We start from the raw sequence: 72,089 nt of genomic DNA on the forward strand, positions 1-72,089 counted from the left end.
CTAATGTAGAGAGTGCTCTTCTACAGGAAGAGATCAACTGTAAGAACTTGGATGCCTCTCTATGTCGCATGCTTTGACTGTTAGAGGCAGAGATGGTAATGGCAAGAATGACCATGGGAATGGCCGTGGCAAAGACTCATAGAAGTCTAGGTCTAAGTCGTGTGGTAAGTCACACAGCAAGTCTCGCGGGAGAAATGCTAATGTGACATGTTATCATTGTGGCAAGAAGGGTCATATACGCCCACAATTTCATGAGTTGCACAATGAGAAGCACAAAGAGAAGGGGAAAGACAAAGTACAGGAAAAGTCCTCTGATCACAGCATTATGCCTGCGAAATCTAGTGTGAAAATCGAGGAGATAAATGTCATGCAGACTGATGACTCCGATGGAGAGTACATACTTGCAGCTAGTTCTTGTGATGTTAACGTCGTTGACCGATGTTCACTCTATGTAAGCACAGTGCTGGCTTTTGGATTCTGGTGCTTCATTTCATGTTACACCATGCTATGAGTGGTTCCACTCCTACCGCACTATCTCTGGTTCAGTTTGCTTAGGTGATGACAGGTCACTTGCTATTATTGGCATTGGGGATGTACGGCTACAATTCTCTACTGACAGTACTTTTCTGTTACAAGATGTATGACATGTACATGCACTTACATGCAATCTTATGTTTGCAGGGCAGATTGATGATGCTAGGTTTCATGTTTCATTTGGGGATTCTGCCTGGAAGATCACCCATGGCAGACTTGTGCTTGCTAAAGGTGCCCAAGCTGGCAATCTCTATCCTCTTGTAGTTGATGGGTCCTTTGTCGACCATGTTTTGTCAATGGATTCCATCCCACATGTATCTCTTTGGCATGCCCGTTTGGGCCACATGTCCTTGAAGGGAATGAAAATGCTTTCTAGTTTGTGGTACTTACCGCCCCTTGACTACACATGTTTTGATTCATGTAAGCATTGTCTTTATGGCAGACAGACTAGGAATATGCATAAGAAGTCTGGTAGGACATGCATGAGTGAGCCCGTGGAATTGGTATATACAAATGTATGTGGACCCATGCCCTATCAATCTATGGGTGGTGCAAAATATTTTGTGACGTTCATTGATGATTTTTCAGATAAAGTCTGGGCTTACCCCATTAAGCTTAAGTCGGATGTCTTGGCTGTATTTCAGAGATGCCTTACATTTGTTGAAAACCAGACTGGGCATAGGCTGAAATACCTTAGGACTGACAATGGGGGAGAATATGTGTCACGTACTTTTGAGCAACTATGTGATGAGAGGGGTACTGAGCGTCAATTGACCGCCCCCTATATCCACCCCACAGAATGCTTTGGTTGAGCGGATGAATAGAACCATCCAGGAGCGTGTATGCAGTATGCTTACCACAAAGCTTTTGGGCTAAGTCAGTCAATACAGTTGTGCATGTCATAAATAGATCACCTTCTAGTGGTTTCGATTTCCAGGTTGCAAAGGAGGTATGGACTGGGAAACCTCTGTCTTATGCGCATCTACATGTCTTTGGATGTGAGACATTCTGCCATGTGCCCAAAGACAAGTGTACTAATTTGGATCCTAAGAGTGTCAAATGCATTTTCCTTGGCTATGGAGATGTAGGTGAGATGGGTTACCACTTGTGGAATCTGCAAGTGCGGAAAGTCATCCACAGCCATGATGTAGTCTTCCATGAAGACGAGATGCATAGACAGCCTGAGAAGGTGGTAGAGATACACACGGTTATATTCTAGGAGGAGCCAGTGCTCCTGCACAGTCAGTTGGACAACCTGTAGCAGCAGTAGTTGCTACACATGGCCAGGGTGTTGGACAGATCGCAGAGCGATCAGAGAGTGATCACAGAGCGATCGCAGAGCCTGCCATGAGGTCTACTAGAGATAGACGTCCACCTGATAGATTTGAACCCTTGATGCATCATGTCTTGGTTACAGATGCATGAGAGCCTCTCACCTATAATGAGGCTATGCGTAGGGGTGACAGTCACTCCTGGGAGAGGGCTATGCAGTCTGAGATAGACTCCTTGCACAAGAATATGACTTGGAATTTGGTTGCATTGCCTCATGGCAAGAAGACTTTGCCATGCAAATGGGTGTACAAGCTGAAAGGTACCCCTGGAAACTCTGAGCTGACTTATAAGGCAAGACTTGTCGCTAAGGGTTTTAAACAGGAGCATGGAGTTGACTTTGATGAAGTTTTTTCTCCTATGGTCAAGATGACCACCCTATGCTTGGTTTTGGCCTTAGTCACACGGCTTGACTTGGACATGTATCAAATGGATGTTAAGACTGCATTCTTGCATGGGGATTTGCATGATGAGATATACATGGAGTAGCCTAAGGGCTTTGCCGAACTTGGTAGGAAACACCTAGTGTGCAAATTGAAGAAAAGTCTTTATGGCTTGAAGCAGGAACCTAGGGAGTGGTATCATAATTTTGATGCCTTTATACAGTCACAGGGCTACAATAGAAGTGCTATGAATCTGTGTCTTTACATTAAGAAAGCTCGTGATGGCTCCTTGCTTATTTTGGTACTTTATGTGGATGATATACTAATAGCAAGGAAAGCTCATGATGATTTGGATGCTCTTAAATCTCAACTGAAGAAGAGCTTTGAGATGAAGGATTTGGAATAGGCCTCTCACATTCTTGGTATGCACATTAAGTGCAACAGGCAGCATCAAGGACTACTCTACCTCTCACAGAGGTCTCAAAGAGGGAGTACACTCATAAAGTCCTTGAGTGTTTCCGCATGCAGGACATAAAGCCTATTGGATGTCCATTACCTTCTGATGTGAAGGTTTCACAAGCCGATTGTCCACAGATGGATGAGCAGAGGGCCGAGATGGCCAAGATCCCTTATGCATCAGCGGCAGTTTGATATATGCCATGATAGCCACTTTTCCAAATATTGCCTTTGCAATTGGTGTTGTGGCATGCTATATGGCTACACCTGGCAAGAAGCATTGGGATGTCATAAAGGGAGGTATCATGAGATACCTAAAGGATGCAACATATATGTGTATTTGCTATGGTAGCCAGGATATAGAAGTTATAGGCTACACAGACTCCGATTATGCAGGACATGTAGATAGTAGGAAGTCCACTTCTAGCTATGTCTTCATCTATGCTGGAGGTGTTGTTTCATGGATGTCCAGGGTTCAAAACTGTATGGCTCTCTTTATACCACTAAGGCCAAGCATGCTACATCCACTGAGGCTTACAAGGAGGCCATTGGTTGGGCCATTTGGTTCATGACCTTGGGATTGATACTATACCTACGTTGCATTCAAATTCTATGAGTGCTATTTAGCTGGCCAAGAATCTGATCTTCCATGCGAAGACGAAACACATTGAGATGAGGTATCACTTCATACGTGGGGTCATGGAGGACGAGTCTATTGATCTTTTCAAGATCTCCACTAACAAAAATCTTGCAAATCTACTCACGAAAAGCCTTACTATTGAGCACTTTACCTTCCTTAGGAGATTGATGGGCATTGGATGAGATGGCGTTTGTTGTACATGTGTACATTGTACTATCTTTTCTTTTTCTTTTCACTCCTCACTACTGGGACAAATTCACCTTTAAGTGGGAGGTTGTTGGGGGTAAAGGTGCCTCTGCCTAGCCACCTGTGTATTACTACACTGACAATACCCACCATTGCACACTGTAGGTGGCAGGTGCCCGTCACCGTCACTTTATTCTTTATTCTTTTAGTGACAGTTTGAATAAAGGAAGGCCCAGTCACACATTGCAACTATTAGAGTTCCCATTTGTGTCTCTCTCTCTTCTTGCTCTTGCTCTCTGCCATAGCTCACTTCCAAGCAAGCTTCTATCCTTCTCACCTTTCAGAGAGCGTGCTGCCATGTTTATTACAAATCTAAATACTGTCTATTTCACTCTTGAATTTGAATGTATATAAGTCCCAAGTGTAATATTACACTTCAATGCTCAATGCTCAACATTAGATGCAAAGTCTGGAGCACAACCATGGTGCCAAATGAAGAGGAGTAGCTCTGTTGTAGGTCTTGAGCATGCTGAAAATCATATCTGCATACCCATGATGATGGCACCTTCAACCCTGAATAGACTGGACCAAGTGTTGGAGATGATGGGGAGGGTCCCCAAGTGGCCAATGATGGCTTCCAACAAGCTCAAATGAAGAGGGAAGCTTCAAGCTTCAAGAAGAAGCTTCAAACCTTGTTACCCTACCTGCAGACTCTTCACAGTGAACTCTTTTTAACTTCAAGCTCCTGCACCTGAAGAAATGCCAAGCTCTTGATTGCCTGAACCAATCTATGATACCACTTTGTTTAGTTAGGTGCAATGAAGCTTCTGTGTAGAGATGCAGGTTGAGAGAGAGAAGAGATAGAGACACACGATTTGTGGTACTGAAGAGTGTACCTTAATAATGATTTTAGATAGGTATATATACTATGTACAACCTGGCCCTTATGGGCGGACACACGGGCACTACCCTTTATCCCAACATAGAAGAATCAAACAAATGCTAACTATGTATGTTAACCCCCTTCAGGATGATTAGGATTTGTTTTTTCCTTATGTTTTGTAAGCTTATAGGACCGTAGTTCAAGCAACAACAAGAATTAGTCTATTATGGGCTTTATACAAAAGAGAGGAGAAAATGCCACCAGAAATTCCAAATCTAGTAATTGAGCCTAAATTTAAGGATGCAACAAAATGATTTTGATATTTGCAACCCTACCAACCTTTGATGAGGGTGGCTTTAGCCAAGAATGTTGCAATTCCATAAGCAAGGTTCAAGAAGAACTATGATCATGGATGAGTATATGCAGCATATGAACCAGGTGATGAGTATTTATTTACTATCCACATCAATGGCAAGACAACTCCAAAAGCTTACTTCACAGATGGGCAGGACCATATGTAGTACAAAAAAGATTGATGATTACAACTTACCTATTATGCCACAAGACCAAGGGTACTAAAACAATTGCATAGGTTCAATGGATTAAGTTGATCCCAAAGAGCTCACAAGATGATGAGAAAATGACAATGGATCTATTGGGGGTAAAGGCACTTCCGCCTAGCCGCCCATGTATTACTACACTGACAGTCACTACCACTACACACTGTAGGTGGCGGGCGCCCATCACTGTCACTTTATTCTTTATTCTTTTAGTGACAGTTTGAATAAAGGTAGGCCCGGTCACACATTGTGACTGTTGGAGTTCCCATTTTTTGTCTCTCTCTTTCTTGCTCTTGCTCTCCTGCCATAGCTCTCGAATGCAAGCTTTGATCCTTCTCTCCTTTCAACTGGTATCAGAGCACGGCTTCCTGACTCTTGAGCTTGGCTCGTGGCATTCTCAGCTTCCCATTGACTCCCCACTTGCATTGGGTCTCCTTTCCAGCAGCCATAGCTCATTCTCTTGAGCTCCCATCACTCTCCGACTTCCCGAGCTTCTTCCCGGCCTATTGAGGCACGATCAGGGCATTGACATTGAGGTATTGCTTCATTATTTCAGAGTTTTACTTCAGTCCATAGGTCTAGGTAAACAGGGCAGCCACCATTGAAGCTTCCAACCTTCATATCTCTTTGCCCCCGGTTGTGGGCTGCTAGAGGCTTGTTCCCAGGCCCCTTTGGCTCATGTTTGAGCCCTCCAACCACTCTAGATCTGCCATGTGGACCAGCAGGACCAACAGCAACTCCACGCAAAATTTGTGCCTGTTTTGTGGACAGCAACACATCAGTCACTTCAGCCCCAACTCCAGCTTGGCATTAAGCATTTTTTTAGGGCTCCATTTCAGGCCTTTTGCACATCTATTGATGCTTGGCATTGATTCTTTGGGATTAGGCATTGGTTGGTGGCTGAAAATAGTGTTTCAGGACTGTTATAAACAGTCCACAGACATTTGATGCTAGTGCTACATTCACAGTTTATGCCTATGCTTGTTTGGGTATGACTACATAACCGGTTTGATGCCTATTGCATCCTGATTGATTGGGGGATTGAAGCTACATGTAATGCTATGATTTTGGCCTAATTGTAGGGCTGGAAATATTTAGTTTATAACAGTTAATGCATGCTGAATACTCTTGGGCTGAAGCTATCTTTCATGCTTTGACATATGCATATTGGTTCCGGGTGTATGTATTGGGTTATGCTATGATGTATTGATCATCGAGGGATGACTTCGAGCTTGTCGTTGGATCCAGATGCTTTTGGAAGCTTGAGCTTATTTCAACCCACACTTATTGACATTGGTCTATCTTGACGGTGGTTAGTGCTTTGATAGTTATATGCTATTTGGGTACATGCTTACCCGACACCTACGGCTTGATGCATGTCTTGGCACAGTGTACCATGTACATGTTGAGCTTTAGTGCTCTTTGAAGACTTGGCTTGGATTCTCATTTGCTATTTCAAAATTTTGTATTGGATGTCACTTTGGTTATCAGAGATATTTATTAGGATGTATGTCTTGCTCATGGATGCTACCTCCAGTTGCTTTATAGCTGTCATGCTCTTGGGATGCTATTGAGGCATTGTCTTGGTTACATGTCTTTGGCACTTTGACTTCGTTTGATTGAGCTATTGAGCTCATTTATCCGTCTTTTGTGCCAGTGGGAGCATCTTGTGTGCTTGACCGACATTGAGCAAGAGGTTTATGCTATTTGAGCATTTTGCAGATACTTGAGACTTTGGGATCTCTTACACTTAACTGTTACATGGTTCACGCACTGATATCTTGGAGTTGCTTCTGACCTGAGCTTGGGCTTTGCACTCTTGTGAGCATACACCTACAGGTGTCAGGTCTTGCCAGTGTTATGTATACTTTGCCCTATTGTCCAAGGGGTATGCCTACTCATCACTGACGGATGCTTTGTTGACATGTTTGGTTGTTTGCTCAGGGTCTTGATGATTATTTGGTGCTGATTTATGTCCGTTTATGGCTGGTCGTATCTTGGCTGTCATTTATTGACTTGGTGCAATGATTTGGTCAGCAATTGACTCTCACAGTACCCTGCTATCATTTATTACAGCAAGCATATAACTCCAGACTGACATGGATTTTTCATGCTAAAATATTCTGAAATGATGTACTTTCACTAGTACTTGGTGGACAACAACTTTGGTTACACTTTTCTTGCCATTTTCTCTCGATTTTGGTGGTTTTTTTGTCATTTTCTGTAGTAAACAGTAAGCAAATTTGAACTCTCTGCAGTCTTCCAGCCCCCTGCATTATGGCAAGTTTGTCCATTGATCATGCTATTTTCAACATCACTAAGCTTGATGGTATGAATTACTCTTATTGGAAGAGTCAGATTTGACAGGTATTGGTGCAGAAATTGCAAATCAAACCATTGAGGTTTAGCAGGTAGCCGCCTGCAACTATGCCAGAGAGGAATGGTTTGAGCTTGATGAGTTATGCAAGTCCACTATTGTATTATCTCTCATAGAACAAGTTCATTACAATATATTTGAGGAAGAACACAGTGCATGGCAATTGTGGGATAAAATCAAGAATCTCTATGACAAGAAAAGTCCAGCGAGTCAGATGTATTGACTGAAGCAGCTTATGGATCTATGCATGAAGAAGAATGTGACCATGTCTGCTCACTTGAGCAAGTTCCATGCTATACTCAAGAACTTGACTTCATAGGACATCACTTTTGCAGAGGATGTCACTCCTCTTTTCTTGCTTGGTACTCTTAATGAGTCATGGGATGTATTCCGCACTGCATTATGTGCCTCTACTGCTACCTTAAAATTATCTGATGTTGAGAGTGCTCTTCTATAGGAAGAGGTTAATCGTAAGAATTTGGATGCCTCTCGTGTGTCTCATGCTACGAGAGTTAGAGGCAGGAATGATGGATATGGAAAGCATGGCAGCTGTAGTGGCCGTGGACGGGATTCTCAGAAATCTCGGTCCAAGTCTCGTGGGAAGTCACGTAGCAAATCCAGTGGCAGGAATGCAGATGTTACTTGTCACCATTGTGGGAAAAAGGGCCATATTAGGCCACAATGCCATAAACTGCGCAATGAAAGGCGCAAAGATAAGGGGAAAGACAAAGTGCAGGATAAGCCTTCTGATCGCAACATAGTGCCTGCAAAGTCTAGTGTTAAAATCGAAGAGATCAATGTTATGCAACCTGAGAATGTTGATGATGATGATTATATCCTTGCAGCTTCTTCTAGTGCTTCGCAGATGACAAAGATACACTCTATGTATGCACAATGTTGGCTCTTGGACTCAGGTGTGTCCTTTCATGTGACACCTTACTAAGAGTGGTTTCATTCATACCGTACTATTTCGAGTTCTGTGTGCTTGGGTGATGACAAATCTCTTGACATTGTGGGCATTGGTGATGTTAGGCTGCAGTTTCCTTCTGGCAGGAGTTTTGTTATGCAGGATGTACGTCATGTACCTGCTTTGACACGCAGTCTCATGTCAATTGGACAACTTGATGACGCAGGTTATCATGTATCTTTTGGAGACTCTGCATGGAAGATCACTTGTGGGCAGACTTGTGACTGCGAGAGGTGCCAAGGCTAGCAACCTCTATCCCTTGATTGTATCCGCTTCTTCCCTTGATCATGTTTTGTCTGTGGGTTCTATCCCACATGTATCTCTTTGGCATGCCCGTTTGGGCCATATGTCTTTGAAGGGAATGAAAATGCTTTCTGGTTTACAATACTTACCGCCCCTTGATTATGCATGTTTTGATTCATGTGAGCATTATCTTTATGGCAGGCAGACTAGGTCTACGCATAAGAAGTCTGGTAGGCCACGCATGAGTGAACCCTTGGCATTGGTACATTCGGATGTTTGTGGGCCCATGCCTTGTCAGTTTATGGGTGGTACAAAGTATTTTGTTACTTTCATAGATGATTTTTCACGGTAAGTTTGGGCTTATCCCATTAAGCTGAAATCTGATGTCTTGGCTGTGTTTCAGAGATGGCTTGCATTGGTTGAGAACCAATCTTGGTATAGGCTAAAATGCCTAAGGACAGATAATGGGGGTGAGTATGTCTCACGTGCTTTTGAGTAGTTATATGATGAGAAGGGTATTAAGCGTCAGTTGACCGCCCCCTACACCCCCCTAGAATGGTTTGGCTGAGCGGATGAATAGAACCATCCAGGAGCGTGTATGCAATATGCTTAGCCATGCAGGCCTACCATAGAGCTTTTGGGCTAAGGTAGTTAGTACAGCTGTGCATGTCATAAACAGATCACCTTCTAGTGGTTTGGATTTCTAGGTTGCAGAGAAGGTTTGGATTTCCAGGATGCAGGCGAGATGGGTTACCATCTCTGGGATCCGCAGGCGCGGAAAGTCATCCGCAATCATGATGTAGTCTTCCATGAAGACGAGATGCATAGGCAGCCAGAGAGAGTTGTTGAGATCCGCAGGGTTATATTTTAGGAGGAGCCGAGGGCTCCCACACAACCAGTTGGACACCCTATAGTTGCAGTAGATGCTCATGGTTAGGGTATTGGACAGGCAGCTGGGCAAGCAGTAGAGCCTGTCGTGAGATGGTCTACTAAAGATAGGCATCCACTTGATAGATTTCAGCCCTCGATGCATTATGTCTTGGTTACAGATGCAGGAGAGCCTTTCACCTATGATGAGGTTATGCGCAGGGGTGACAGTCACTCCTGGGAGAGAGCTATGCAGTCTGAGATAGACTCCTTGCATAAGAATGAGACTTGGGATTTGGTTTTCTTGCTTGAGGGCAAGAAGGCTTTGCCATGAAAGTGGGTGTATAAGCTGAAAAGTACCCTTGGACACCCCAAGCCGGCATACAAGGCTAGACTAGTAGCAAAGGATTTTAAGCAGGAGCATGGTGTGGACTTTGATGAGGCCTTTTCTCCTGTGGTTAAGATGACCACCCTATGCTTAATCTTTTTGGTTGCTCAGCTTGACTTGGATTTATGCCGGCTAGATGTCAAGACTTACATGGGGACTTGCATGATGAGATTTATATGGAGCAACCTAAGGGCTTTGCAGAACTTGGCAGGGAGCACCTAGTATGCAAATTGAAGAAAAATCTTTATGGCTTGAAGCAGGCACCCAGGGAGTGGTATCATAAGTTTGATGCCTATATACAGTCACAGGGCTACAGAGGAGTGCTATGGATCCGTGTCTTTACAGAAGAAAGCCTGTGATGGTTCTTTATTGATTTTGGTACTCTATGTGGATGATATGCTGATAGCAGGGAAAGCTCATGATGAGCTAGATGCTCTTAAGGCTCAGCTCAAGAAGATCTTTGAGATGAAAGATTTGGGACAGGCCTCTCACATACTTGGTATGCGCATTAGACACAACATGCATTAGGGACTCCTCTACTTGTCACAGAGGGAGTACATTCATAAGGTCCTTGAGCGCTTCCGCATGTAGGATGTATAGCCTATTGGCTGTCCATTTCCTTCTTATGTGAAGGTATCACAGGCTGATTGTCTACAAACAGACGAGCAGAGGGCCGAGATGGCCAAGATTCCCTATGCATCCGTAGTGGGCAGTCTTATGTATGCCATGATAGCCACTCGTCCAGATATTGCCTTTGCAGTTGGTGTTGTGGCATGCTATATGGCTACACCTGGCAAGAAGCATTGGAATGCCGTGAAGGGTATCATGAGGTGCCTGAAGGGCACTGCAGATATGTGCATATGCTATGGCAGCCAGGATACAAGATTCGTGGGGTACACTGACTCTGATTATGCAGGACATGCAAATAGTAGGAAGTCCACTTCCGGCTATGTATTCACCTATGCTGGAGGTGTTGTTTCTTGGATGTCCAAGGTGCAAAAATGCACAGCCCTTTCTACTACAGAGGCCGAGTATGTTGCAACCACTGAGGCTTGCAAGGAGGCCATTTGGTTGGGTCGTTTGGTTGTTGACCTTGGTATTGATACTATCCCTACACTGCATTTAGATTCTATGAGTGCTATTCAGTTAGCTAAGAATCCGGTCTTCCATGCGAAGACAAAACACATTGAGGTGAGGTATCACTTCATATGTGGGGTCGTTGAGGACAAGTCTGTTGACCTTGTCAAGATATCGATTAACCAGAATCCTGCAAATCTGCTCACGAAAAGCCTCTCTACAGAGCGCTTTGCCTTCCTCAAGAGGTTGATGGGCGTGGGATGAGATGACGTCTTTCCTCATCCTGTTGTACATGTGTACATGTTGTACTGTCCTTTTTTTTTCTTTTTCTTTTCACTCCTCACTAGGGCAGATCGCCTTTAAGTGGGAGGTTGTTGGGGGTAAAGGCGCCTTCGCCTAGCCACCCATGTATTACAACACTGACAGTCACCACCATTGCACATTGCAAGTGGCGGGCGCCCATCATCGTCACTTAATTCTTTATTCTTTTAGTGACAATTTGAATAAAGGAAGACCCGGTCACACATTGTGACTGTTGGAGTTTCCATTTCTTGTCTCTCTCTTTCTTGCTCTTGCTCTTTCCCCATAGCTCTCGAGTGCAAGCTTCGATCCTTCTCTCCTTTCAGGATCAAAAACAACAGGACACTTTAAATACAAAATCATCCAATAGAAACACAAAAAAGTAGTTATAACAAATTCAAATAGGGACTCAATGCAGTTTTTAACCAATTTCATGTGAATAACAACCAATTTCGGTTGGCACTAACCAAAACATGCATCAAGAACTATCCCCAACAAAAACACACCAAGAGATGTTAAAAGGTAACCCTTCAAAAGAACCTTAGCAATTGGGCAGAATAATGACACACTTTCCTCCTCTTCATTATTTTACTACTAGTTCAATGATGGAGCAACCACACAATTCAATAAGACATCCACCCTCTCCACCTTTCATATTCCAAGATCACCTCCTCTCTCATTCAAACTCCATGCCCTATCTTTTAGTGTTTGACTGAGCAACACTCATAGCACACATATAGTGATGGTGTGACAACATTATAATAGAATCATGTTCTTGAACACATGTAGCACTCATGGTAGTTTATCCATGACAACATGACAAAATTACAACAGGTTCATCATGATTTGTAGATAACATTAGCATTCATAAGTGCAAATCATACATGCATGGACAATCCTACTAAAAAAATTGTCCAATCTTCGTGGGTGCAACACTCAGATGACAATTTCATGCAACATTCACATTTATCGCTTTCTACAGCTCCTACTCCACTCGCTTATGTGTTGAGAAACCCATCTTTAACCTTTCTTCCCCAACACCAATAATGTCCAATGCTGTTATAACAAAGCCTCCAACGATTAACGATGAGGATGCACAACCCTTCACATTAGAAAATGATGATTTGTAGGAGCTTTGGTTAGCCAAAATACTCTATATCCCACCCACAAGATAACACACATCTACACTCATCTCAGAAGCAAATGATATGTCACAAAAAATTGCCAATGTAGTAGTCTATGAAACCATAACGAACAAAAAGATGCAACATCAAGGTGATAGTATTAACATAGGACCATTGAAAGTCAAGGTTTCACATATTAAAGATCCAAGTGAAGGAAAAGAGTCGTATGTAAGTAATTTTATGGCACAAGACCATACACCAATGCAAAGGCCACAACTACTCATTCACATGAACACTGACAAGGATGGGAGGACCCCTCTACAAAATACATTTGTCTCGATACCTCCCAATTTTGAGCACCAATTAGGATGGAGGCAAATGAAATCGATGGTGTGGGATTGGCCAAAAGGTTGCAGACCTTTCGTTGCCTAAATTTTTATACATTCCATATGATAATCACTTTACAAAAGATGACAATGTCCAAATGCAACACTCAATGATCCATGGGTCTTCGATTATGTTGTGGGAGACAACAAAGTACTTTCAAGACACAATACTTCATGAATTTAATTACCATTTAGATGTCAATGATGATACTCCATGTCTTTGATGCAAAACTTTGTTGCAACCAATCAAATTTCCAATGAAAGGTCCTTTCCACATCATGACTTTATGGAATAAGACAAAACCCTACCTGGTTCCATGGGGAAGTGTGTGAGTACCCCACTCTATGCATTTCTCATGAAAATCCAAAAATTAATTCAAGATTTTCTTATGGAAAGGGTGGTTGGTTTAGTGAATCAACTAACTAACCACCCTAACTAACTAACAAACCACCTATGATAGTTGTAACTAACTAACCTATTTAAGCATGTAAGGCCTAATGGAAAAGGTAGATTGTAAGACAAGAGCTAAAACTTTATTTGATGTATCTTACTCTTGAGAGCAATTGGAATTTTACACAACATTAGTATTATATAGAAAATTGACATAATCTAACATTATTAATATGTGTGTGTGTGTGTGTGTGTGTGTGTGTGTGTGTGTGTGTGTGTGTGTGTGTGTGTGTGTGTGTGTGTGTGTGTGCGTGTGCATACAAGATCAAAATGCTAATACTAATAGTAATATATAATGGTAATAATAAAATTTACATAGCATTAATTAATATATGTGATGTTAATGATTTCAATAATCACACACACACACACACACACACACACACACACACACACACACACACACACACACACACACACACACACACACACACACACACACACACACACACACACACACACACACACACACACACACACACACACACACACACACACACACACACACACACACACACACACACACACACACACACACACACACCATCATATTTCATATATGAGAATAATGAAATTTAATTAATATTAATTATTATACCTTATAATATTCATAACGATAATAGTAAAATATATACACATTATTAATTAATAGCATTAATATACAAAATGTTAATTAGCTATAATAGGTATAATCACAATGTTATATAATGTGTATGTGCCATTAATATACTATAATAGATATATGTCAAGTGAATCCTCCTCCTTGGCGGTGTCAAGTGGTGTTGAAGGCAAAACATTAAAAATCGAATATGACTTGATTGAAGTGACTAGGTAGGAGGTATAGGATATTGCCCATCTTACATGCAAATAGTGGAAGAGATAGAAGGACACTATGTGAACCTATCTGTATGGTGTTTAGGGCTAAGAGTGAAGTAGGGGAAAAAGTAGGACTGTTCTATCAATTGTGGAAAGGAAAACACGACAAGAATTGAAGAAGTGGAGTAGCACATGCAATTGTGGAGAGAGTAGGATAGCCAACATAATTTGCATAAAAAATTATGGGCCATTCTTTGCCTCTTATCTCTCTACTTTGGATAGGGTATATACAACATGCTTTGAAGGTTGAATATTGAAGGATTTTGGGACCTAATTTGAGCATGAATACGGTTGAACATTCAATCCTATAGAGTTGATGTTTATGGCTCAAAATAAGGTATTCTAAGATTGATTAACAACATCCTATTGCCATTATAAATTGCAATGTTATATGGATGCTTTGTTGTCTTGAAATTAGAGAGACGGTGGACTATTTTACACGCATCTTGGTTCACTACTATCTTGGATTAAAAGTTTGATGTATTGGGTTGAAAGATAGGTTTCTTTTCTATTTAATGTAGGGATTTTCAAGTACTTATGGGTTGATTTAGTGCATGACTATTCGTATCTATGAATGTGGCTATTCTAGTTACATAGAAACATTATTTGTTGTCTAGACTAATGTGAGTAGATATGTCAGTTCATGTGTGAGTTTGTACATGCTAGACTAGCTGGGCATGTGTTAGATATTTTAGGCATTTTATTGTGCATTATTTGTGGCATTTTAGGGCATTTATGCTAGTCAGACAACATTTAATGTTAGCTAACCAACTACTATTTGTGACATATTTATTGCCTATATAGTGTGCTCCTTCTCCTTAGTCATGGCATTCATCACATGGAGATCCTACAGGAGGGAGGAGCTAGGGCTAGGGCTCACATAGCCAAATGACTCACTATTGTATGTGATTGTCTCATGACTTGGTATATGGATTCCATTTTTTGAGCATTCTTCTAAGTTCTCTTCTTTTACAGTGTTCAGTCTATTTTAGCATACATATATGCTTCCATTGCTGCATTCACTTTTGATATGGTATATGATTGCAAGATTTATGTTCCCGTTGATGTTTTTTTTGCTATTTTCAGGTGTGTCACACCTCATTTGATCAAGCCACCTATTGTTGCCTCCTATTGAGCCTATCAGCTACTTATTATTACATGCATTTTGTGCCTAAGAGCTTGTGTTTTCAACATGCAACAATTTCTCTGCCTATCATTGTTAGTTTGCTGCATTTATTGCTCCATCAGCTTGCGTTTTTGGTTTTTTGACCTTAATTGTGGCTAGGTGACTATTTCTACAAGCTGTTTTTGCTATTTTCGATAGTTTTTGGCTAAGTTTTTATCCTTTTGCAATAATCGCCCTTCTTTTCTAATCAAATTTTTGTTCATACTACACATGCATTCTCATTTTGTGTAGTCTCTTGTTGTTGGTTTGACTAAGTTTTTATCCTTTTGCAATAATCACCTTTCTTTTCTGATCAAATTCTTGTTTATACTACACATGCATTCTCATTTTGTGCAGTCTTTTGTTGTTGGTTTGGCTATCTTCTCTCTTTGTCCACTTTCTATCCTCTATCTTCGCTCCCTATCCTCTCCAAATGCACGTGCCTATTTTGCTATTCTTCAATGTATTTCTAAAAAAGTTTTACAAGTGGTGGTTACCTCTTTCAGGACATCTCTAGAAGTATGGTCAAAGCTTTAGATGTTGTACAAGGCACCTTCCACCACGCATGTAGTGACACTTTATGGACAACTCTAGTAGATGAAGTTTGAGCCTAAGGACACTATTAAGTCATTTTTGCTCTGTGTTACACATGTGCATGACTAGCTTGACATATGTAGTCTACTCTTCTAGAGACACATCTTGTGGGAATGGCACTCTACAAGCTCCCCCTAGAGTTCGATGGAGTGGCCAATGCTTTGAGGGTTTATACATCCTCGACCCTTATGAGCGTTACCCATATATCCTCGATGTTGCTTGAGCATGAGGCATCTTTATGTCTGTAGGGCAGGCTCTCATCTCATTATATAGGTTTTGGTGAGGCTCTTAGAGCTTCTAAGAGGGGTGGTAGGAAGAAAAAATTAAAGGATCAGTATTATCATTGTGGTAAGGACACTTGAGAAAGGATTGTAAAGAGTTAGTGGCTTTGAAGAAGAAGAAGAAGAAGAAGAAGAAGAAGAAGAAGAAGAAGTAGGATCTAAACTCTTTTGCTAAGTCATCCTCTTCCTTAGAATTTGATTCAAATCCTCCAACCCAAGCGAAGGCCAAGGCATAGAAGGGGTTTGCTTCTTTAGATCATGGGAAGGGCTTGGATGCCCCTTCATTTGCTACTTTCTAGTATAGGTGATGTGGGCATCCCTCACAACTCTCTAGTGCTAGAGAGGGAGTGTGAGAGGATAGTGAGATGGGGCAGTTGAGCCTCATCTATTCAAGTATACACATGCACATGTTCTAGAGAGGGACATCCTTAACACATTGATCGAAGTCTGGCAGGTTTAAATCCTAGAGCTCGAATTGACATCTAGCTTCATGATGGGATGGTATTTGATAGAGAGCAGGATTGCTTCCTAGTCTAAGCTCACATGAGGGGACACTTTTGCAGTTTTGCAAAAGGTGGTGGGGAATCCATGGTCACATATGTTCATAGGCATTTTTGATAGGATGGTCTTGTATGCTACTAGAGGTATTGTTGACAAACATTGAGAGGTGCTTTGATTCTTCTTTATTTTCAGGAGCTGGTATGATCAACATCGACATCATGTTCTCTTTGAGGCACCTTGGTGGTGGCTTGTGCACCCATTACTTGGGTATCCATGGTTATACTCTAGTGGACATTATTGTATGTACTATAATGGGATATTATCATTATATATTGTATTGTATTAGATCACCCATGATAGAGAGAGGGTGTTAGCAGTTATGCCAGCTCATGTGTGAGTTTGTGCATGCCAAACTAGTTGGGCATGTGTTAGATATTCTATTTTATTATGCGTTATTTGTGGTATTTTAAGCTAGTTGACCAGCATTTAATGATTGCTAACTAGCTACTATTTATGGCATATTTATTGCCCATATATTGTGCTCCTCCTCCTTAGTCATGGCATTCATCACTTGGAGGCCCTATAGGAGAGAGAAGCTAGAGCCAATGCCCTCGCAACCAATGACTCACTACTGTATGCGATTGTCTCATGTCTTGGTATATAGATTCCATTTCTCGAGCATTCTTCTAAGTTCTCTTCTTTTGGAGTGTTATTCTTTTCTCTTTGTCTCTATCTTGTGTTCAATAGTCTATTTTAGCATAGTATATGCTTCCATTGCTGCATTCACTTCTGATAAATTATGTATGGTGAATTATATGCATATAGGGCTATTCATAGCCAGGTTTATGCTAAATAGAAGTCTCAAAAATTGTTGTACATGCAAATGCCTATACTATACATAGTTAGCAAGCTGTTATAACACATATAGAAGTTACAATTGAGATTTGAGTCTATTTGGTTTCCTTTATTGAAATTTGATACCATCTCTTGTTCTTCTCATCTTCATTTCTTGAAACCTACCTCTCTCTATTCTGAGATCTTCTTACTTGGGACCTAGTGCCTTTTGGCCATACACTACAAGCCTCTTGATAGTGGGTGGCCCGAGGAGATGAATCCCAATTGCGATTAAGCTTTGTCGTTCACTAGGCTCATTGATTATCCTTGGTATCCATAGGAGATGCCTATGTTATCTCATGGTGAGCCTTTAGGTGTGTGAGTCTTATAAAAAGAAAGTATACTAAATGTCAATAATGTATAGTTCTTCTCAACTTCATTTCCTAAAACCTATCTCTCTCTATTTTGAGCTCTTCTTACTCGAGACCTAGTGCCTTTTGGCCATACACCACAAGCCTCTTGATAGTGGGTGGCCCAAGGAGATGAATCCCAATTGCGATTAAGCCTTGTTGTTCACTAGGCTCATTTATTATCTTTGGTATCCGTAGGAGATGCCTATGTTATCTCATGGTGAGCCTTCATGTGTGTGACTCTTATAAAAAGAAAGTATACTAAATGTCAATAGTACTATACATTAACGAGTAATATAGTAAAAATTAAGAACATATGTTAACTCAATATCTATTAACTATTTTACTTAACTATATCTATATTAGTATACTTACACTTTATCATTTAGCTAATGTCTTTGGCTATTTGTGGTTTTTAATACTATTGATGATTATTTTATTTAATATAATAAAAGATTAAAAAGTACGTATATTATACCTTAACAAAAAAGTTTATTGTGAAATACTAGGTCACACATATGTAGATGTTCTCCACAAAGTGTGAATTCCAATATATAAAGTGTCCTTTAATATACTCGATAAATTTACCCTGATGTGGCGAGGCACATATCCACAAATAGTAAGGGTATATGACATGTATTGTAATGTGAGAGAGTGAAGCATGTATGGCCAACAAGAGCAAAAATGTGTTTGAGAAGCGAAACACATTGTTTTCGCGGGGACGCATTCTGCACGACCTAAGCGTGGAGTGAGTGCGCCGTTTATATTCCAATTTCCAACACTCGGGCAGAACGAAGCTGCCGTGCTCAAAGCTTACCAATAAAAGTCCATCGAATCGAATTTGACTATCCCAAATGCGCTGCCTTACCTTGGAATTCACCCATTGAACAGCTCCTCTCTCTCTCTCTCTCCCCCCCGCAAAGGCCGTCTTACCGTGGATGAGTCCTTCGTTCTTACGTTTTGTTCAGGTTTTGATTCGACAGTCGGAGAGAGAGAAGCTCCGAAGAGAGTTTTCGCTTCATCCATCGCCTCTTCTAGAGCTCCGGCGCATGGGGATATAGATTCGTTGGCCCTGCGTTTGGTTCTCTTCACCGTCTTCCACCAGTTCTGCAGCATGGCCAGCTACGGCGATTACAATCAGAAGCTGGATTACGTTTTCAAAGTCGTCCTCATCGGCGATTCCGCAGTCGGGAAGTCACAGCTGCTCAATCGTTTTGCAAGAAACGAGTTTACCCTGGACTCCAAGGCTACCATCGGCGTGGAATTTCAGACCAGGACCATCTCTGTGGATAACAAGACGATCAAAGCTCAGATTTGGGATACTGCAGGTCAAGAAAGGTAAGTCCTGCCACTGATCTGGAAAGTATCTCCTATTTGCGTTGTGGCGGAGATGATTCGTTTTAAATTGAACTAATCTATGGTAGTGCGACATTCCGCTAGCATTGTATTTATGCCGATGCTGTCTGCTTTGCTCGTAGCACACTGTAGAACATACAAGCTCATTGAGTGTTGCAGAATGATCTGGTGTTGTACACGTATGAAGGATTATTTGCGGTGATAACGTTCATGTAAACAGCCACAAGTAGTCTTTAATTACAAACACACAAAACATGTAAAATAGGTTTATCATGCACAAAAGCTGCAAGGACTACAAATAGGTTTATTGTATGTAAAATAGGTTACAAATTGAACTTATTAATTGGAGCACACACAAGACACTAAGAGGGATCAGACTGCTACTGTGCTGTAGTGAGGGTGGGCTCCTACTCATGTTAGACCAGCTCACAGGCATTTAGATTCATCATAGTCGGGAAAGTCTAATTGTGTCAGTGGCTTTAGTGCTGCCAACAGTGTTTGGCAGACTGCAAAGCATCAGGGTAAAACCTTATATACTTGGCTGTCTCTGGCGATATTTTTGTGTGTTTAGATATGAAAGCATGGGCAAGAGCGCGGGAGTGGTACATGAAAACCTCAGTACATCGGATTTGATTAAGAGTGGAGGAAATCAACAAACAGTTTATTGGACTATCTGAACAACCTTTGAAAGTTAAAGTTCTTACTTGAGGCTGCGTTTGGTCACTGCTCAATTATGATGGAAGCAGTGGTTTACTCTTGTCATGTCATATGATGTGCTTGTGAAAAAAGAAGAATGGTTATAAAAATTAAAAAAGGCACAAATTACAACATGCAGTGTATGTTCCCTTCATCACACAACATTTGTGCTGTGTATGATGTGGGCATGAAACACAGGGTTCTTAGCAAAAGCTAGGGCACTTTGGATGTCCATGTGTAGCTGAGTGGGTCTAGTCTAGGGAAAAGCAATCTTTGCCAACATACAATGGAGGCACTATGGCCTCCATAGTAGTCAAACAAAGGGTGGGTTACTCTCCTTTGTGGAAGAAAGTGCTACAATATGCTACTTCTTATTACTTCACGAGATAGCTCTTGAACCAAGGGAGAAAGAAAAGTCTTTAGTGGATTGACCATCTTGCATCCACATCACTTACCCAATTAGAGTCACTCCATCTAGAAAGAGTGGTTCCCTTTCCATACATGATCCCATAGAATCGAGTTCCTTGTAGATAGTGTAGAATGCACAAATCGGTGTTAGCACGATTGTTAGCTCATGTGTGAATCTGTGCATTCTTGTCTGGGGTGGGCACATTGTCTTTAGTTTAGGCATTATTGTTGTAATAAAATACTTGAAACTTGGGCTCAATTTGAATCGGTCTTTTTGAAAGAATTCCTTCCTGAAAATGAAATGGAAAGAAATTGGGAAGATTGGGATTATGTCAGACAAAAGGGAAGACCCCTACTGACATATTTGGAGGAATATCGTGAGATAATCCTCAAATTGGAAGGAATATATGAATTTCAAAAGACAAGAGGATTCATTAGGGGACTAGATAAGGTTGTAAAAAGGAAGTGAAAAGGAGCTCACCTAAGACGCTTGAAGAGGCAATTAAATTTGCATTAATCAATGAAGATAGTACGCGTCCAGGTACACTCACTAGTCTCATTGATATGGAGCCCAAGACTAAAGAATTTGAAACCTCAAAATTTGTAGGCAAATTTAAAAGGAAAATGCCATTTCTTTAAGGCAAGAAACAACCTTTTGAAAAGAAACAATATGTAAGGCCAAAGTTAAGTCCAGATGACTTTGATAAGGCCAAAAAAGAAAAGCTTTGTTTTAATTGCCTATCCCCTAACCATGCTGCCTGGAATTGCCCTCAAAGGAAAAAGGGGGAAGATAAAGGAAAGGATAAGGACAAGGGCAAGGGAAAAGAAAAACAAATCCATGTAGTGCAGACCCTAGAATTAAAAGGACATGAAAAGTATAAATCTTTAGAGGTTTTGCACAAGGATATACAACACAAGTGTTGTATGTCAACTTCTATGTGGCAGCCTACTTTTGGGCCACATGATTTAGTTAGAGTGCATTGATTGATAGCTGGAAAGAGGGTCAGAGTCATGATTGATGACTTTGCTACCCACAATTTCATAAATTATGCACTTGTGAAAAAATTGAAACTTCCCCAACAAAAGAGTGGGCATCAATATGTTGTTCGTATGATGCAAGGTCAGGATAATAAAATATGGGATACAATGGTATCCAATTTGGAATTGAGATCCAAGGATATAAAGATAAACTTGATTTCCAAATTATGAATATGGAAAGAGCCAATATTGCTTTAGGGAGGGAGTAACTATGGGGATTGGAACTATCCTTAAAACGTAGTTATCATCATAAAACATTGAAATTTGAAAGGGATAGTAAGACTTTTGTGATTCAAGGTGAACATGAAGTATCTGATAATCCTTTGTTGTGTTCCACTGAAGTTCAGAAGCTAATAAAGAAGGAAGCTTGTGAGGTATATATGTTATGGTCTCTTCCTGTACAAAACACTTTTACTTTCTGTAATATAAAGCAACAATTTTCTTATGTTTGTGAGCTGAATGCAAGTAATAAATTAAGTGGTTTGTTAGATGAATTTAAAGATGTGTTTCCTTTTGATTTACCAAGTGGCCTTCCACCAGATAGGGGTGATATAAATCACCCAATTGACACAAATAAGGATACACACCCTATTTCTAAACCACCTTATAAGTTAAGTGAAACACAGCACCAAGAAGTTGAAAGACAAATTAAGGATTACCTTGATAAAGGGTTTATACCACCTAGCAATTCACCTTGGGCTTCGCCAATTTTATTGGTAAAGAAAAAAGATGGTTCTATGCGACTTTGTGTTGACTATAGAGCACTTAATAAGATAATGGTGAAGAATAAATTTCCTATGCCCAAAATGTAAGATCTTTTTGATCAATTACAAGGGGCAAAATTCTTCACAAAGACAGACTTAAGATTAGGCTATCACCAAGTAAGAATTAAGGCACAGGATGTTCCGAAGACAGCATTTCGTACTAGATACGGGCATTATGATTTTTTGGTGATGCCTTTTGGCCTCACTAATGCACCAGCTACCTTTATGAAGCTGATGAATAGTGTGTTACGGCCCTATCTAGGACATTTTGTAGTAGTCTTCTTGGATGATATCTTGATCTTTAGTAAATCAAGAGAAGAACATTTGGAACACTTACGATTGGTATTCCAATTGTTAAGAACATATTTCCTTTATGTGAAGAAAACTAAATGTGAATTCTTCGCACAAGAGGTCAAATATTTGGGGCATATTATCTCGAAAGAGGAAATCAAGATGAATTCAGAAAAAGTAAGGGCAATTATTGAATGGCCATCTCCAAGGAACCTGGAAGAGCTGCAGATCTTCCTGGGATTGTCTGGATTTTATCGTAGATTCATTCGAGATTATGCCAAAATAGCTGTTCCAATGACATACCAACTTAAAGGGAAAGGGAAGAGTTTTAATTGGGGAACAAACCAAAATGTAAGTTTTCAAAAACTTGAGGCAGCTATTGCTACAGCTCCAGTACTATTAATTGTGGATCCCAATGAACCATTTGTGGTTGAAGCCGATGCTAGTGATAAGGCGATAGGCGCAGTCTTATTACAAGAAGGCCGACCAGTTGCTTTTGAAAGCAAGAAGTTAGACCATGCAAAACATAATTTTTCTGTTTATGAGAGAGAGTTGTATGCAATAGTACATGCAATGAAGAAATGGAGGTACTATTTGTACGGTACCAAACTTTTGATCCTGTCGGATTATGAAAGCATCAAGTGGCTTAATGACCAACTGGATCTACAAGGGTGTAAAGCCAGATGGGCCGAACTCCCCCAAGAATTCAACTATGAGATAAGGTATAGAAAAGGAAAGTATAATATAGTGGCTGATGCACTCAGCAGAATGCCCATCATAAATGAATTGAGTTTTACTCAGTTCACTTCCGATTTGCTTGAATCCTTAAAAGGGAAATGCCAGGTTGATCCGGCATATTCCAACATATGGGAAGCAATAGAAAATGGGGATCTAAATGGAAGGCCCTCCACTGAGGAAGGAATATCTGAGGATGTTCAACAAGGAAATGGAGCATCAGGGGTTGCTCAAATCGGATTCAAGTGGAAGAATTTTACCATTGATAATGGTTATTTACTCTACAAGGGTAGGGTATGTGTCCCGAAAGATAAAGAAATAAGGTGCCAGATACTCTTTGAGTGTCATGATACCCCTAGCGCGGGACATCCAGGAGTTAATTAGACTTATAGTCTTATTAAAAGGCAATTCTATTGGCCTGGAATGAATAAGAACGTCCTTGACTATGTGGTCAAATGTAATAAATGCCAGGTTAATAAAGCTGAAAGATTGAAAATGGAAGGACTTCTCCATCCATTAGAGATTCCTTCGGGAAAATGGGAGAGTATCTCCATGGATTTTATTGTTGCATTACCCAGAACACAGAGGGGGTACGACTCTGTGTGGGTGATTGTGGATAGGTTAACCAAAATGGCTAGGTTTATTCCAACTTCAACTGATATTAAAACACCAGAATTGGCTAGATTGTTGGTAGAGAACACGTACCGATTGTATGGCCTTCCGGCAAATATAGTTTCTGATCAAGATAGAAAATTTGATAGTCAATTTTGGCATGCGGTATTTAGGAAGTTGGATACTAAACTTAGCATGAGTACGGCGGACCACCCGCAAACTGATGGGCAAACTGAAAGGGTTAACCAAATCCTTGAAGATATGCTCAAGGCATATGTAAGTAAAAGGCAAACTAATTGGGAAGAGTATCTACCAATAGTAGAGTTTGCATATAATAGTGCTAAGCAGTCTTCCACTGGATATAGTCCATTTATGTTAATGTATGGGTTTCAGCCCAGAGCTCCTCATGCAGTGGGACTGCATAAGGAAAAGGTTCAGGCAGCCAAGGATTTTTTGGAGGATATGCATAGTATGCTAAAATTTGCTCAAGAAAATATTAAGAAAGCTCAAAATTGAGCAAGAGCTTATGCAGATCCTCACCGAAGAGACATCTCCTTTGAAGAAGGAGAATTGGTCTATTAAAGTGCTTGAACAAACTAAAACCATGAAAACGAGAGGATGTCCAAAGCTTTCACCCAGGTATTGTGGTCCTTTCACAATACTTAAGAAGGTGGGAGAACAGACTCACAAGCTCCAACTACCTGTTGGTAGTAAAATACATCCAATTTTTCATGTAAGTAAGCTAAGAAAGAAGTTGGGTGATTTGGATAATTTAATCTTAAATGATAACATTGAGAAGTTATTAGATGACCAATCTTATCCACATGAACTAGAAAGAATATTAAATGTTCGTAACAGACGAACAAGGAATACTATTTATCAAGAATGTTTGGTTAAGTGGAAAGATTGTTCAGAAGAAAGCTCAACATGGGAGCGAGTAAGTACCCTAAGGAAAAGGTTTCCCAATTTATAGTTGGACCTTCCAAGTATCATTTTCGAGGACGAAACCGATTCTTAAGGGGAAGGAAATGTTACATTAATAAAGTAAATTATGGGAAACAGGCGCGAGGGACGACCGTCGGGGGGCCTTGGGCACCCGAACGGGGTTTAGGGGAGCCTAGAATGAAAGGGAGTCCAATAATAGTAGGACTCACCAAGAGTTGACGGGGTTTAGGGGAGCCTAGAATGAAAGAGAGTCCAATAATAGTAGGACTCACCAAGAGTTGACGGTTGGCAATCGGATCACGATGAGGGTTGCCGGCAACTATCTAGGTAAGGTTGGGAGGAGAAACGAGTCTCGTGCCTCTGTTTTCAAGATCGACTCGTGAGACGTTCTCACTGAGTGAAGTCGAATCTAACTGAGTGTGATCTTATTCTGGTTCCACGTTACACTATGATCTTATTCTGGTTCCACGTTACATAACCCCAATCTCTCATATGATGGTGTGAGGGGTTCAATCTTGAATGAAGAAATTAGACATAAGTCTAGTGGAAAAGACAGCAACTCAGCTTATAATGTTAGAGGTAGGGCTGAAAAGAAAAATGCCAATGCTGGATAGAGAAGCAAAAGTAAGAGCAAAGGAAAGAAAAAGAGTGATGTTACTTGCTATCAGTGTGGTTGGAAGGGCCTCAAGAAACCTGATTGCAGGTACTACAAGAAGGAATAAGAGAGAAAGAAGAATGCAAGAGAGAAAAAGAAGAAAGAGGATAAGATAGTTGTATCTGAGGCCGCCAAAGGCAAGGAAAAGGCCAATGTGGCCTCCAGTGTAGTCACAAAGGAGCTCTCGGATGCAGAGGCTGATGTACTATGTGCAGTAGATTATGATGCCCTTGTATGCAAGATACGCAGATTACCAAGGCTGATGTGATTGATGCACTTTTGCTAGTTGATGATGGTGCCATTCAGACTTGGATTGTAGACCCTGGTGCCTTTTCCATGTAACTCCTTGTTTGGAGTGTTTTGCTATGTTCAATGCAGGCAGTTATGGAAAAGTATATCTTGGAAATAACCATGCTTGCAACATTGATGGGATTGGCACTGTACACTTGTCTTTGGATAATGGGCAAGAGCTTGTGTTAAAAGATGTCAGATATGTGCTTGGCATCAAGAAGAGTTTAGTATCTGTTGGACAGCTTGACTTGCATGGTTACACTACACTGTTTGGTGGAGGTTTGTGGAAATTGAAAAAGGGTTCCATGTTGATCGCAAAAGGAACCAAGAAGGGCACTTTGTATTGTCTGCACTGTAAAGCTTTGAATAGCAAGTTTCTTGCAGTTGCTGAAATCAGCTGTCATCTGGAGTTGTGGCCCAAGAGATTAGGCCATATGAGTCAGAAAGGACTTGATGTCCTTACCTCTTTGAAGAAGGTTGATGGAAAAGGCTCTAAACATGCTTTTTGTAACGACTGTCAGTTTGGAAAGCAAATGAAAAATTCCTTTTACTCTGGTGTCTCCTGTAAGTCCAATGTCTTGGACTTAGTGCATTTTGATGTATGTAGTATGCGCGTGAAATCGTTGGGTGGTGCTGCATATCTTGTCTCTTTTATTGATAATTGTTCCAGGAAGATTTGGGTTTATCTGTTGAAAAAGAAAAGTGAAGTGTTTGCTGTTTTTAAAACTTTTCATACATTTGTGACCACTCAGATAGGTAGAAAGCTGAAATGCTTGAGAACTGATAATGGGGGTGAGTTCACATCTATTGAGTTTAATTCTTTTTGTGACTTGCATGGAATTAAGAGGGAGCTTACAGCTCCTTACAGCCCTTCTTCAAATGGGGTGGTTGAAAGATACAATAGGACTTTATGTGAATGAGTGCGGTGCATGCTGTCCACTACTAATCTCCCTCATGAATTTTGGGGAGAGGCACTTAAAACCGCAGTTCACATTTGCAACCGCTCTCCAAACAGGTCCTTAAATAATGTCATCCTTGAGGAGGTTTGGTCTCGCAAATCGGCCTCATATGATCATTTACGGATATCCGGGTGTGATGCTTTTGTGCATGTTAGAGATGAGCTGAGGAGTAAACTTGACCCGAAATCCACCAAAGGCATTTTCATGGGCTATGGTAATGAGGGTGAATTTGGCTATGGAGTGTGGTTACCACAGTCCAAGAAAATTGTTCGCAGCTATAATGTTGTGTTTGATGAGGCAAAGTTACTGAAAAGTACTTTAGCCTCTGATGAAGACATGAAAAAGGTCAAATTTCAGAATTTGCAGCCGCCTATTACTTCAAATGATGAGCTTCATGATGCTGTACCACAGGCTGAAATTGATGATCAGCCGGTTATTTTTGAGCCAGATGATGATGGACAGTAAATAGAAGTACAAGGAGGTCATGGATAGCGAGATAGACTTGCTGATTATGAAAATGCAAGTGTTGGTAATGAAAATGAAGGTGCTGTATAGCATGAACAACATGCTAAAAATGGCTTACAACAGCCAATATGTGCTGAAAATAACATACCTCCAGAGAATGTAGATCATTGGGTACGTAGGTCTATACACTTAAGAAGGCAGCCACATAGGTATGACCCCTCTTTGCACTATGTGATGCTTACAGATGAGGGTGAGCCTCTTACATATAAAGAGGCCAAGTCATGCAAATTCAACAGTAAGTGAGAGCTAACTATGCAGGAAGAGATTAAATCTCTGTATGCTAATGATACTTGGGATCTTGTGTCATTGCCCAAAGGAAGAAAGCCTCTTCCAAACAAATGGGTTTACAAAGTAAAGACAGTTGATGGAAAACCCAAGTGCAAGGCAAGACTGGTTGCCAAAGGGTATGCATAGAAGGAAGGGATTGACTTCCAAGAGGTTTTCTCACTTGTCATGAAGATGACCATTCTACGTGTGCTTTTTACTCGCACTACTATATTGGATTTAGAGCTGTACCAAATGGATGTGAAAAGAGCTTTTCTGCATGGTGACATTGATGAGGAAATCTACATGAAACAGCTCGAGGGCTTTGTAGTTTCTAGAAAAGAGCAGTTGGTGTGTAAACTTAAACGCAGCTTGTATGGGCTGAAGCAAGCACCATGGTAGTGGTACAAAAAGTTTGATACTTTTATACTCTCTCATGGGTTTACACTGAGCCATGCAGATCATTGTTTGTACATGAAAAAGGATACGGATGACAACCCCATCATACTTGTTTTGTATGTGGATGATACATTGCTAGCTGGGAAAATAAAGACTAGTTTGGATGTTCTCAAACATCAGCTGAAATCAGCTTTCTCTATGAAAGATTTGGGGAATGCAGAGCATATATTGGGCATGAGGATTTGTAGGGATAGAACACAGAAATTGCTGTTCTTATCTCAAGAGAAGTACATTGAAAAGGTACTGGACAGATTTAACATGGCTGAAGTTAAGCCTCTTGGGGTGCCCTTACCTCCATATCTTAAGCTTAGTAAAGCCAACAGCCTAGAAGATGACATGGAAGCCAATGCTATGAAGGGAGTCCTTTATGCATTAGCTTATGGCTCTCTTATGTATGCTATGGTCGCTACTCATCTAGACATTGCTCATGCAGTGGGAGTCGTTAGCAGGTTTATGTCAAATCTTGGCAAACCACATTGGGAGGCTGTCAAGTGTATTCTTCGATATCTAACGGGTACACAAAGAAAGTGTATTTGCTATGGGCAGGGTGCACTTAGTCGGTAGGGTTATTGTGATGCAGATATGGTAGGTGACTTGGACACTCACAGGTCCACTAGTGGGCATGCCTTTATAGTTGTTGGTGGGGTTATTTCTTGGTGCTCTAGGTTGTAGAACATCGTAGCACTGAGTACTACTGAAGCTGAATACATATCAGCTACTGAAGCTTCTAAGGAAGCTATATGGTTGAGTAGATTTGTAGAGGATCTCGGCAAGTCTATAAGTACTCCAGTGTTGGGATGTGATAGCCAGAGTGCTGTGTATCTGGCTAAGAATGCCATGTATCATTTACGCACAAAGCATATAGATGTGCGATATCACTTTATCAGACAAATTCTGAAAGATGGTCTAATCACATTGACTAAGATCAAAACACAGGACAACAACCCTGCAGATGTTCTCACTAAAAGTCTAAGCAAGGGTCAACATGAGCATTGCATGCGACTAGTGGGAGTTGGTTAAAGGTTCACTTCAGATCTTTAAGTGGGAGGTTGTTGGGATGTAAAGGTCCTTTATTTACCTCTGTGTATCATGCAAGTGTATTATTATGTTGTACATATGAATGCATCCTTACATGCCCTATGTATAAATATATTTTATTCTTTGTGTACCAACACATTGTTGGTACACCCAAATCAGATCGTACTCTCTCTCTGTCACTCTCACTCACTTGTACACTTCTGCAAATCTTCACGCTTTCGTAAGCACCACTCACACGTGTATTATTATGTTGTACATGTGAATGCACCCTTACGTGCCCTAAGTATAAATACATTTTATTCTTTGTGTATCAACCAAGGTTGTCCATGTCTGACGGATGGGTCAACCCGTCCGACCCTGTCCCATCCTCTGTGTCCGGTTCCATTCGAACCCGTTCGGTCCGTTTTTTGTGAGCTGTCCGACTACCCTCCGTCATCTGTCGCCCCCCGCCATTACCCGTCCGATCCACTGTCTGTTCCTTGCGGCCTGTTCGACTGCACCTCGTTACCAGTGACCGTTACGCCTGGGCCTTGTGGCCAATAAAGTTGTAAACGATCACTTTTTTGACCGTTTGCAGGCGGCTAGGGCCTAGGCCCATTTTTCTTTTCTTTCTTACCTTTCTTTTCTTTTTTCTTTCTTTTCTTTCTTTTCTTTCTTTTCTTTCTCACAAAGACTCAAGAGAAAAGATTAAAGATTCTATCTCTCTCTCTCTCCCTCTCTCTCTTTCTCTCTCTCTTTCCCAAGGGCCAACCCTAAACTCCAAAGCACTCTCCCTTTCTATAAAATCTCCCCTCCCCCACCATCTCATTTATCCTTTCAAGTTCTCCACCCCTCCTACTCCTTTTAAGCTCTCCATCCTTCCTACTCTCTCAAGCTCTCTCCTTGAGTCCTTAACCTCTCAACGCTTCCAAGTTTCAACCTCCTCCTTCATCAAGCTACAGCCTCTCTCTACTCCCTCAAGCTCTCTACTCCTTCAAGCTCTCTACTCTTTCCGCTCCTTTATTCAATCATCTCACCCTCCATCCGTGACCCTCTAGGCTCTCTCTATACATCATCAATGGCACCCTCTCGCCATGAGGCTTTTCGCTTGCATTGTGCCTACTTCGAACGAGTGAAGGAGAAATCCAACACTTGCGGGGCCTCTTCTATCCCATCTAGAAAAAGCCATTCGAGTGGTGCACCTATGCCCAAGAGACAAGCCACTCTTGCCCAAGCAACGGGGCAAGTTTCCGGTCCTCTCTCCTTTCTCAAGGAGAGGCGAAGGCAAGCGGAAATAGAGATTGCACGCGTCATAATTGAGTGCAATCTCTCTTTCCATATTTTCAAAGTGGATCGATGGAAGCGGATGGTGAAAGCCATTGCCGCCGTTGGTCCATGCGAGGGATGGTACGGTGTCACGTACAATGACATGCGTATCAAGAAACTCGATGAGCAGAGAGAGAGGATTGATAAGTCCCTTGAGCCTGTGCGTGCCGGTTGGGCGAAGTATGGATGCTCTATCCTATCCGATGGATGGAGTGACTGCAAAAAAAGGGGGATCATCAACATCCTCGTCTCTTGCCCACTTGGTATATACTTCCTATGAGCGGTGGATGCAGGCACAAGGGGAAGGAGAACCATGGGCTTGTTCATGTATCAACACATACAACAAGCCATCATTGAGGTAATACTTCTAAATCCATTATTTTGTAATCTCTTCTTTCAACCTCCCAAATTTATTCTAATTTCATACTGTATAATCTTGTAGGCTGGGCCACAAAATGTGGTGCAAGTTGTCACGGACAATGCCTCGAATTGTGCATCTATGGGATGGAAACTTGAGGTCGAGTTTCCGTCCATAGTATGGATACCATGCGCTATACATTGTCTAGATCTTCTTATGGAAGATATAGGCAAGTTGGAGTGGGTGGCAAGGATTGTCAACGATGCTTGCACAATCGTTGGCTTTGTCAACTTCAAGGTTCGAGTTCTTGCAATATATCGCTCATACTCGGACTTGGAGTTGAAGAAGCTCTCGAAGACTTGGTTTGCGGCCGTGTGGCTTCTCCTCGAGTGTCTTTATGATGTTCGCAACAAGCTACAAAAAACAGTTGTGTCAGATGAGTTTAAGGAATGGCTTGAAGGGGAGTCCACATCAAGCCAAGTGGAAGCAAAGGCTGTTCAAAGGCTTTGCTTAAAGGAGGAATTTTGAATGGATGTGAGGGGCATTATCATTGCCGTCACTCCCATCTACAAGGTGCTTCACATGACGGACATGGAGGGGGCTACTATTGGCCTCCTCAATCATCTTATGGTGGATGCGATGGAGGAGATACAATCATTGACCATCTTGGATGGGGAGGTCTCTTCTTCATGGTATTGTTTTTATTTTTATTTATTTTTAATGATTCATGCTTCTTTTTAGTTTTAGAATCTATATTTCATATTGTCTCACACTTTCTTTTCAAATTTCATACCTAAATCTCCTTCTAAATCTCTATTATCTTACACCTACTGTAGTGATATCTTGGATATCATCCCTAAAAGAGATGACATTCTCTTTTTGACAAAGAAAAGATGGGAGTGGATGAAGCGACCCATACATGGGTTTGCGACACTCTTACATCCCGCCTTAAAAAAACCCTCTCTCTTCATGGATGCCAATGTCCTTGCCGATCGTGATGCCTTTTTTTCAAAGGCTTTGACGGAAGAGCACCATGGTGCCTTCCTCCAGGAGCTCATTAATTATAGCGATCAAAGGGGCACTGCTTTTGCGTCTATCATTTACTGGAAGCGGGAATCGTTGGTGAAGCCCCTTTTCTGGTGGGAGTCATTTGACTATCAATTGCCTCACCTCCAAAGAGTGGCCTTACACATTCTTGCACAGGTTTGAAAATCGCTTCTTTTTTTTCATTTAATTCTAGTTACAACTTACAACTTGCAAACTTTAAGTTTAAACTAACTTTTTCTTCACATGGTTTAGGATTGTTCGTCGGGTGCATGTGAGAGGAATTGATCCGTCTATTCCCTCATGCACACCAAAATTCGTAACAAGCTTAGCACACGACAATTGGAGCAACTAATTTATTGTCGCTTCAATTTACGCATGCTACGCAATATGCATGAGATGTCTATGGCAAGACAGGTATCGTATATCTAATTTTTATACTTTTTAATTCATAACTTTATTCATAGATTATGAAATATATTTAAAGAATATTCACTTGTTTAATCTAAGTTCTTCATTCTTTAAAAGTATAGATAAATGTGGATTTACTCAAGCTCTCTGCTAGTACACTTAAAAGTGTGACTTGCAAAAGAGACTTGGAGGAGGAGCAAATCTTTAGAGAGCTTTACTTGGAGCTCGAGGAGATAGACCGGTAGGTCTCTGGTACTCGTGCACTTCGTGTCCGTGTTGTTATCCACCCTCGCGCCGGTAGCAATGGAACTTCTACTTCGGCATCCACATTGGCTGCCCATGATGCTTGTGGGGCCCTTAGATGCTACACGAGGTGTGGGAGTGGCTCAAGAAGTACTCCTAGCTCGGCCCAGGAGGATATATCTATCAATGTCTCTCATCTAGAGCTTAGAGAGCCCGAGTATGATGACCAGGGCAATGTCATTAGTGAGGGTGATTTTGTTGAGGAGAGTGTGTTAGCAGAGTATTTGTCAGCTCATGTGTGAGTCTGAGCTTGATCTGGGCTGGGCATTTTTATTAGGTATTTTAGGTATTTTTTTGGTATGGCATTTTATGTCATTGGGGCATTTTTATGCACCAGTCGGCCAGCATTAATGCTGTCCGACCAGCATTATTGCTCTCCACTTTTTCAGCCTATTTATACTCAGTGGCTCCTCCTCAGTCATTATCATCTTCACTATCTGCAGACTCTGTGGAGAGAGGAGCCAGAGCCAGAGCCAGAGCCAGTGCCAGTGCCAGTGCCCACGCAGCCAGTGACTCACTGTTGTATGCGACTGTCTCGTGTTCAGATATATGGATTCCATTTCCCGTGCATACATCTGAGTTCTCATCTGTATCGTGTTCTTTTCTTTTCTCTTTTTGTCTTGTGTTTCAGCAGTTTATTTCAGCACATGTTTATGCTTTCACCGCTGCTCCATTTCTGACATGGTATCAGTTTTCAGGATTTGTGTTTCTGCTGTGTTTTCTTGCTGATTTCAGGACTGTTTTGTACCCCTGCTGATCAGACGACTGCTATTGCAGCCAGCGACCTGTTTTGGGGCTGTTTTCAGCCTGCGTTTTTTTCAATTTTGCCATCGCCTGCTGCCTCCGCACCCTCTGCTGCCTACGCACCCTCTGCTGCCTGCGTTTTTCATCTGCAGCTGCTGGCAACAGTTTTCTACCTGTTTTTCTCCAGTTTACAGCTTGCGTTTTGTTGATTCAGCATCTCTCGTGGCTGGGTGGCTGTTCCTTCAGGCCGTTTTCTCTGTTTTTGGCAGTTTTTGACTGATTTTTTGACTTTCTGCAACAGATTTTGTCTTCTATTGATCAGATTTTGGGTTATCTTGCATGTGAACTCTCATTTTCTGTAGTCTGTGCTTGTGTTTTGGCTGTGTTTCCTCTCTCAATTCCATCTCTTCTCTACTTCTCTTCTTATCCTCTCCATATGGCTCCTCCGTGCACTTCCACTGATGATAAGTTACATATGACCTCGATGCTTCTTGAGCATGAGACATCCTTGAGATTACAGGGGCGGCTTCCGGCACATTATGGAGGTGAGGCTTATGTAGCTTCAGAGAGGGGTGATGGAAAGAAGAAGTCGAAGGCCCAGTGTTACCACTGTGGCAAGAAGGGACATTTGCGGAAGGATTGCAAGAAGTTAGCGGCTTCCAGGAAGAAGGAGCAGAAGACGAAGCGGGATGCTGACTCTACCGATGAGTCCTCTCCTTCATCAGACTGCGACTCCAATCCTTCGACCAAGGTAAAGTCCAAGGCGCGGAAGGGATCCTCTTCTTCGGATCGCGTGAAGGGCTTGGTGGCCCCTTCCTCGGTTGCTTTCTAGTGATGAGGTCATCCCTCACGACTCTCTTGTGCCAGAGAGGGAGTGTGAGCGGGTGTTCAGATGGGGTAGCCGCGCCTCATCTATATTTTTATACAGGTGCACAGGTTCCAGAGAGGGACGTCCCTGACGCATCGACTTCAGTCTAGCGGAATCAAATCCTGGAGCTGGGATTGACATCCAGGTTCATGTTGAGCTGGTTATTTGACAGAGAGTGGGAGGCATTCGTCTGGAGCTCACATGAGGGGACACTTTGGTGGTCTGGCCACAGGCGGGGAATCCATGGTCACCTATGTTCAGGGGCATTTTTGACAGGATGGTCTTGTATGCTACTGCGAGACATTGGTGATGGACGCAGAGACATGCTATGATCTTCTCTATTTTCAGGTGTTTGGTACGATCGACATCGACATCAGGTTCTCTCCGAGGCACCTTGGTGGTGGCTTGATCACCCACTACTTGGGTATCCATGGTTCTACTTGGTGGTTCTATGTTGTATAGTTTCTGATCCCTTTTCCTTGTACTATTGTATTGTATCAGATCACCCATGATCTGAGAGAGGGCGTTAGCAGAGTATTTGTCAGCTCATGTGTGAGCCTGAGCTTGATCTGGGCTGGGCATTTTTATTAGGTATTTTAGGTATTTTTTTGGTATGGCATTTTATGTCATTGGGGCATTTTTATGCACCAGTCGGCCAGCATTAATGCTGTCCGACCAGCATTATTGCTCCCCACTTTTTCAGCCTATTTATACTCAGTGGCTCCTCCTCAGTCATTATCATCTTCACTATCTGCAGACTCTGTGGAGAGAGGATCCAGAGCCAGAGCCAGTGCCCACGCAGCCAGTGACTCATTGTTGTATGCGACTGTCTCGTGTTCAGATATATGGATTCCATTTCCCGTGCATATATCTGAGTTCTCATCTGTATCGTGTTCTTTTCTTTTCTCTTTTTGTCTTGTGTTTCAGCAGTTTATTTCAGCACATGTTTATGCTTTCACCGCTGCTCCACTTCTGACAGAGTGATGGCTCCTCAAGTGGTGACGAGGATGCTTCCACCTTCGATGCCGAGAGTGATGTGAGCACCTAGAGTAATCATGTATTTTAATTCCGATTGAGCCATGGATGATGGTTTTATCTCGATCCATTTTTGTACACTTTTTGTATGAGATTGCACATCTGGCTCATAATAAAGTTGTTGGTTTCATTATTCATTTTACATAGTACACTCTTAAGTCTTGTTTCAACTCTCTTGTGCACTTTTGGCTTGAATCTCTAAGTTTTTTTAACTTGTAAGTCCAAACATTAAGCATAGACTTATATGTATTTTTTATTTCATCGGACGTAGGTCCAAGATTTATTAGTCCGATTAGTACCGTACTACCATGGGACTGTAAGAAAATGAAAATTGTATGTAGCAATGATATTATCTTTTGGGAAGATCGCATGCATAAACAGTCCGAAGAGTTTGAAGAAGTCAGAAGGGTTGTGTTTTGAGAAGAGATACTTGTAGGACAATAAAGAGCACCCGTAGTACAACAGTAAATAATTGCTGTAAATGAACCTATTAATGTAGGAAATGATGTTGAAATTGATCAGCAAGAAGTTGACCATGATATACCATAGTTTCAGCAAGAAAATGTACCATTAGAACAGTTGGAATAGGCAAGACAACATACTGAACCATTTGAGCAACAAGCTGTTAATGCAGATTTGCAGGCTGAACAATCAGCAAACATTGATCATTGGGTCTGTAGGTCGACCGGAAATACCGAACAGCGAGATAGATTTATTCTTGGTGCAAATTATATTGCTGATTATGTCATGTTGACGAATTGTGGTGAACCGTCATGCTTCAAGGAAGCAATGGACAGATAAGACAACAAGAAATGGCATAAAGCTATGATGCCAGAGATGGAATCTCTAAATAAGGATGGTACTTGGGATTTGGTGCATTTGCCGAAGGGGCAGAAAGTCCACCATGCAAATGGGTTTACAAGATGAAGTTTAGTTTTGGTTCCTCGCTAAAGTACAAAGCATGACTTGTTACAAAAGGGTACAAGTAGAAACATGGGATTGATTTTTGATGAGATATTTTCTCTTGTACTCGAGGTGATTACTTTGCGAATCATATTGGGCTTGGTTGCATGTGTAGATATGGAACTTATACAAATAAATGTAAAAATTACTTTCTAACGTGGTGATCTTCATGAGGACATATATATGCAATAGCCAAAAGGCTTTATGGCCAAAGGGCAAGAAAAGAAGGTATGCAAAATCAAGAAAAGCTTGTATGGTCTGAAACAGGCACTGTGTGAATGGTATCATAAGTTTGATATATTCATGCAATCTCATGGATTCAAAAAGGAGGCAAGTGGATCACTGCTTATATACCAAGAAGGTAGTAGATAGTAGCCTTATTATGTTGGTTTTGTATGTGAATGACATGTTGATTGGTAGTAGGGATGCTCATGCTTTAGATACATTGAAGTAGAACCTACACATCAGGTTTGACACGAAGGATCTTGGTGAGGCAAATCACATTCTTGGCATGCGTATACTTAGGGACAGATTGAAAGGTCTTCTTTATTTGTCACAGTAGGAGTATGTATCGAGGATTTTGTAGCATTTCAATATGGAGGGGGCGAAAGCAATTGGCGTACCATTGCCTCCATATATGAAACTCAGTGCAGAGGATAGTCCTACATCTGATGATGGAAAGGTTGAAATGTCTAAGATTTTGTATGCTTCATCTGTGGATAGCTTGATGTATGCGATGGTTGTTTCACGTCCTAACATACCATTTGCGGTGGGAGTGGTTAGCAAGTACATGGTACATCCTAGTAGAAAGCATTGGGAAGTAGTGAAAGGTATCTTGAGATATCTTAAGGGCATAAAGGATTTGTGCATCTGCTTTGAAAAGTAAAAGATATCTGTCATTGGCTTAACGGATGCAGACTATGCTGGTCATGCTGGGTGTAGGAAGTTTACTTTAGGGTATGTATTCAACTTCACTGGGACAGTAGTTTCTTGGATTTCTAGGGTACAGAAATATTTTACATTATCTACTACAAATGTAGAGTATATGGCTGCCATTGAGGCATGCAAGGAGGCTTTATGGCTTTCACATCTGGTGGGAGAGCTTGGTATTATCGAGAACCTTGTTCTCCATTGTGATAGTCGGAGTGCTATCATGCTAGCAGGGAACCCTGTCTTTCATGCAAAGACGAAGCACGTATAGATAAAATATCACTTTATCAGGGATGTACTTGACAACAAAAGCATTGAGCTTGTCAAGGTATATACAAATGATAATCCTGCTAATATTCTCACGAAGGGTCTTCTAGCAGAGCGGTTTGCTCATTGCCAACAGATGATGGGAGTTGGTTGGTATATTTATTTTAGCTTTGTTCACACTTAAGACTTAGTTGATTGTTTTCTTCAATCTTAAGGCATGTTGCCTTTAGGTGGAAGGTTGTTGGGAATAAAGGGCCATCGTGCCTTTTATACGTGCTTGGGTATGGTGCCCCTTTCGGTATTTCTTTAACTTAATTGAAGAAGAAGTTGATATACAATGGGATTCTCCCAATCTCTTTTGGTATTCCAACTTCCCTTGCTGTCCAAAATGGCAAGCAAGTCTTTAACTTGATTTGCCCCTTCATTTGGATAGTCAATTGGCCTTCACCCGCTTTGATGGAGGTGGAAAATGCCCCAAATTCATTGATTTGCTGATCCCTCCACTTGAATTCAATTGAAAACAGCTTCAACCTTGCTGAATTCAAGTCTTGGAGCTTCCAATTTCTGGCACGCTTTCTGAGGTTGCTGGTAAACTCTAATTTTTGCTGCAGATTAAGGTTTATAGCAGAGAAAATTGAAATTTTTGAGCCTCTCGAGATCTCAATGTTGTAATCTTTGGAGCAAGGTTGGGAGGTGAGAGAGAATGCTTAGGAGAGAAAATTCAAACTTTCTCTTCAAAGAATTGACGAAAATCAGTTATTTAGTGTTGTTGCCGTGTCTCAATAGCTTGTAGATGGAAAAAACTGAAGAAAATTAGTTATTTATTGCTGTTGCCCAGTCTCAACATCTTGTAGATGTTGTCACTTGCTATTGATTGGTCTTTTCTTGTCTTTGGCTGTCTCAAAAGGTCCTCCAATGGCTGCAAATCAGACCAGCAATATCTCCTTCCTCTCTCTTGCAGGCTGAATACACTAAAATGCCCCTCTCTAGCTCTAAAGACGTTTTTCAATCTTGCATGGGCATTTTTGACAAGTGACAGCCTTTCCAAATGGTTTTTTCAGCATTATTCATAATTAAGTATTAGTTTTCAGTCTTTAAATACTAAAAATTAATCTAATAGTTATTACGATGCCCAAAAAAATAACCATTAAACACCACTTCTCTAGTGTTACCAATATTAATTGACATTTATGGATCACACTGACACTTATTAGACAAATAATTGTCCTGGGTCAAAATTAATGTCAATTGATCCCAAAGCCCAGTTGCCTTAACTTATTACAACTTTTGCCTTTGACACCAACTGCATCCTCAGGGTCCTTCACTTGTTATCATGAAATAATTGCCATGTGCATCACATGTGCTAAACAACCTTGCACATTTGATTAATGATTTAATCAAATGTTATCAACAAGATTAAAGCATCTCAAAATTTCACGTCCCCATGACAGAGAGAACATGTTGTCCACCTTTAAACAACTGAGGATGGCTAATAAAGAATGTGTTGAGAAAAAAGAAATTTCGCAATTCAACCCTCAAACAATGATCAACAACACAATCTCAAAATTCACCCCTTGATTTGAAGCATATACTTGCATAAATTAGATCTTCTATAGTTGCATGCTGTTAGACAGAGTCATTTCTTGGACAATTGGTGGATAGCGGAGTATGGCAGTGCCACGTCAGCAGACTGCACAGGTGGCATGTGGCAGCATGCAGTCGGACAGTTTTACTGCACAATCGACCAGTTTACTGCAGTCGGTAATGCAGCTGATAAATGCAGCCGACCTGGTGCAGTTATTTCCTATTTTTTGGCTATTTATAGACGGTTTGTGGCACACTCCAGCATTCATTCATTTTTAGATTCTGATCTTGAGATTTGTTGGCTGAGATAGACTGTGCTCGGGCTGATAGAGATCGAGGTCATCAAGTCGGAGACATACGTAGATATTTCCTTTGTCCCCTTGTATATTTCTACACTCTTATACAGTATACTACACTGCAGATATTTTGCGTTTACATAGTCTCCTCTCTCTCTCTCTCTCTCTTCTCTTTGTGTTCACTCTCTCTCAATCTTTGTCCTATGCTTCCGCATCGTTGCACTTTGACATGGTATCAGAGCGGTGAAGATGGACCGAATGAGGGTTGAACCTATTTGAAGAGGAGATTTCAGCGCGACACAAGGCTGCGTTTCCAGGATTCAAGGGCGAGTGGGAGGGTTGTGCATCGGATCAAGGCTGAAGCGAGCGTGGGCGTGCGAGAAAGGAGTCTAATTGGTGAATTTGCTGCAGGTTATTGCTGTTTGAAGGAGAGGAAGGCTGTGTTTGAGGCCTTCCATTGGAGATTTTACTTTTTCATCGCCTCTGGCGGGTGAAGAAGGTATGGGCAGCGGAGGATCCAGCCCTAGAAGGTTGCGTTTACATAGTCAAAGGAGGCTAATTTTGCGTTTGTGCAAGTATTGCAGGTTAACATGTCTACAGAGACTAATTTGGAGTTCCAGGCGATCATGGATAGGAAAGTGTCTGTCCTACCGGCTCTTCCATCGGATCAAAAGCTTGATGGTGACAATTACCACATCTGGCGGGTGATGATGTTGGCCATTTTGGAGTCTTATGATTTGGCGAAGTTGGTGATGGAGGAGATTAAAAGGCCCTCCATGAGGGATGAGTCCAAACTCTCTTCCAATGCTCGTGCGGAGTTGACCGAGGCTCAGTCTCATTGGGACAAATTGAATGCCAAGATTTGATTTTTTCTGTTTCTATCTTGCACTACAGCTGTGATAGCTCATATCGAGCACTTGACGGTGGCTCAAGAGATATGGCAAGAGCTCGATCATAAAGAGGGTTTCTTTGGAGGTGCAGATGTGGACCTTGTCCGTGAATAAGTCTTCTTCGCTTCAGGAACACATCAACAAGCTTTGGTAGCTTCAGATCAGGTTCAAAATGCGGGGAAGTCTATTTCCTTAGAAGACATGGCGATCACTTTACTGTCCTAGTTGCCGCCATGATTCGGTACCTTTTATTCCGCTCTTATTGCTTCAGGACGGGAGTCGACTCTTTGGTGGGAAGAGTTGGTTCCTATGGTATTGGACCAAGAGGAATAGTTGAAGGGATAGAATGCTTCCAAATCGGAGGCATTGGTTGGTCAAGCCTCTCAGAAGAAGGGGAAGGACCAAAAAAAGGAGGAGGAGGACAACAAATCCAAGAAGGTCAAGGAGAAGGAATCGACTTGCCATATTTGTGGTAAGACTGGTCACTGGAAGAAGGATTGCCCCGACAAAGACAAGAAGGACACCAAGAAGAAGGACACGAAGGATTCTGGAGCGGTGACTGCACTCTCATCAGCTGCTTTTCTACACTTAGCAGTCATTGAGGACTCTACATCAAAGACTTTTGATGCTGCGATGACAGCTTCCCAGGCTCGAGAGTGGATTGTGGACAGTGGTGCCTCACGGCACATGACTCCTCCTTCCGATGGTGTTACCCATTTGTGACCTTCGCGTGGGTAGATTCTCATTGGAGACAGCTCTTCTGTGTCTATTGCTGCGCGGGGTGAGATGCAGCTTATTCCAGATGGATGTGGTAGTACCCACACTTCCGAAGTGTTGCATGTGCCAGGCTTGGGGTATCATTTGCTTTCAGTTCATAAGATTTGTGCTCTTGGTCTCTTGGTGGAGTTTGATAATGGTACTGTTTGCGTCCTTGATCGTGGATCGAGGAAGGTTCTCTCTGCAGGGTATGGGGAGGATGGCATCTACAAGTTGAAGTCTTCCCTAGCTCTTACCTCTCTTCTTCTTACCTTTCAGACACAGTCCGAGCTATGGCATGCTCGGTTTGGCCACCTGAACTATGAGTACCTTCGGAAGGCGTCGTGAGGGCCGTTTGTTCGAGGATTGCCAGACATAGTGGTGAGCCATCAGCCATGTGTCTCCTGCATTTGTGGGAAACTGTATCGGGATGTGATTCCCAACAAAGCTTCTAGGCAGTCTACTTAACCCATGGAGCTTGTATCTATGGATCTTTGTGGCCTGATGAGAACCGAGTCCTTGAAGGGAAGCTTGTACTTCATATTGATCGTAGATGGCTACAACAGGATGACTTGGGCCTATTTTTTGACTTTGAAGTTGGAGGCTTTCTCTCACTTCAAGGTTTGGCTTCTCTTTGAGGAGAACTGTTCTGGCCAGCGATTAAAGACCTTGCGTTTAGACAAGGGAGGTGAATTTATGTCTAATGAGTTTGCTCGTTTTTGTGCAGATAGGGGCATTCACCAGGAGTTTACTAATACCTATACTCCCCAAGAGAATGGCATTTTGGAGCGGAAGAACCGAAGTGTGATCAAGATGGCGCGTACCATGATGGAGCACCGATAGACACCTTAGTTTCTGTGGGCCGAGGCAGTGGCTACCGCAGTTCACATCCTCAATCGATCTTCCACTTCGATCGTTGACGGGATGACACCTTTTGAGACTTACTTCGGGACTGAGCCTGATGTCTCATATTTCAGGATCTTTGGGTGTGACACTTATTTGCACTTTTCGAAGACGCAACACGATAAGTTCGAGGGGGCTTTCCGACGACAGGTTTTTGTTGGCTACAGCTCCCAATTCCAAGGTTATTGTCTGTTTGATCCTGTCAAGCGGGATGTCTACACGAGCCGAGATGCGCAGTTCATGGAAGTTCCGGCAACAGAGGGAGGTGAGGAACACCTTGTTCTTGGAGATCCAGGGGAGAGTTGGGCTCTCGAGATAGTTCCTTTGAACCAAGAGTCTTTTGATGGAGATTCTTATTCTGATTCCGAGTCTTCACTTCCACCGGCCACCCTCGAGGAGACTTCCTTACCATGTATATATGCATGAAGGGTACACATATACACGTAGTCACGAAAACTCCCATGCACACTTTGAACTATAGTAGTTTATACTTTTTGTAGATAACTTGCAATAAGGAAGATAGAATCAACCATAAAAAACACATAAGTAACATGCATATCAAAATACATAGATAACAGAGATGGGACTAATCATATTATAGAAATTTTCTTTTATCTACTAGCTTATTAAGTCACTAGCTACTCATATAATTTATGGATGGGTCTTTAAAGCTTTGCCATGCCCTAAAACACAATTTGTAGTTGCTTTCGTTACTTCAAGAACCAGCACCAATTCTTAAAGAAAGGAAAATGATTTTAAACATCACACAAATCTTGATTGCTTGAGGGTCTTCAAGACCAAGTACCTTAGCGATGGTTCTTTTGACAAGCACAAGGCTCGCCTTGTTGCTAAAGGTTTTGCTCAGCGCCCAGGCATTGATTTCCATGATACTTTTGCCCCCACTGCTCAAATGGTGACTATTCAAGCTGTTCTTGCCTTGGTTGGCATTAAAAACATATATTTTTATAGAGAAAGCCATAGGAGATGGCCTGTCTATCAGCTAGATGTGAAGTCGGCCTTTCTGAATGGTTACTTGCAGGAGGAGATCTATGTTGAGCAGTCTCCTGGCTTTGGATTCCGGATGGGAAAGTTTACAGGTTGAAGAAGGCCTTGTATGGCCTCAAGCAGGCTCCGCATGCATGGAACGAGAAGATTGACTCGTTTCTTTAGTCGAAGTTGGGATATCGGCGCTCCAAGGCTGATCCGCAGCTTTATGTGCACGCTTTCGAGGTTGGTTGTGTGTTGTTTGTGTTATATGTTGATGATTAGATTCTGGCAGGGGATCATGCATAGAAGGTCCGAGAGACCAAGACAGATTTACATTTGGCATTCGAGATGACGGATTTGGGGCTTCTTCATTTTTTCTTGGGTCACAAGATTTATCAGTCTTAGAGGGGGATTTTCATCTCTCAGCAGAGGTACATTCAGGAGCTCTTGGTGACTTTTGAGATGGAGACTTGTTGGCCCATTACTACTCCTATGGATCTGAATTGGAAGGCCACTTCACACTCAGATTCTTGCATGATGGATGCTTCACGCTACCGTCAGTTGATTGGATCCTTGATTTGGCTTCCCAACACTCGTGTTGATCTTTGTTTTGCTATGGGTCTTTTGGCAGGGTTCATGATTGAACCCAAACAGGTCCATTGACAAGGTGCCTTGAGGATTCTTCGGTATTTGAGGGGGACTTCTGACTTAGGGATTTCTTATTCCACAAGTACAGATGCTTCTGATCTGGTTCTTGTATGTTGGAGTGACTCGGATTGGGCTGGCGATGTGGACCATTGACGGTCTACTACATGCTATTGTTTTACCTTGGGTGCATGTGTTATCTCTTGGAGTAGCAAGAAGCAACCAACGGTAGCCCTTTCTTCTACTGAGGCGGAGTATCGGGCTGCGTCTTCCACCACATGTGAGGTTGTGTGGCTTCGGAGATTGTTGGAGGAGCTTGGCTGCCCCCAGACTCGTCCTACTCTTCTGTGGTGCGACAATGAGAGTTGCATTGCCTTGGTACGGAATCCTGTATTCCATGCTCGGACGAAGCACATTGAGATCCAGTATCACTTCATTCGGGAGAAGCTTTTGGATGGGACGATTGATGTGGAGTATTGCAAGACGGAGGATAATCTTGTAGATTTGTTTATGAAGGCGCTTCTTCGGCAGCATTCCAGATCCCTTAGTCTTTTGACTAGTCCAGGATCTGAGAGGGGGTGTTAGATAGTCATTTTTTGGACAGTTGGTGGACAACGGAGTATGGCAGTGCCACATCAGCAGACTGCGCAGGTGCCACGTGGCATCTTCGATTGATGTGGAGTATTGCAAGACGGAGGATAATCTTGTAGATTTGTTTATGAAGGCGCTTCTTCGGCAGCATTCCAGATCCCTTAGTCTTTTGACTAGTCCAGGATCTGAGAGGGGATGTTAGATAGTCATTTTTTGGACAGTTGGTGGACAACGGAGTATGGCAGTGCCACATCAGCAGACTGCGCAGGTGCCACGTGGCATCTTGCCGTCGGACAGTTTTACTGCACAGCCAGCCAGTTTACTGCAGTTAGCTGTATTTAATGCAGCCGACCTGGTGCAATTATTTCCTATTTTTTGGCTATTTATAGTTGGTTTGTGGCACACTTCAGCATTCATTCATTTTCAGATTTTGATCTTGAGATCTGTTGGCTGAGTGCTCGGGCTGACGGAGATCGAGGTCATCAAGTCGGAGGCATACGCAGATATTTCCTCCGCCCCCTTTATATTTCTGCACTCTTATACAACATACTACACTGCAGATTTTCTGCATTTACACTGTCTCCTTTTCTCTCTCTCTCTTCTCTCTGTGTTTACTCTCTCTCAGTATTTGTCCTACTTTTCCGCATCGCTGCACTCTGACACATGCGAGCCACTCTAGCTATAGAAGAGCAATCCTTCTTAGATGTGATGTAATTTCTCACACTTCTAGCAAATCTCCTTGTTGTATGGCTGAGATTTAATAACATGCTTCTCAAGTCAACTGAGAAACCCTAATTTTTGCAAAAAGTTAGAGTTGCACCAGTAAAGTAGGATTGAGAAATATCAAATCTACTGTGGGCGAAGAGATGAGCAACAAATTAGGGCTGAGAAATTCTCAAACTTCTCTACGAGAGATGCTTGCATACCAACTACCCTACTATTCCACCCCTAGAAAGTATTATAGATTAGTTCTCTTTGTTATCCCTAATGGCTCAAATACTCACTCTCAACCAACCACTCAATTCTTCACCTCCAATCTGTCCCAAACAATCCAAAATGGGAGAAAAACAACCTAGCATGGAGAATACACTTGCGTGCAATCTTAAATTGTCAAAAACTTGACATGTGGCAAATTTCTATTTTCACTAAGATTTTCACATGTAAAAACGAGCTACATTGCCCTTTGGCCTTGCCCTCTTTAAAATAACATTAAACGGTTTCCAATCTCAATTTTAAATTCTTGAACTCTTTGAACTTGAAAGTGTTGAAAGTTTTCATAAATCTTAGTTTAAGATATTAAATCATGTAAATCTCTAATCCTCATGACACGAAAAGTCATTTCCAAGGGAAAATTCAATGAGATATCCCATTAACATCTATCCCGCACCCACAATTTCTATCAATGTCCGCCACTACCTAAGCTAGGATCATCTGTCACCATGACACATTCAACTTAATTTTACATGTGTACAACTTAAGTATCATTGATGAAGTTTCCAAAGAGTATTAAGTAAAATATTTACATTCTTATCGCACTTTGTTCATTAAACCATTAAATTTAGGTGCCCTAGCCCAAAACTTTGACCAACGCCCAAATTTAATAAATTAAAAACGAAATGTTGATTCTTTCTAGTAGATTAATAAATGTGTGCACTATCATGAGGACAACTGTTTTTTAGACCTCACTTAACATGTGGATTAATTTTTAATCACATGGTTAAGTAAATGTTACACATGAGAGGTGTAACTAGGGTTAGAGTAAATCTATAAGCTCGAGACCCAAGGAGATTAATTGATTAATGCCAATCTAAGGGTCATTAGAGGTTGGGGACTACTCCATGTTGCAAATGGCCTAGCCAATTTAATTGTGGATTGGCACATTTAATTTTGGATAGGGTTAGTAGGGCTGAAATTAATTTTCAGGATTATTTAATTTTGAAATTAACTAAATGATTGGATAATGCTAAAAAATGGGTTTAGAAGGTTTCCACTTTGGCAAAACTGCCCATGCAAACTGAGAAAGTGTTTTTGGCGGCTGGGAATCAGCCATTCAATTAGTTTTATAGCTTGGAAGAGAGAGAGAGAGAGAGAGAGAGAGAGAGAGAGAGAGAGAGAGAGAGAGAGAGAGAGATGCTGGTCCATTTTCTAATTAGAGAACAACAATTTGCTGTAGAAGACAACCATTTGAGGGCCTCAGCAGTAGGGGACAACAAGGAGTCACCTTCTAGGGGCTAGCAATAGCATTGCTGATCAAGTGACAACAATTTGGAGGTGCTTGGCAGTAGATGACTACATTAAATGCAGGTTGGAGCAAGCATCAGGCAGAATTTAGGGTTTTCTCGTGAAGAAAATCAGATTTCTATCTCATCTTGGCTTTCTTTCACCTTCTTCAATCCATTCTCAGATCTCAATATGTCTTAGCCATTTTGAGCAGATCTCAGTCAAATTTGGTGGACAGCAGAGAGATCTCTGTTGTAAACCCTAAAATTCTGCAGAAATTAGGATTTGACAGCCACCTCGGGGCCCATGCCAATTGGTGGAGGCATCATACATCGAATTCAACTTTTGAAATTAGTGTAATTGTCAAGAAATTCAGATGCCAAACCATTCATTGTAATTTGGGGTAGCATTTGGCTAGTTGGTGGTTCCATTTGTGTAAGTCCTGGGTGAAAAATCAAGGGGCGATTGGACCAAATTGAATGTTGATTCTTTGTTACAACAAAGAGGCTTTTTGGAATAATAAAGGAGATTGTGAATCTTAGCTTGTACTTATTTTGTTAGCAATCAAGTTAAAGAAAGACCGAAAGGGGCGCCATTTTTGGGGCCAACAAAGTGTCCAATGTTAGAGATTATTAAGGTAAATTGTGCATTTCAATTTATGTTTATATGCTGATTGCTGTAATTAAGTGCTTAATCAGGAAATTACCACCCTCTCCAAGAAGGAAGGTTAGTTTCACTCTAACCTTTTTGACAAGTTCCTTCATCCTTCTAAGCCATTCTCGGTAGTTTGAAGGTGGACAACAATGCTTTTGTTGTCAAAATTCTAATTTGCAGTAGAAATTAGGGTTTCCCAGCCACCTTAAGATAACATGTCCATTAATTGAAGACCTGTTGATTTGACCAGCAGCTGTAATAGCTAACATTGCAGGTGATCTGAAGTGGAAAGCTCATCCATATTGAAATCTAGTGCAGTGAAATTGGGCTTACGTTCTTAGTCAATTCCCATCCACATACAAGTATTCTTGATATAATTTGTACTTGAATGTGGTTAGAATCAAGGGGCAAATTGTATCTTGATGCTGTTGGTCATATATGAAAGATTGAGTGTTGGAATTTGTTGATAGAGATTAGCCTATATGGCTGTGTACTATGATTCCAATACAAGTTAAAGAAATACTGCAAGAGTGCCAATTCAGGGCCAATTGGGTGTTTTTTGTCCAAGATTAATGTGGTAATGTATTTGTTTTAGATTTATAGATTTTATGGTTGCTGTAAACGAGTGCATTTTAGGGTTCCACCACCCTTCGGTAAAAAGAATGCTGGTTTCAAGGTTCCATTGTTAAAATACATCAACTCCTTCAAGTAGGTGGATCTGAGGCACTTGATTGCAAGCTAGTGCATTTGCAATTTACTGAATTTGTGATCAGCTAAGCACAAATCAGCAAACTTGTCTTGGGTTTGAGCAATGGTGATGCACCATAGGCTGAAAGATCATAGAGTATTGAAAGGAATGCAGTGCTAGATCTTGGAATAGGCACACAGGATGGGCAGCGTGCTGAGAATGTGGGATTTGATCATGAAGCGGGTCTTTGAGGCCCTCAAATGCTGATAACCAGCAAGGGAATAAGTAGAAGCAAATGTTGGCAATTGGGCAAGGGCAACAAATGCATGGCAATATTGGAAATGCCAATCCGATGACTTTTGGACAGCAAAGTATACATTCTAATGTGAGACATCCAGGATATTGTCGTGGAAAATCCATGTTTCATGCAATGGCTGGTCATGGTACCACGTCTCCTTGTATACACGGTGTAAATGTTTTTGTTACATAGCGTGTAATGCACGGAATGTATGGGCAAATGTATCTTGAAATGGTTGGTGATATACAAATTTCTATCTACGGTCGTATTGGAACGGTCCGGTCCACAACATACAAATAGGAATGTTTGGCAATGGATTTGGTGCTTCTAGTATGTTTGATGTACATGAGATTGGGGCTAGTCAACTAGATGTAATGTTTTATGCTGGTTGAGTTGGAATTGCAGCAAATGTATTAGTTTTGCAGCAATGTGGAAGTTCAGAGGATCTCTTTGGTCCTAAGGGGAAAAGGGTAGAATCTAGTGCAGGTTTTGGGCCAAATGAAGTTAGAGGTAAAGTTTCCACATGCTACTTGGTAAATCTTAGGATTGTTTCACCTATGCATGGATGCAAATGGGTGGAGGGTGACTTGGCAGATCACCTTGAGTGTTGCACTTGATATGTTATAGTTGGAGCCAACAGTGGATTGGGCTCATTTAGGTTTCCGAGTATTGCTTGATGCTCAAGGGGGAGGTTGCATCTCCACTTCCTTATAGTGATGGACAACTCAATTATTTAGTGGATCTCGGATGTATTGAGTTTGCATCCAAGGTAAGGATGCTAATACTATTTTTGCCATTGGGATCACTATTCATTGTATTAGTCAACTGTGATTTGGTATGTAGATGAGTATGGTTTGCACCTATGCTCCAAAACTACTTATTTGCAAAGTTGCTGACATCTATGGAATACATGGAATGTAAATTTGCATGTATGTATGAGACACATGGATGGTATGCAATGTATGTTTTAAAATGATGCAAGAGAAGTACTTTTGCTCGAGTTCCATATGGCTTATGGCTGATGTATGCTTTAAACGATTATGATGTGATACATCATTGCTATAAAGCATTTCTCAGCTTATGCATTATTTTGGCTTGGTGGTTAGAATAATGTTGGGTTTTGGCATGTGGATGCATCTCTTATGGTTCTGACAATGTTATGATTCATGTGTGAGGATTGTAATTTGTTCAACTGATAGGAACTTCAAACATGCAGAGGATATGAGCATGATTAAACAAGAAGTGCACATGTTGTCTTACTATGTTGCAGGCATGTATTTGTAGTGGTGACTACTGCCTTTGTATCATTGCTAGGCATTCGAGGGTGATTGCAAGGATGGGAAGTCTATCACGAGGATGTGAATGTTGAACTTAATGCTTTTTGGACACTTAAGTTGTGCACATGTGAGATTAAGTCGAATGTGTGTCATAGTGATAGATGATCCTAGCTTGGGTAGTGGGGGATATTGGTAGAAGTTGTGGGGGATAAGTGCCAATGGGGTGTTGAGGACAGATCTTGGTCAAGGATATTGAATTTCCCCTTGGAAATGGCTTTTCATATTGTGGGGTTTAGAGAATTAAATGTTTTGATGTTCGAAACTAAGGTTCATGGAAAGCTTTAACATTTTTAGGAGTTAGAACTTTAAAATTGAGGCTTGGCAATTGTTTAATGTTATTTTAAAGAAGGCAGGGCCAAAGGGCCATGTAGCTCATTTTGCCATGTGGAAGCCCCAAGGAAAATGAAAGTTTACCGAATGTAAAGTTTGGGACAGTTGAGGGCTGCATGCAAGTGTCTCTTCCATGCTGGGCATCCTCCCATTCTAGGCTGTTTGGGGCAGATTAGAGGGTGGAGAATTAAGTGGCGGGCTGAGAGAGAGCAGATAAGTCATTGGATCAGCAAAGAGACCTGATCTACAGCACCTTCTAGGGCTGTAACAGCAGGGGCAATTGCTGTGTAAGCATTTCTCTCACGGGAATGTAAGAGAAATTTTCTAATTCTTGTGGATTCTATCAAGTAAGCATACGATACATTCATAATCTGAGGCCTAGCACGTGGCCCTCTGATGCTCAATGTAGAGGTTGCTAGGGTCTCTCCTTTCCCATTCTAGTAATACCATCTTTCAATATTCCTTCCATGGTAAATATAGAGATGCAAAGACATGACATGATGTTCCATTTGTTTCATGGAAAATGATCTTTCAACATTCCATCACGATTCTCACAAAAATAACCTGTTTCCTATAACATGGATCAATAATCCTTGTTCCAAGTCATGGGTTTTGCAATCTAAGAGTCTCAATTTGAACTATAACATCTCATCTAGTGCAATGCTTGAGCTACATCATTCTTGTATTTGAATTGTATTGATTTTCTTTTGGTTTCTGTGAAATAACTTCACATGGACCATGAGATTTGGGCATGCCTTGCAAGTCTTTACGAGATTTGTGCCTTTTCCTTGGACCGACAGTGGATACGGTTGCGGTAGTTTTTTGTTTGCCAATTCTCCTACCTTGATCAACAAAATGCAGCAGCCATAGATTGAGAATTGAGATTGTGTCATGTGGGAAGGACATTCTCTCTAGCAGTAAAACTATAAATGGAAGTTGCACTCTCCCTTTATAATCTTGAATTTATAACTCATGGTAAAAGTCATGGATAATGAGAACAAAAGATACAGGGATATATGCACGTAACTGTAGCAAACAGATGGGTTTTGGAGGGGGACCAAAAGTTTACTCAATCTGTTCATAATTACAGTGCAGCACTTTTTTGGCTCTTCACTATACTTTGGGATGTGAATCTATAGAATTTGTTCTGTCCACAGTTTTCAAGCCCTTGTCTACACCTCCCACAATTCACCCTTGGAAGCTCTAGCACTCTGTACCACCAGCAATGCTCAGCCCATATTCTACTTTTGAGCCCTCATGCACTCATTCTCACATCAGTAGACCTGACATTCTAGCTCCTTTCTCTCTTGCTGTTCCTTGTTCACTGTGAGTTTGTGCGGGCGTGTGTGCAGCTGAGTATTGACCTGTCATTGGTATCAGGGTCCTACCTTCTGTGTCACTGCCACTCAGCTTTTGAATTGCCACCGCTGCCATTGAGCCTTGAGCTCGGCTACTTTCTTCCTCACCTGCTGTTGCTCCAGATTTGTTAGGCTGCACGTCTGCTAAACAGGTTGCCAGTTTTGCTCCTTAATCTGCATGACAACTTCAGCCATGCCTGGTTGCATGGAATCTCCTATCTGATAGGTTGTCTCAGTTTGCTTGTTTCAATGTTGTTCTCAGCCATGTTATCTGCCTGTCTTCACTGCCTGCCTGCACAAGATTTGTCACCTGCCTATTCACGATTTCATGCTGCCTGCCTGTGACACTTGCCCAACCTGCATGTGTGGTGAGGCGCATACAATGAGACTGCTGATAGTCCTGAGAGCCTGCACATTTGACGAGACAACAAACAGTCCTGACCTGCATTTGTCACCTGCCTGCACAAGATTTGTCACCTGCCTATTCATGATTTCACACTGCCTGCCTGTGATGCTTGCCCGACCTGCATGTGTGATGAGGCACATACAATGAAACTGCTGAAACTGCTGATAGTCCTGAGAGCCTGCACATTTGATGAGACAGCCAACAGTCCCCACAGCCTATTCCATGTCAAATTCAGCGAGAAGGCATGCAACAAGAAATTGAAATTAAATCAACCTTAATCATTATTATTCTAACAAAGTAGACCCCTATTTGCATGCAGCCTCTTCACAGGCATATATTTTGGGATTTTTCGAAGTAGACATCAATTTCCACTCTATATCTTCAAAACACATCCGGGCTTTTGTCCAAAACCTCTAAATTTCACTGAAAATTTTAGCCACCGATTTATGCAAAATTTCTTAGTCAAAATTTGGAGGTTTTCACTTTTGAGCCACAATTTGACCAAATTTTCATTATATAAATTTGGGGCTTTTGTGAAAATTTTCCAAATCCACCGACATTGATGCAACTTGTCATGTTGCATGATATTCAAGAACATTGGAATAAATTTTGCTTCGATCTTTTGACGCTCAGCTTCTCCATCAACATTCAAGCCATAAAATTGTTTCTTTCTTGAGTTTCCCTTTCGATTCCTTTTGTACTGCACCTGCATTGGGACTTTGGATAGCAGTTGGTCAAAAATACTAGTAATTTGCAGCAAGCAATGGCTGCTTTGAATGACTTGCTCAACATGTTTGGCAATGATGACAAGTTGGATGGGACCAACTATCCCAGGTGGGCATACATGATGAGATGTGTCTTCGTTGAAAAATTAGCTTTGGGAATACATATTTGGCATAGAGAGAAGGCTTGCAAGCCCTATTACATAGCATGATGCAAGTTCATCTAGCTCGTCTTCATTGACTAGCAGGTCATTAGCAACAAGTGCTCCTCTCACAACTGATCAATTGCGATGGGATGGACGACATGGGCAAGCACATGCATTTATTGTACTAGTGCGTAAGAGACAAGTCATTCTGCATTTGTTTCTTTGACATGTGAGTATCCATCAGTGGTATGTAATGAATGAATTTGAGAGGAGAGAGGAGAATGAGCTGAAGAGAGAGAAAGAGAAGGAAGAAGAGAAATGAAGACTAGAAGAGGAGAGAGAAAGACAGAAAAGAGGGGAGAAAAGGACGAGGAAGCCATAGAAGCTTGAGATGAAGGTGAAGAGTATGTTCTTGATGATAATTGGATGCTCTAAATTGGGACTATTACACCTTATATACCTTGGTCAGTGTGACTGGGTGTCTAATCCCTAGTTCCCATGTATCCCACTCGTTATAATCCATTCCCACCTTGAAAGTTTTTGCCCTAAAAAACAAAAGACAACTAGAGGGGATTGATAGATAGGCTTAGGGAGTGGGGTGCAAGGTATTATTCCGAGCCATATTACAATGAAAATGGGTGGGTAAAGACTAGGGACAGCATGCTGTCCATTACAGGCCTAATGAGGTAAATTGCCGTAACTTTTGATAGGATTCTCCAAATGGGGCGTGCCACATGTCGAAACGGAGCTGATGATGTGTACTTTCAGTCCATGTAAGAAGCACATTGCTGAGATTTGAGCAAGTACAAAACTGTTCTAAAACAATGTGCAGTCTGCAGGCAGGGTGTGGTAAAAAATGGACAGAACTTGCTAGTCTTCAACTCGTTGGGCATCTTGGAGGTGAGGAAATTCATTGACAAAAGTGGCTGGGCGTTAGGAGGCTTCTTCCAAGGGTAGGCCTTGCCATTTGACGAGGTATTCCTTGATGGATCGAGATCTTAAGTGTTTATCTTGTTGCCCAATGATTGCCTCAAGGATATATTGAATGATACTATCTTCATCTGGGGAAGGTTTTCTACATAGTCTACTGAGGTGCCAATGAACGGCTTCAGCTGGCTGACATGAAAGGCATTGTGAATCTTGATGGTAGGGGGAAGTTCTAATCGGTAGACCAAATCACCAACTCTCTTAAGGATTCGGTAGGGGCCATAGAAATGGTGGATCAGCTTGTTATTGCTGCCCTCTTTGAGAGTGGAGTAATGGGACTTCGGTACTTTCAAGAGGACCAACTCCCTCTCTTGGAATTCCAAATGCATTCTTTTCTCATCAGCATAGAGTTTCATGTGAGTTTGTGCCTTTCAAAAATCCACCTTGCATTGCTAAAGCAGGGCTTGCATGTGATCCAACTCTGCTTTGCTCTGAGGGTTGATCTTATCATTGAATAAGGTTGTAGGATGGGGAAACTTATATCCGTATAATGCCTCAAAAGGGGAAACCCCAATGCTAGAGTGGGTGGAGTTGTTATATGGAGATTCAACCAAGTGGAGCCATGTATCCCAAGTATGTTGTACATCATGGCAAAAGTGCTGTAAGTATATCTCATGCCATTTATTTACTCTTTTAGTCTGGCTATGTGTCTAGGGGTGGTATGTAATGGATAGAGTAAGCTTGGTGCCCATAGATGTGAAAATTGCCTGCCAAAAGTTACTATTGAACTTGGCAATGACTTGTTGTAATCCACACAACTTGAATACATACTCCATAAACTGAGTGGCCACCTGAGAGGCAGTGTATTATATCTTAGTAGGGATAAAGTGGGCAGCTTTGGTGAGGCGATCAACTACCAGGTATATATTGTTCCATCATTTCTTTGTGAGGGGGAAAACGCGTGATGAAGTCCATGGTGATATATGTCCATTTTCCTCCAAGAATAGGAAGGGGCTGCAAGAGACCAGGGAGCCTAAGTGTGCTGTCCTTGTTTTGTTGGCATGGAATATATTTGGTCACAAAATCCTTGACATCCTTGCATAAGCCTTTTCACTGAAAGCTCTTGGCAATCCTATCGCATGCTTCCCATGAATACTGCCTTGAATGCACAGGGTGCTGGGGCTCCTAGAACCCATTCAAGCATCCAAGGAGATGGGGCAAAGGGAGGTGGTAGTTAGGTGGGATGTCAAATCAAGCGCATGGGATGGGCAATCGCTTGGGTCAAAGGGAAACCCATCCTCCGGGTCATAGAACTGCTCGTGGTCTACATCCTCAACATGCTTCTCATTGTTAACAGGTAAGTTATCCTCATCATTGTGCCAATCTTCCATTACATACACGCTATGAACTTTGACCTTGGTTGTCTTATAAGGATATTTGGAGGCATGGTCGGCAGTGTACTTATCCCCACATTTAAAAAGGGGGGGGGGGGGAATTTTATAATGGGAGGGAGGTGGGGGGAAAAGGTGATATGGGGTGGTGGTGTCTCACCCCACCCACCATCTGTCTGCAGGTGCAATGGCAGCGGGGAGTCTTCAGCCTTCTGCGGACTGGGCAAGGTGGCTTGGAGGGGTGGTAGGCCACATGGCCTCCCCCTCATCACAAATTGTCCTTCCGTTCCTTCACAACATCTAGGGAAATGAACCTTTGGCCACTTGAGCCATTGGTAGGTGATGCATTGGAGTGCTGATTTTCAGCATTTTTACTCTCAATAGTAGAGCCAAGTACTGTCCAAAAAGTGCCCTGTTTTCATTCAGCATGGAAGGGGGGGGGGGGATAAGTGGGTAATTTGGGATTGCTAATAGGCATGGAATTGTCTGTAAAGCCACCCCCATATGGGCCTGACCTGAATGGGGTGTGTGGTTGTCCATAGCCTTGTTGAAAACTCTCATTCTTGCAGTACTTTCTTGCATATCTTTTAGCCAATTCAATTTCATCAATTAGTGTGGTGGGCTTTTGAGCCATGACATCCATTGATAGGCCTGGTTCCAATCCATAGATTACTTATGCAATTTGGCATCATCACTAATGCTCTCCACATATATGGTCAAGTTCATAAAGTGATTTGTGTACTCTCATATAGTGAGATTACATTGGTCAAGGGTGTACCATCGTCTTGCCAATCGCTCTTTTTCCAGGAGGGACACAAATACTTGAACCATATGCATTTTAAAGTCTTTCCAATCAATGAATTGATGATTCTCTAGATTGATATAGCACCACCATGTGTGGATAGAACTCTAATTTGGATGTCCATTTTTCCAAGTCTGATGGCGAGGGAGATTTCCCATTGTACTTAGTGAGAAGGATCTTGTCACTTAGATCATGAGGGCCTTGCTACCCATGGAAACCTTTCTGTCCATATATATCGTGATGGCCATACATACCTTGTTGTCCATATATACCATGTTGTCCATTCATCCCCTGCTGCCTATTATAGCCATGTTGTCCATGCTTGCCATGCTGGCCATTGATACCATACTGTCCATGATGGGGTTGAGCCATATAAGTTCCATTGGGGCTTTGAGGGAGAGTAGGGGAGCTTCTACCAATGGTGGGAGAGGGTCTCATTGGAGGGTTGGTTGCATGGGTGATGGGGGAGCTCAACGGAGGTTGGTCATGAGCATGAGAGGGTTCATCAACTTCATAGGTAGAAGGGAGAATACCCTTGTTTTCAAGAATGCCCTGTGAACCATGTAGTGGCTCTAGTGGTGGGGGCCGTCGAGACTCGCGCTTGGATTCATTCGCCTTTTCTTGGGACGAAGCAGTAGCTAGCTGAGCTACAAGAGTGGTGAGTTGCTCCAGGGTGTGTTGAGTCCCAGAGTTTGAGGGGGCCGTTTGCTCAATTGCTTCATCAAAATTTGACATCATTTGGGGGTGGTTGGTAACCATGTCATTATGCCTCTCCATGTGACAAAGCTCATGTTGACATAAAGTATGGTTGATCTATTAAGCTTTGTGACAGAAAATGATAAGAAAATTTTGCAATTGGATTTCTATGTCTGTCTTGCAGTGATTTGCACCCTGTCCATAGTGACCTCAGTGCACAAAAATGGCCATCAATTTTAGATCGTAGCTTTGATTGGAGAGATTTTTGATTCAAACCGGAGGGGATGAAGCCCTCTTCGAGGTGAGCTATAGGGTTCACTCCCAAGTATAATACATAATTTTTTGTACTTGGATCTTTGTGAGGGATTGCGTGCGACTAAAAACACAGTCTATCCCTTTATGCAAATGCACTGTATGGATGGCTCATAGGCTGAGGGGCCTGAACATAATCATAACAACATCTTGGGCATATTGATTATAATCCCAAATACATTTACATGTCCATCTTCTTTGTCATTGTTGCATAAGTGGAACTTATGCTATACATCTCTTCTGACTGCATACACCTCAAGTGTCATACATGGGTATCATAAGCATTGAAAGGGTGTCCAAAAGAGGGTTATTCATCGGGAGTGGTGGTGACAATGGGAGGGATCACCGAGAGGTAGGCAAAGTCTCCCTCGGGTTGGGTTGTGCCCCCCTTCAGGGTCTAAAGTGGTAAGGGAGGGTCACCTCTCTTTTGGCTTACCACTTCGCTTGGCGTGGGCCTTTTTCCTCAGCCAGAGTATACATGGCATACATTTTTACTAAGCAATCAGCATGAGATGCATTGAAAAGGAAACATTGAACCATTTCATGAGATGTAAGGATGAACGAGAGCTTGGATAGGGATTACCTTGGCAGTCCAGTGACTCATTGGCTGCTACTTACTCTTAAAAAAAAAAAACCAAGGCTTATTACTCGCTTGGGATTAGTCCAAAGCACACAAGATCAGGAAAGAGTTAATGTTAGCAAATGAAATTGATTTAGGATTAATCATGATGCATTGGGAAGCAAATGGGGCATTGATTTTAGTGGGTACATGCATACAATGAAGGATTTGAACTAGTATAGCCTTTGCAACTGTAATCTCTCCAACAAAAGGAATCAAGCTCAACATGTGGATTAAGATGAGAGACTAAGATCGGATTGGCATACCTCTTTAGTGTTTGGGGAAGATAGTTGAAGCATGATCCATCATGATGCCAATTTCTCCATCAAGCAAGTCTGATTGATTAGAGCATTCCAATGGATGAACCTTCAAGCATTTGAATGCTTCCATTGATGATGGGGGCTCCCGAGCTTGTACCCAAGCTTAACCTTCAATAATGGAAAGCTTTAAAGAGAGCTTTCATGGCTGCCCACAAGAATCCCCTGCATGCTGAACTCCATGTCTTCAATCCGCATAAGAGGGGCAAAAGGGCTAAAAGATCTCTTGAGGGATGAGCTTCTAGATGTTGTGGGTTGATTTGGGAGCTTGGGCTGAGCTTTAATGGCTGTCCCAAACAATGTACAGTAGGGTGCCTCACCAAGAAGGAAGGCCAGCAAGAGGGGGAAGGAGGTCAAGTTTGCCAAGGGGGAAAGACATTTCATGCTCTAGGGACTCCATTTGCACCTGGTCCAAATGGGGAAGAGCAGGGACTGAGGAGGAGGCAGGGGCAGCTCAGTGCAAAATGCACTGCACGGTCAGTGTGACTGGGTGTCTAACCCCTAGTTCCCATGTATCCCACTCGTTACATGGTAATTGTTCAATGCTTGGTGATTCATGCATCTCTTGGCTAAGCAAGAGGCAGTCTACAATGGCCACATCTAGTTGTGAAGTTGAATACAGGGTGGCATTAGTAGTCACCTACCACTCCTATCTATACTATCAATTAGAATGCCACTGCAGTTGTGAGGAACCTAGTGTTTCATGCTCACATAAAAACATTGAGGTGCATTATCATGACGTCAGATAGAGGCTCCATGCAGGAGAGATTCACTTGGTTTATGCTCCTATGTGGGATAATTTGGCAAATGTATTTGTTGAAACTCTTTTGAGAGAAAGTTTGAATCCTTCAGCAAGGCTTTAGGCTTACTACCATTTGGGGATTGGTCTGCCAATCCCTATGTATGTTCACATCATTCACTCTAGGAGGGCTTGTTACATTATTGTGTTCTTTTGCTGTTCTAGTGTGAATGCTCCCTTATCCACAAGTACTTTTTACCTTCTATTTAGAAGGCTTTTTCTGTGGTGTGAACACCCGTTTTGGGAGTGGTACGATAGTACCTTAGGGGTTGTACTTTCATTCACTCATTCTCGCATTAGTGGATGCGACATTTCAGCACTCTCTTCTCTCTTGCTATTCACTGTGCATGTGTGCGCGTGCAGCTGAGCATTAAGCTAGCGTAAACTCCATCTTGTAAATTCTTTTCTACACTAGATGAATTGTTATTGCCATAGTAGAACCACAAATGATGTCCTTTTTTGGATTGCTTTTTGCAATAGGAATGTGGATAGAAAAGTCAACTAAAATGAGCATTACTAAGGATTCTATGGGTTGTGATTGTTGTTTTTTGGTGGATTTGATACTAGTTTTATTCTTGTTTTTCTTGATATGTTACATTTGTGTGTGTGTGTGTGTGTTTTTTTTTTTGGTTATTAAGAGGATTTATATCGTTACTTTGTAACATGTAACAGATATAGAGCAGTTACAAGTGCCTATTATAGAGGTGCAGTTGGAGCAATGTTGGTGTATGACATTACCAAGCGACAAACATTTGACCACATTGCACGCTGGCTAGAGGAGCTAAAGAGTCATGCTGATAACAACATCGTGATCATGCTAGTTGGTAATAAAACTGATTTGGATACCTCTAGGGCAGTCCCCACAGAGGATGCCAAGGAGTTCGCTGAGAAGGAAGGGCTATTTTTTCTGGAGACATCTGCATTAGAGGCTACCAATGTTGAAAGTGCTTTTACAACTGTGTTGACTGAAATCTATCGCATAGTCAGCAAGAAGTCTCTGGCAGCCAGTGCAGAATATGGCAATGGTAATGCAGCATCGTTAACAGGGACGAAGATTGTAGTACCAACAGAGAGTCAAGATGTCCAGTTGAAGAAAAAGGGCTGCTGTGCATAATTGGCTTCAGTTTAATGTTTACAGAAAGTTACACAGAGTAGTTGAGGCTTACAATAATCCTTGTCATTCAACCCGGATCGTGAAGAGCTGCCCAGCAGTAATAGTGAGTGAGCATCTGTAGTTGAATGCAGTTTTCAGATGTGTTGTGGGTACAATTTCTACTGTCAAAGATTAAGGTACAGATGCTTGTGGTATAGCTTGGGTCGCTGGAGTGTTTGAAAGTCAGCAAAGCCCTAAGATATGTTAGAACAATCACTTTCCATATATTCCTACACTTGTAAATTTGGTTTAATGGTTCAAGATGATGAAAGTAATCGTAGGGGAAAATGCCGAGATGTATCATTTGTTGCTGAGTCACTGTAACAAATGCATTTTGCAGAATACATATGTTTTTCTTTATTTTCATGCAGCTTATTGCCTTATTCCATTAGAAATGTTTTGGAGCTGCTGTTGTAGTCTGCTAAGAACACTGGTCATGCCTTGTATCTAGCATGGCTTTCATACGTGCTTTCTAGTTTTGGTAATTAAACCTTACTGAGTTCTTTGCTTCCTGCTTCACTTCCTGCTTCCCTTGCCAGGTCTTTGGCCATACATGCAATTGATGTGAGGAAGATGCCAGGTGGAATGGAGTACTTTAGGCTTATTCCATATGGTTGTTATGATTGCCAAGAAATATCTGACATAGCTAGTGATTTAAAACTTCTTGATTTATTCTTCAAGCAGTGGCGGTTGTCCATGTGATATACTGAAGAATGACTGTAGCTTACCTCTGAAAACACTAATGGCAGAAAACCAATGAGTGGAGTCTAGAGTCAATGGCAAAGGGGGACCAAATACGGCCTTTTTCATGTTGTTAGTGACATTTTACTTGATATAGTGATTTTCATGATATCTTGTCACGCATGTTATAGATGTGTCCTGAGGATTGCCAGCAATCTGCAAGTCATCTTTACTACCTTTATTCTGGTCCTTTAGGAAGTTCTTAGCGCACAAAGCAAACCAATTTTGCTGGAGGGTGCAAGTTGAGGAACACATTTAAGCACAAGCAATTCATCCACCTCTAGGGCCAAGGACCAAATATTGGAACAACTTGCTTCGTGTTGCTGATTCCCCCACCTGCAAGGAATTAAGCTGTGGTTCATTTTCTTCTCTCTTCCAAAGCATGCAAACCAATCCGACCAAGGTATGGAACATCAGCAAGGAAACAAAGATCTCTACCTTTCAGGAGTTCAAGCCTCCATTCGCAAGAGGGTCACCACCAGCTATCATCTATTTTATTTTCCATAAGGCCCAAGAAGCCTTACAACTCTGTATATAAAGCCACAAAAGTCCCATAAGTTTGCATTGGTGTTCTCCACTTGTTGCATCGTGTGTTTTCTTTTGCCATGGCATAATCAACCTTATCGTTCAATCCTCCTAGAAATGTTATCTTATTTTTTGGAATACAAATATCTAAGAAAGGTTGCTACGCTTTACCTTTTGAAAAATGAGGCCATTGTAAAATTCTATGAAACTCCAAATTTGTTTGATTTGTGAAACCTTTGTTTCATTAGAATTTTGGATGTGTTTGGAATAATTCTCAGAATAGATACTAGACATGCTCAATTTAGGGTATGAAAATTAAGTGGCATTGAGGTATATTGTTCATATCAAAGTCATGGTTCTACTTTCAAGGTTGTATACTTGGTTTTGTATAAGATTGTTTAGTAAAGATGAAGGAAAAAGTAATGTTGAAGTCTAGAGCTTTGGCACTTCATGTGCTCAAATATCCACCATATGTACACCTAGCTTGTTGGCAAATGGATAATGTGCGCTAGAAATGGCTAACAGTTGCCCAAAATAGCTCTCCAACATGTGCATAGTATATGGTCTAATGGTTTAAAGTTTGCACTTCAGTCATGAGTTCTTACATTCAAACCCCCTCGTGTTCTCTCTTTATATTTTCTTGAGTTTTTTGTGCCCTTCCTAAATTTTATAATCTTAAGATTGGAAATTTTTTGTAAAGGGTTTTCGAACGCTTGGATTATTTGTAAGGGAGAATTTTTTTTTAGCAAAGGGGTTTGAAAGCTTGGGAGGGAGACTCAAGACAAAAAAAGAGTATAAAATCTAGGAAGAGATTAAAAAACTAGATTAAACATAAGGAGAGAACATGAGGGGCTCAAACCCATGATCTCACGACTAATGCGTAGCCTTTCAAACCATTAGACGATAAATTGTGCACATGTTATTAGGGATACCTTTTACGATTTATTTGGCAACCCTATTTTGACATGCGTCAACCCTTCACTAGGGTGTTGGGTTTACTTTTGCAAGTAGCTACCATAACTTTTTGAACATCTATGATTCAATTTCGACTGTTGATCCCAACTCTCGAGGGTCTTAAAGACCTTGTGGGGGATAGGTCTCGAGACTTATAGCCTTAGTCTACATCATGCTCAAATATTCTCTATTTAGTCGTGGTTTGCTCTCTCCTTTAGATATATTCTCTCTTCTTTGTAACTTGATGTGTTTATTGGGATGACAGGAACTTTGACAATTTTGCTACATCACCATATGTATGTATGCCTGTGACAATTAACATATTTATATGTGATGCACATTTACACATATATTTCTTTTTTGTATTGATGATATGATACCTAACCAACCATTGTTTTTTATCTCCATCAATGATAGCATTAGTGAGCAACAAACATCAACATGATGTCTCATTGATTGCAAGGGATCTTAGTAAGTACCTTGTTTTTTACATTCAAAAGATCATTCTTTGATACTTTGATTTTAAATTTGAAAGATACTCGAGCTTTTCTTTTTTTTGTTAATGCTTAAAAATTCATATTATGTTTGACACTTTCATAAATGTGTTTACAGGTTGGTTAGATTCACTTCAATCCAGCACTTGAGAATTAATTTATAGAATCATGAGGCTCCATACTTCCCAATTATTTGAACATGAGAGTGTGCAAAAAAGATGGCTCAAAGTTTCAAATGTGCACATTGATCTTATACAATAACATATTTTGAGATTATAGAGCTTTATCTTATTTGGGTCAATCAATGCCACTTCCTTGCTCAAAAATTTGGAAGTACGCTTGAACTTATTTGTTTGCAACTTTACTAATAAACAATGATAATGAGAGTGGCAATATACCTTCAAACATCTCTCCTAGGTGACTTGTTGTTGGGTGCTATGGATTGATGTAGCATACAAAAGAGGTGGGGTCACTTGCCCATCATGCAACACCATTGATAGCTAAACATTGCACATCATCATCCATGTTCTAGACTTCATCCAATGCCTTCTAACTTCAAACTAGCTACACACAAAGTTGATCAATGTTATGGACATATCACTTAGTGTCATTAGAACTATGAATGCAATTGCCCATGGCATGTTTAATGGGGGGGTCATTGCTTGACAACCAAATAATATCTCATATGAGAATAAGCATTGGAGCCTCCTTAAATGTGTGCTCAATAAAAAATTGCAAGATTTTATTTGACCAAGTCAAACATATTTAGCTAGACATGTAGAACATCCACAGAATGAGGTGTTTGCCAGAAACATGTCTAAATATGATAATCTTAATTGAAACGGTTTTATCCATTAACCTATTTGGGGATTTTGAGTTGCCCAAAACAAAATTGTACACTCACTCTTATGTTGCAAGGGTTTTAGCCTAGTCTTGTGCTACATGTGAGTAAACTTTCCTGGTCCTTATAAGAGTATGAACCCCATCAGCTACTCTAAGGCTATGTATAATAAGTTGGAGATATCTCTAATGACATACTAGAAAAAAAGGTGATACGCTACTAATTGATTCAATGATGTCATGATCCATAGATCTCATTCTTAATACTAATGGAAAATGTGGTGGTATTATCATTAATTGTCCCATAGTGGCAATTCATGGCTTGATAGTTATGTAATGTGGGGAGAGAGAGAGAGAGAGAGAGAGAGAGAGAGAGAGAGAGAGAGAGAGAGAGAGAGAGAGAGAGAGAGAGAGAGAGAGATGAGATGATATATTAACGTCTACAAAAGGCCAAAATGACCTGTGAGACCATGAGTTACAATCATGTGTATAATGGTACCAATGTCTGGGAAAAATATGTAGCACAAAGTTTTCTATTTTTTAGAGAGAAGGATATTTCAGCACTCAACATGATCACTAAGATTGAGGAAGGCATGTTAAACATATGTTAACTTTGTAATTGACTACTTTCGAAAGTGAAAGAATTGAAGAAATATAAACATGAATTGATTTATTTGGATATGTAGCACTAGAAAAGAACTCATTGGAAGTGTACCTAGTGAATTCTTTACAACCATCTTTAGCATTTAATGTAGAATACACAATTGAAGCTTTGGTAAACTCAAGGCATGACAAGTTATACTACTGAGACTATGGAACGTTCAGAGTGTTGAGAAGGATATATGAAACATACTAGTTTATGAAGGCATGGAAATCCATTGGTTTCATAAATGATGAACGGAAAAATCCATAGTACCAAGTTCATGGATATTTTTCTATTCATACAAGGCATGGAGGAAAATAATACAATATAACATAGTTTTGAATGGTTTGTTTTAGAGAAGAAATTCTTTGATATATATAAAAAAAGAAAACATATTAAATCTTGAACTATAGTTATTGGCATAGTGCAAGGAGGGTTATATTATGTTGATTCTCATCCTATTCCACTTTTTCTTTAATCCAAAGATTGATGCATCCTTGCATTGGTTCCTTTGTATCAACATTTGAACTTTTCCTATGTCTAGCTCATCCTTCGAAAGCCTAGCCTCCTTTAGGCTTATTATAGAAAATTTCTAGATGACGAGTCCTTCTCGATAGGCACAATCTCCTCAACATCCGTATCTACCTCCTCAACATTCTCAAATTGCTTACATATAATGACCTCATAGTGAAGTCTTCTTGTATCAACTAGTTCTCAATAGGCACAATCTCCTCAACCTCCATATCTAACTCCTCAACATTCTCAATTCTCTTACATGTAGCTACTTCTCAGTGACGTCTTGTTGGATCAACTAGTTCTTTCTAGCAGGCTAGGAATCACACAAGCTTATACATTTCATATATATTACATTTTTGCTTAACGAGTGGACAATCTAATGTAGATATGTACTCTTTTGAAAGATGATATAGATTTTTCTTGCCATGATTAAGGATTTTTGATTCTAGAGCACATATTCAAAGCTTATCGTCCAATGCTTGAACACGTATTGAACTTGTTGTTGATCTTGAGGTTGCTTGATCCCCTTAAGTAGCAAGAAGGACTGGTCATCAAGAGCCATAAAAAGGGGCGGGTTGCCCAAATTTAAGTGGGAAACCCTAACCTTGACCCTAATGTATACAATGTAGAGAGAGAAAGAAAGAAAGAAAGAAAGTTATATTAACGTCTTCTAAAGACCAAAACTGGCCTATGAGACAAATTGTGATACAACTGATGAGGTCCAGCTATCCAAAATAAAAGTGTTGAATGAAAAGCTAAAAACTGGAAACTGAAAATACGGTGCTGCGAGTGTGATAAGTGTCGTGTATGTGTATGTGCGTATGTAGCTCTGGTACTCCAGATAATGGCTACAAAAGGGGAACAAATGTCGGTTGTGATAGGGGAACAACTGTCGGCTGTGATAAAGTGGTGCGATGTGTATATGTAACAGATGCAGGGAGATATACTATCCTGGGATGTAGTAGCAGTCGTCGAAGTCGCTAATAGCAGCTGATCCCTCCTGGATGCAGGATGTGGTACATCGACGGTGGAGAAAAAGCAAACTGGAGATCTGAGATCCAATGTGTTGAGTGTCGTCGGATCTCAGTCTGCTGTCGATGTAGATCAAGAATCCTCAGGATCTCCTGTCGATGTGGTTGTGGGGTCCGAAACCCACGGATCCTCGTGCGACGTCAGGTACGCTGGTCCTCAGCCTGCTGTAGTGTGAGCTCGGAGGTCTAGCTGGAGGCTGGTGCAGTAGCTCTCACTCTGTCTGTCTGAAAGAACTGTGTAATAGTCATCTGGGTGGGGTGGGCCCCTCTCTGACTGGGACCCGCTGTGTGCTCTGCTCTCTGATGTGCCATGCCTCTCCCAGAAAACGGCCAAATGATCTCTGATCCATATCAGTCATACATCCCTGAAGTGAGCTGCTCAATGTGTATCTAGATCTCAACTCTGAGTATGCCGGGCATCTGAGAACAAAATGCTCCTCACTCTCCACCTCTGATCTGCAAAGGGGGCATATCCTCTCCTCCCGTGGGATGCCACTGGCTCTGTCACTCTCAATCATAAGCTGATGTGATGATACCTTGAGCTGTCCAATAAGAACTCTCAATCGATGTGGCATATAGATCTGCATATATCTCGGAATCTCTATGAATCCCTGCTTTGATATGCTCAAGAACTGTGTATAATAATGTGCCATCTTTGATGGCAGTGGCTGTGCACGGTTAACCCATGTCCTCTGTATATAAATATGCCATATCTCCTGTCTGATGACTCTGTTCCTCTCAGAGAGAGAGAGGGTGTAAGTGGGAGCCTGAGTATCATATAGAAGAGGTGGGAGTCTATCAATGTCCAGCCCATGTCTGTCAAACCAAGCTCTAGTCTGTGCATACCATGATGTGGTATCCCCCGCTCGAGCCATCTCTTGAGATGCCATATATGCTCTGTATGCAATGCGATCTCTGTCCATATCCTGAAATCTGTGTAGGAAGCAGACTGTCTGAAATAATGCCTCGACTAGCATGGGCGGTGTGGCAAGCTCTGCTCGCACAATGTCATGTGAGACTGAGGCCTTGCTTGAGCTGATGTATGGAATATAAGAACCTTGGTTTTACCAAGGTTCACTGTCATGCCTCTTTGTATGCAAAAATCATCCAATGCTAATAAATGCTGTTGTAATCCCTGAGCTGAATCTGAGACCAACACAATGTCATCTACATATAGTAAGATATGAACTATGGCTCCACTGAGATCTATACCTCCACCGGCTCACTGTTGAATAAACTCTGCTATCTCATCAATGTATAGCCCAAATAGAGTCAGTGAGAGTGGGCATTCTTGTTTCACACCAATGGTGCTCACAAGGGGATTTGATATACCTCCCGGACATCTGACTCTGCCAGTAACCCGCTCATATAGTGCATAAATACCCCACATCATGTCATCATCCACCCCCAGATCAAGTAGGCGTCTGAAAAGCCTCTCTCTCGGAACCATGTCAAAGGCTTTGCGGAAATCCACAAAGCAACAATACAATCTCTGTTTCTTCACTCGTGTCTGGTCGATCAGACAACGGAGACATTGTGCGTATCCATGCCATACTGCAGGGTCATGTATCGGTGTGGGTGAGCGTGGTTCTCTGATCTGCCTCCATGCCTCTGCACAATCTCTGCTCATAAGAAGGTGGTATATATCCCAATATCTCTCCTCCTCCCATTCCCGCTTTTTACGGCGGGTCAAGCGGTGCATGTGTCTCTGCGCCTGTCTGTGTGTGATCTCTCCTCTGGCCTCCAAATCGCGTAGCTGTCGACGTAGATCTCTGCACTCATCATCATACCACCTGTTCTGTGGCATGGTACCGGTCCGAGGGGGGTGCGTGTATGTGTGATGTGAAAAACTGAGTGTAGCATAATCATGCAGAATGCGTGTGATATCAGTGGTCAGTGTATCAAGGGGTGCGTATGGATCAAATGATGTGATGTGCTCCTCCAGATGCTGTGAGTAAACATGTGAGAGCTCATGAGTGAAGTGTATGGCAGTATGCATGTGGGGTATGATATCTGCAGGTGGTGATGGTAGTGAGGTGAGGAGTGAGAAACTGAGAAAGGTGTGATCGGCACCGAGTGGAAGTCTCCCAAGGACGAAGGACTCGATAGTATGCATCCCATCGATCGGTCCGAGCAGATAATCTACAGTACTCTCGCCCCCCCCATGTGGGAAGCATGTAAGACCTCTTGAATATGGCCATCGTGCCATCCCATTATAAATAACGAGATGATGTCTACTACCAAGCTCAAGTAAATGCCCTCCATACCCTGTGGCGTCTGGCCCAGTATCTGCTGACTCCCGACTGATCCCCAACTCCTCAGGGTCTAATGCTCTCATGATCTCTGGCTGCTCCATATCAAAACTCTCACACTGTCGGCTCTGTGTGCACCCATTGAAGTCCCCTATAAGAAAGACCTCACCCAAACTAGAATACAAAATAATGTCCTCTGAGAGCTGTGAATAAGGGGAGGGGGAATCTCTGGCCTAAATATCACCCTGCGTAGTAGCATATTTGGACCCTCGTGGTGAAAAGTAGCATACTGCCATATAGATCCATCTCTCATTTGATATCTGCACTCTGATCCATATGTAACTGGCCTCCTCATCTCATCTCACTAACTGGATATGTCTCTGTATCCCTTGACGGAATAGAACTACCACCCCTCCTGAGCCCCTAGATGTACTCTGCCTAGTAGTAGCCCGGTATGCAGATACCCACTCAAATCCTGTAATGCGTGGAAGTCCTCTCTCTGGGCTCTCATGTGTCTTTGTGAGGCATATAACATCATGGTCGGGTAAAATCTCCTCAAGTCTGTCCGGTCGTGACCATAGGGAGCCGTTGCAGTTCCAAACTGCCACACGTATCGGGGTCTCCTGTACAGTCCTCTGCCCCGTCTCATAGGCCATGCCCCCCTATTTGGTGGGGCGTCCATGAGAGAGAGAGAGAGAGAGAGAGAGAGAGAGAGAGAGAGAGAGAGAGAGAGAGAGAGAGAGAGAGAGAGAGAGAGAGAGAGAGAGAGAGAATGTGTGTGTATGTGCGTGTGCATGTGTGTGACGGATTGAGTGAGGGTATAGATTGAGAGAGAGAGCGAGGGACCCATTGGACTTATTCCTACTCTTCTTCTCCTCCTTCTCTATCCTGTTTTATTGGTGATGGAGGTTATTAATGTGGATGTGAAAGAGTTAGAGTGGCATCTTGAGAAGTGCACCAATTGAATCATGAGACTACCTATGAGCCTTTGAGATTTAGATTGCAAAAGTGAGGATAAGTAGGTAAGCCTACTACAATTTGAGTCTCTTGTTTTTTTTGCTTGCATAGGGAGCATGATAAGAAGCTTAGTGGTTTTGAGCAAGAGTATGAGCCTGCTAAGTGAGAGATACTTGAACCGTGGGAGGGTTGAGCTCTTGAAGCAATAAGAGTGTCTATCTCATGTTCCACAATTGAGCTCTTGTTGAGGCTAACATTTTGGTTCTATTTTGCTAGAAAAAGGATGAAATCAACTCAACCAAGATGGTTGTATGCTCACCATGCATGGAAAAATAGGAAGCTTGTGTGCTTTAGTGGGATGAAATTGTGAGGAATCGATCTCCTACTCATGTGTCTCGCTTACTCTAAAACACACATGGCTAGATTAGGAGATCAAATTAGTGAGAAATTAGTTTGAGGTTTGTTTAGGAGTGAATATGATAGATTAAGAACATTAAATAAGAAAAAAAACTAGAAGAAATCCAAAAAGGCTCACTAAACTTTTGTTAATAATGTTGTCCTTTGAAATCTATTTGTTGCTTGCATTAGATTAGTTGTGCTTCATGAAACATCTATTGGAAGAATTGTGTGTGTTTGATAAGAGGGATAAGGTAATAGAACAATGAGTGGCAAAGCACCCACAATAGTCTCCCTCAGACTAGTCTACAGGCTAGTTAAAGAAGCTTACACATAGTTAGAGACTAGTCTAAGTCTAGTCTAAGTCTAGCTTTCTTGATGAACTTGAGCTTTAGTCCATCTATACTTTGACTTTTTATGAGGTTGAGCAACCAAATACTATGAAACTTTGAGTAGCTCAACTCATTGAGCTTGCTTGTTTGATCCAACTTAGTGCAACCAAGTTGCAAATTCATGCTTACATAGCCCCACTCCACTTGGACTAGAGCTTGCAATGCTTTGGCTTGAGATTTCTTGCTTGCCTTCTCTTATGGTAACGCCTACCTGAATTCCTTAATCACTGACTCAAATAAGGTGTAAGGGCATTTAGATAAGCATAGCCTACTAGAAGGTAAGCTCACCTTACATGCTTTGATCTCAAGCCTACCTCAACTTGGGTTAAGTCTACTTCGCTACCTTCAAGCTTGCTTGATAGAATACAAGCTAGCTTGCAAAAGAAAGCAAGCATCATATGATTGGTTTGGTCGCCTTAATCTTGCATAAAAGGGAAAACCTAGCATACGATTGGATTGCATAATAGGCCAACTTGCATAAAAAGCTTCTCTTTTCATACTCTTATAAATAGCATCTGGTAGATCTCCTCCTTGTGCTACCATTGCTAGGCTTGCATACCCATTAGGGAAAATTTTGAGCCAAAAAGGGCCCTTTAAGGATTTGTATTAGTTTCTTAATCACATCTTAACTAGATTAAAATAGAGGAGAAGGATACCTCATTAATTGCTTGACTTCCTGCAGCTTTAGGGTCAAATTTGTATTAAATAAGGGTCCTAGATCTCTCTTTCCTTTATTTTTGTGTTTAATGGACTCATTCACGAAGAATTTATTTAAGACTTTGAACATTATATTCCATCCCCCAAGAAATTTACTTATGATCTCTAGATGCTAGCCTAAATTCTAGTCATGTCGTATTTTTTGGATTAACGATTTCGATTATTTCTCTTTTTCACTTTTCATATATTCTTTTTTTGTTTTGTTTACTTTTTAAATCTTTGTCCTTCTCTTTCCCTCTCAAAAATTCTCTTACTTTGCACTTCATCCATGCATTAACATTGGAAGAAGCCTCTTTTGTCTTCTTTCTTGTATTTCCTTCTAAAAATTTCTCTTTCTCTGTGCTCCATCTACGTATTAGCATTGGAAGAAGCCTTCTCAACATTTCTCTTTCTTTGTATTTTAAAAACACCATTGGAAGAAGCTTAAGATACTATTTTCGTTTTTGCAAGAGAGAGGAAGATCACCAAGGTATTGCTTTTAGTAGTAAGAGTACACATTTTCTATGAATTTACATTTGAAAGGGTTTAAGAATTTTTTTTTTGTCTCTATATGCCACTCTAGTTGTTCTTTTTTTGACTCATTACTCTTGTTCTATGTATGTATTTGTATGCTTCATTGGAAAAAGCTTGCATTTAAGCTAAGTTGGAAGAATATTATCAAGATGGCTGGAATGCCAATACAAAGGTTTTACATTGTGTTTTCACTTGCTGTAATTTAATAATTCATAAACATACTTTTGAATACTTTATCTTATTTCTTTTTATTACATTTTCTCAGCTTGTATGCTTATATGTAGAATTGAAAGAAGCTTGGCATGTCGATTGGATTGAGAGGTAAGAAACTCTTCTTCTCATGCTTTTATGCCATTGAATGAAGCATGAGGTATCATTTGTCTTTCTCTTTCTCTTGTCTTCATCACTCCTTTTTCTCTCCCTTAAATTTCTCTTGCTCTTATGTTTGTATGCACACTTGGAAGAAGTCCAATATATCATTTGGACTTCAAGAATAAGAAACACATGAAGGTATTATTTGGAATATTAGGAGTATTTCTTTATGTTTACATTTGGAAAAGTGGTACTAGTTCTAATAAACCAATATTTGATTATTTTAAGCCTTAATATTTTGATTCTTTTTTCTCTTGGTATTTTTCTTTATTTTTCATTACCTTTGTACTACCATTGGAGAAAGCTTGGGATATCATTTAGAGCACAAGAAGTGAGAAACTTGTCCTAGGTATAATTTGAAATACTCAAAGCAATTTATAATTGTATTTCTAGTAGCTCTAGATGTACTCATAAACAAATATTCAATTATTATGGTATACAAAATAGTAAAGGTTTGGGCAAAATGATATCTTATTTTATTATTTGATAAACATTATATCTTTCATCTCATAAGTTTTATATTTTCTCTTAATCCTAATATGGTATTTTATTATGTGTAGGACCATTTGATTGAGGCATGTCATATTCTTTTTTGTTGATAAATAAGGGACTATCAGTACGAGACATCTTGGACATGGGGAAATCTACTACCAAGCGAGGATATTTTCCTTATAATCGAAAGGCATAATATCATGCTACTACTAAAAGCCTACAACAACATGTTGAGAAAACATAGAATATGAAGCTTCTCATTAATGTAATGAGAATTTGTACAATACTTGTGCTTTTAGTCACATCACTTTGTAGAGAATGCAACCAATGAGCCATAGGTTCTTTTTTGACTATTTTTAGCTTTGTTTTTTGTTTCCTTCTAAAAAGAGAGCATTTTTTAATGCTATGCATGAGATGTCTTTTTCTCTTATAGTGTTGAAATGGGGATTCTAGATAGATTAGCAATCTAGATAGAAGCATTATAGTATGGGAAATATCCACTTCTTGAGTCTGTGAAGCCTAAATCATAGTTAGAAGTCCTAATTGCAATATAATTTTCAATAAATATAACCTTGTTGCAATAAAATTTTAAGCATATAGAATAACAAGATGGGATCATCAAAGCCTTATCACAAAATAAACCTTAAAAGTATTTAGATTAAGCCTTAAAAAGTAATCGACAAGTGCAAATCCATCTCAATCTTAGGTATTGTGCTACTAAAATCAGCTTGAAAATAATCATCGTAATACAGTAATACCTTTTAAAAAAGTGAAAATTCAAATTAATATTTTACAATTTTCAAGTCCAAGAAGGTGAAATTTTCACTAGAGTGATCCACAAAGTCCCACATTTCCCAAAGCTATGCAATATATCCATGTGATAGTCTTGCCTAAGCCTTATGAATTTCTTAATATCATTTAGTTGAAGAAATTTATTCTCGAGTATGAGAAGGATAAAATATTTGATTAAGTGAGTGATTGACTAGACAAGAAGCATACAAACCAAAAAATAGAATTCATATAGCTCACCCTTCACTTTATAGGATGAATAGTCCAATGTTGCTCTACAATCTTGAGGAATCTTTTATAGCCTTCTCTTTATAGTCCTTCTTTGGATGTGGAATATTCCCTGAAATAGATAGTGTATACAAGTCTTGGATTTTGTAACGACTTTTTTCCCTCATGAAAGTACAACATGCTTTGACAAGATTATATGCTATGTGATGAATGGTATATTCAAAATTTTTCTAAATGATCAAAGTAAGAAGTTTGTCCAACTTTATAAAGGAGAAAAATGACTAAGTAGAGATTGCTCTTATACACATTTTCTTCTCCAATATGATTGACCTATA

The 72,089-nt window shown here is 41.1% G+C and overlaps 1 protein-coding gene and 1 pseudogene across 2 annotated transcripts; both read left to right on the plus strand.

The window, feature by feature from the left end:
- The first annotated feature begins 18,556 nt into the window (after nt 1-18,556).
- On the plus strand, nt 18,557-59,404 carry LOC148032645 (ras-related protein Rab11A-like). The gene is made up of 2 exons (XM_087683271.1): nt 18,557-19,149; nt 58,422-59,404. Exons 1-2 carry the CDS (start codon nt 18,926-18,928, stop codon nt 58,861-58,863), a joined length of 666 nt encoding a protein of 221 aa, XP_087539397.1. The 5' UTR covers nt 18,557-18,925; the 3' UTR covers nt 58,864-59,404.
- LOC148032646 (uncharacterized) lies at nt 29,469-33,061 on the plus strand (annotated as a pseudogene). Its single transcript, XR_015691652.1, has 5 exons — nt 29,469-30,510; nt 30,595-31,202; nt 31,347-31,713; nt 31,810-31,971; nt 32,088-33,061. The product of XR_015691652.1 is annotated as an uncharacterized LOC148032646 (transcript).
- Nucleotides 59,405-72,089: the final 12,685 nt, after the last annotated feature.

The sequence above is a fragment of the Lygodium microphyllum genome, chromosome 8 (assembly GCF_053477565.2).
Source record: "Lygodium microphyllum isolate KBCC chromosome 8, Lygodium_microphyllum_v1.1.10, whole genome shotgun sequence".
NCBI classification, from domain to species: Eukaryota; Viridiplantae; Streptophyta; class Polypodiopsida; order Schizaeales; family Lygodiaceae; genus Lygodium; species Lygodium microphyllum.

Coding starts and splice junctions, on each gene's coding strand:
- LOC148032645 (XM_087683271.1), top strand. CDS start 18,926: ATGGCCAGCTACGGCGATTACAATCAGAAGCTGGATTACGTTTTCAAA. Junction 19,150..58,421: donor GATACTGCAGGTCAAGAAAG/GTAAGTCCTGCC, acceptor AACATGTAACAG/ATATAGAGCAGTTACAAGTG.